We start from the raw sequence: 61,609 nt of genomic DNA, 5'->3' as shown, positions 1-61,609 counted from the left end.
AAACCAATTCTAATTTTAAGCACAAACCACTCACTTACAATAACTTTCATATAATGATTTTAAACATTTTTTTTTTTTTAGACATGATTGTTTCCATCCTTCTTTTATTTCTTTAAATTTCTCATCTTCAAAGTTTGAAGATGAGTACAGAGAGAATGAAAGAGAAATTGAGTGAGTATCATATTGCGTTAGTGATAAAGCAAAGAGGAGGAATGTTGAAAGTGATGTTTAAGTGTAGAGTGTATGGGAGGTCATCTACAAGATGAAGATGGATGATGGGATTTGAAGAGGATGATGACAAGAGATGGATTGTAGAGTATAAATTTGAGGAATAAAATGTTGAAAGCAACCTTCAAAAGAAAAAACTTTTAAATTCACATATAAATAATATGTGAAATACCATTTGTAAAGTCAAAAAATTTGTAAGATCATTAGATAAAAAAGATTACATCTATTTACTTTTAAAATTTATGGATCAAACTTATTAAAGTTTTGAATAATAACACTATTTAATTTCACATTATAATTTAAAAGACTAAAATCATATTAATATATAAATATTGAATTGAGTTTATATAAGTTTAAGTTGGTTTTGTTTGATACAATTAAACTAAATTCAAATTTCATTGAGTTATAATATGAGTGCTCTAGCCTACTTTTTATTTTACTTTTTTATAACTATTACTTTTAATTTATTTGAGTGTTTTTCTTATTTTTTTTACTACAAATTTTATAATTTAAATAAATAAAAAATCCAATCCGTTCTTTTTTTAGTTTCTTTTCGTAGTTCATTACTTCCCAATTCACTATATATTTTTTACTTTCTATTCCTCTTTTGGTTGAAAAATGTCTCCATTCGTTTCATATATAAAGTGCGAAGGTTGCATATGCTATGACGTTTTGGAATATAACAGAAAAATAAAAGGTAAAATTGAGTAGAAAATGAATAATGTAAAAGAAAATGTTATTGGGAATGCCTTATCTGATTTTCCACAAAGTGGTCAATGCAGATATTGGTGAACAGTTTGTCCCACGTACGCCTTAGATTGCTCCTATCGGACAACAAATAAAAGAGAGACATTAATAATATTTTATTTCAAAATGTGTTATCTTATATAGTGCTTAAGTACCATCTCATAATGCCAAAACAAGACTTTAGTTTTTACATTTTTCTTTACTACCACCTCATAATATTTACTTTAGTTTTTTTCTTCTATAACCGTCCGTGAATGAAATAGGGAAAATGTGAGATTATAGAAGGATAATGTAGTACGAAGAGACAGAGAAAAAAATACAAAGAATGTTAATTATGGAGCTTTTTTGGAAAACCACATAGTTTAATTAATGTTTTTTTTCCGATGTAATTGTTGGGTGGCAAACATAGATGTGGTGTAATGTGAGTTTCCTTAATTTCTTCATTCATGTGGTGCATGGTCATAAACAGCTCAAACTTTGGTATATTGATTTGACCCCATTTGAAAGTGCGCCTTATCTACCATTAATTTGGTTAAACCCACGTAGAAAAAATATGATGCTTATCTACCATTAATTTCTTCATTTATGTTCAGTGTCTGGTTGCCGCATGAAGATAACGTGTCTTCTGATGATTCAGTTTCCGCACCCAAGAAGTGGAATTGCACTATTCCATTTATTCACGCCACATTTTACCTCAAATAATCACTTATATACACCTTAACACACCCATTGCGATAGTATTTATAACGTGATGAAATTATTGATCCATTGTTGAAATTAATAAAGTTGGAATGATGAGATAGTCACTGTTGCATTCCTGTGAGCACTTAGGGTTCCCCTAGTTCAAGTCATAATGCATAAGGTTCGCCACAAAACTCAAGCTTTCTACTTTGTGATGATGAGATTCTTGAAAATAGGTAGCTTTTGATTACATATTTTAGAGAATATATACCAAACCGCAATTTCCCAATCAACAAGAATATTGTCGTTGGTCAATATGTGCCTTTGTATGGTCTTTTTGATATGACACCGAATAAAGACTACCCAAATATTTCCTTTTTCACACTATATATTATGGATATATATACACTTCTTCTTATCACTTTCTAAAATTGCTTTCTTTTAACCAATACAACAAATTCACTCTTTCAATATATTACCCAAAAGGAATTCACTGTTCAAACACTGTGTTTAAGCTTCTCATATAAAACAAACTCAAGTTTTATTACTACACTATTTTTGTGTGATTACACACTTTAATACTTTTATATATATATATATATATATATATATATATATATATATATATATATATATATATATATTTATTTATTTATTTATGCCGGAAGCTAATTTCTATAGATAGAGATGACAACGGGTCAGGTACAAATATTTCCTACTCATAATTCCGATTTACAATAAAGAATCTATTTATTATCCATCTTGTTACTTATCGAATATCCATTTAAAAAATACATGCGAATTTTGAAAAATCTCTAGATATCTATGAATAACCGCGAAGTTTAAAAAAAATATTTTATAAATTTTAAAAATAGAATTACAAAAATATATAAAATAAAATATAAATTTAATCTAATTTAATAAAATATAAATTAAATTTTAATTTTAATTATTTTTAAATTAATAAAATATAAATTAATTTTTATTTTTATTTTTTGATGAATAACAAATATTTGCAAATACAAATAATAAGATATTTACATCCGACCTATTTATAAATAAAGATTAAAATATTCACTGCTCACATATAATAAATGTCCATGAGTAAATTTTATCTTACCCGCATAAACGGATATTTTTATCATTCTTACCAAAGATTTCGTCCTTTATACGTTGTCAAAAAAATAATATGAAAAATAGGTGATACAAAATGAAACTGCATAATTTATACCACTGGTTGAAAATAAGAAAATCAAATAGGATTATTCCATTGCACCTAAATATTTCTCAGTGTTTCCACGAAATTGAGAATAAATGATTAATTCCTTAAAGTACTAAAATCTATGTAAAAGATTAACTAAATAAATATTAGTCTTTACGATATACATAAAGTAATAAAATAATTAATTGAGGTGATTTCTTTTCGCTTGCACTAATAAAGATCAAATCAATTTAGTCACTACTACTGATAAGTTTATTGATGAAGTTGTTATACGAGAACACAACGACAATAAAATTAAATAAAACCAAATTAAATTGATGATATACTCTAAAATGTCAAAATGGGTTGGAACCCGCGAACCAACTCGACTCACCACAAGTTCGGACCGGTTGGGTTGAATTTTTTTACAAATTTCAATACAGGTTGATTTTTGACTTGATTCATCTAGAACTCAGCTCATCCGGGTTGAACCTGTGGTGAACCGGGTTGGTTCACCAACCCGCATATAAAAGGGTCACACAAGTGTTTTTTATTAAGTTGGACTTTATATTTGGGTCATATTAGGTTTTTTTTTTTAGCCAACACATAAATAATTTGTATTTTTTTTATTTTGGATTGTATTTGAGTTGTATTAAAGTTTATTTAGATTTTAATTAGAATTAGAATTTAGTTTTGACTGAAAAAAAATAAAAATAAAATTATATATTTTTTATTTAAGTGAATCCGTGAGCCAACCCGTTTAACCTGCCAACCTGTGGTGGGTTGGACCGGGTTCAAATTTTTTTGCCTCGCTAAAAAGTTACCCGGGTTGGGTTGGCTCACTGAATCATCAACCTGTGGTGGATTGAACCGGATCGGGCCAAATTATCCGTTTTGACAGCTCTAATACTTTTAAACATTATGCAAAACAAAAGACCTAAACTTACATTTTCTTTTCTCAGTAGAATATATATATATATATATATATATATATATATATATATATATATATATATATATATATATATATATATGGGTGTCTAAATCTTTATACAAAACTCTGACAAAAATATAATAAATTGACTTTCAAAACAAGAAAATACTTCATTAACAATCAATTCTAGCAATTAAATGTTGTTAGTCATTATAAACAAATTTAGATAGTAATTAAAAAAATAAAAAATTATTGGTTATTAAAAAATTATAATTGATCGCTAATTTGATCACTCATTAATTATAGACTATTTTAGGACCAATTTTTTTGGTTAGCAAAAATCTTGATAGCTAAGTTTAATGACCAATTTGCTTTGGTTACTAAAACTTTGATAACTAAATTTTAAAAACCAATTTAGAAATTAATTATTATTTTTTATTCATAATAGTTATTATTTTAGTAATTAATAATTTTTTATTTTACAAATAAAAATCTAAATTAATTAGTATAGTGATTAACAACTTTTGACTATTAAATTTAGTTGTTAATGAAATATTTTCTTGTAGTGTAGATCATTAATACTCATAAAAAATTTTCCATTACAATACATAAGCCCAAGCTCTTCGTTGGTCAAAATATATTTGAAGTCAATTTTTGGTAAACTATAATTAATAAGATGAAAAAAAAAACTCCAAATTATAAATTAAAAATAAAAAACAAAAGCAACATTAATTAGCAGGTCAAACAAAGTTTTCATAATTCAGCAAGCAGCAACAAGCCGATAAAGAGGTTTACCACCGTTTAATCTCGACTTTAAAAATAAAATTTCTTAATAATTGTTATTTATTAATGACGAAAGTTGAATTCACACTCTGTTACATCCTTTCTTTCAATTTTATCACTAAATTAATATCTCTACTAAAATTAAAAATTATGTGTTTCTTTAAAAAATAAAGTGTGTATTAGGCAATTAAACTATTATTAAACAAAAGAAGAGACGTCTAAAGATATATCTAGCAATTTACTTTAAAGTACAAATCAAAATGAAAATGAATGTTATAAAAGAATTAATATTAAGTGCCGGAATCCTTAAACTAATGAAAGTAAATGTGGTGGATATAAAAAACGCAAGGTATCTTGAGATAGATTGAAATGTTGAATAGTTTTAGAGCATATATTAATCGATTCTTAAACCATGATGAAGATTGGAGTAAGTGTGTCATAATTGTAACCGATAAATTCTCCTTCGCTCATGCTGACCACGTTATTTTGTCTTTCACAATGCAAACCCAAATAACTTAGAATTTTTCAGAAATCATTTGATGGGATTGACGATTGCAGAATAAATATACAGAATAAAACTAAGGAACAAACATGGCTATCGTATAAAAAATACTAAACATTTAATTAATCACTCAACTTTTTTCAAAACGTTAATTACTTTATTGTAAGTTCTATTTCATCCCTTTTTCTGTACATCTGCCCATGTTTGCCATTAAATGAATATGCTCACCAAAATAAAAAGATACTAATTCTAACTAAGTATACACTTAAAATATACAAAAGTTAAATCCATGACCTTGTTTTATTGGATTTAATTGTTAATTAAATTGATGAGTTGTTGGTATTTAATTGTATTGCTTAATTTAATTAAGAATTATATTAACAAACACATTTTAAAAAATCATGAATATTAATATTATTTTTGAATATGTACCATGTTCAATAAGTATTAGAAATACATTATATTTAATAAATACAATATTTAAATGCAAAATTGTAATGTTTAAAATATTTGATAAACATAAATATATAATAGTTTATGCTAATCTCATTGAACTTATATCTAAAAGTATAACGTTTAATGTTATCTTTCAATTTTATTGATACATTAAAAATGATATTAGCATTAAAATATAAGAAAAAAGTATAGTATATTAAATATTAACATGTCTTTTTTATCGTAAAGCCTTTAACCATTCCATTACCACCAAGTATGATAGTTTTGTTGCTTTTAACCATAATTATTTTTTAAAGCATGCAAAAAACAAATTATCATTTGATACCATAAATTTTTTAAATTCAAGTATACATTTCTATTATCTCTTCATTTCTTAAAATTTACAAAAGTATAACACATGTTTTATATATAGAATATTATACATATTTTTTTGCTGGGTTTTATATGCTTTATAGTTCTACAGCATGTTATAATTAATAAATAAATTATTCAATATTAGTTGGCAGTGTAAGATTATTTTTAATTGCAGTGTAAGTAAAAAAATACTTAATTTATACATTAAACGGGTTGTGATTTTTTTTTTTCCGAAATAAATGTGAAATATATATAATGAATTTCTTCATGAAAGCAATATTTGATGATTTTTTTATTTATTTTACTTTTCATCCATAATTTCAATAAATGATAACTATTTGTATTACTAATCTAAAAAATTTACCATGGATTATTTATAGTAGACTATAATGAATCAGTTTAACATTGTCATATTTTAAGTATTAATCTGTAATTTTCATATTCAAATTAATTTAAATTCATATTACCTTAGGAATTTAAGTGCGAGTCTAAGTCTCGGTCTCGTATTGATTAGAAATGAGATAGTAATAAAAACCCATAAACACCCATCATCTTAAGGTTTTGGATTCAGAATAGTGTTAATGTCTTATGTGATTAAGCTAAGGTCTCATTGATGTTATATCTTTCCAATAAAACTTCGTCTAGAGACCTAACATACTAAGTATTAGTGAAGTGGTGGTCGGTTTGTTTGTTCTCTTCTTTGTGTAGATCTATTATTTGTCTAAGAAGAAGAAGAAGAAAAAAGTGAGGCTGTGTATCGAATATTTTTGGCTAAAACTAGAACAATCAATCATATCACACAGTTTATCCAGCTCTCAAACCTTTTTTTCACTTGAACTGGAGCAACTATTTATCAAAATCCGAAGAACAATCTTGTAACTAAAGTATTTATTATATTCATGTTGCTTCATGGTAATTGTTGAATACGAAGCATGCACACAGATTAACACAAATGGAGGATCCACTTAATCTTGTTGCATGCATGAATGAATGCTCTAGAAGCTATACCTCATCATTTCACCCAGTCATCAAGAGGAGGAGGAGGATAAAGATACTGCCAGCTTGGACTTTCTCTTCGATCCTATCTATAAGCTTTTTCTAAAGTTTCTACTCATACCACACTTAGTATAAATACCTATCTACTACTTCTCTTTCTCTATCAATCAACCATAGAACATTATTAAGCATTACACAATCTTGTTCTTGTGATTTTCCCATTATATGGACAATATCATCTGCACTTTAGTTTTTATACTTATTCTATCTTTGAAGCCTGCTACTGTTTGTTCTAGAGAGAGACAATGGAGAATGAGGTCTGGGGAGAATGATCTTATGCCTGATCTTGTAACAGACTTGCCTGGCCAACCTCATGTAGATTTTCAGCACTACGCTGGATATGTCACAGTCAGTGAAACCAGTGGAAGAGCACTCTTTTACTGGTTCTACGAGGCCATCACCAAACCTCAAGAAAAACCATTGGTTCTGTGGCTTAATGGAGGTAAGTTCATGACATATATGTGCAAGGAATTACCTAAACACGCTTCTTTTGAGGTTGTTTTTTTATATACATTAGTTCTCTGACAAGGTGACAAGGTGGTTTATTTTATTAAAATAAAATTGCAGGTCCTGGGTGTTCTTCTGTTGGATATGGAGCAACACAGGAGATTGGACCATTTTTAGTGGACACAGATGGCAAAAGCCTTATGTTTAATAACTTCACATGGAACAAAGGTACGCATGAACGCGCCATGACCACAAACATATACATACATCATAACAATATATAGTATTATTAATTTATGGCAGAGTCCACCTTAGTTTCTACTTTCTATGTTAACATATAATATTAGTATAAAAGTATGTTGAAGCACAAGCACACACTAGTGCTCCATTATCTGTCCCTACATATCATTGTTGTTAATTGATGCTTAGAATTTTTGACGTAAGTGAAATATGAAAACACAGAGGCCAACATGTTATTCCTGGAATCTCCTGTTGGGGTTGGCTTTTCCTATTCAAATACAACCACCGAATATGCACAATTGGGAGATGACTTCACAGGTATTAACTTGCCACTGTTGCTAATTTTATTTTAGTGAAAGTTGCATTTTCTACTGTTTCTAATTAGCTTGCTTATAATTGATTATATAAAGTTCTCTCTGATAGATTTATTTGTGCTCTTTGAAACAGCTAATGATGCTTACACTTTTCTGCACAATTGGTTCCTCAAATTTCCATTATATAGAACAAGGACATTCTACATAGCTGGAGAAAGCTATGCAGGTATTGAAATTCATGAACAAATCAATGAACTCAATAAGAAGAAGTCACTTTTAGTCTTTAAAGTCACCATGAAACATTGCAGGAAAGTATGTACCGGAGCTGGCTGAACTCATCCAAGACAGAAACAATAAGGACCCTTCCCTTCACATTGATCTCAAGGGAATTATGGTAGTTTTCCATAATTTTAATAACTAATACATACTAAACAGTTGGTTTGCTTCGTATTTTGACAATTTTTTTAGAAGAATCATGGTTGAAAGAATTGATTTCAAGAGGGATATATAATTGATAGAATTAAAAATTTTGTTTCTTTCAAGAATTTGGGTAAACTGCAGAATGAAAGTATAAAGAAATAGTGCTTTATTACCAAGAATATTTCCATTACATGTGTGCTTTAGTTTCTCGATATGATATGATATGATATGTTATTTATAGATCTATTACGCAAGTCACATCATGTTCTATGCGAGCATCTTTGCAAATCATAATGAGTTTCATAAATCTGATGCTAGACAGACACATATGTGTAATTTTTATTTTTTTGCAGCTGGGGAACCCAGAAACATCTGATGCTGAGGACTGGTCAGGAATGGTTGATTATGCTTGGAGCCATGCAGTGATATCTGATGAAACATACAAAACAATCAAAGCAAGCTGTGATTTCAATAGCAGTGACCCGTGGAGCAACAAAGATTGTAGTGAAGGGGTGGATGAAGTTCTCAAACAGTACAATGAAATTGATATCTACAGCCTCTACACCTCCACATGCTTCGCCAGTACAGCACGTTCAAACGATCCATCCATGCAAATGGTCATGCTTCGCTCATCTAAAATGGTCAGTCATGATCAAACAAAACATTATCAGTGGAATTGAGAAACTTTACTTTTAACAAAAGTTGCCTTACGTTACTTGAATATACAAGGTATATATATATATATGCTGTACTGAGACACAGGTGAATTTGGTTCATTTTCAGATGCCAAGAATCATGGGTGGTTATGACCCATGTTTGGATGACTATGCTAAAACATTTTACAATAAACCAGAAGTTCAGAAGGCTCTCCATGCCAGTGATGGTCACAATCTCAGGAATTGGAGTATTTGCAAGTACTTTCATGTTCACTTTCTCTTGGCCTAGTTAACCAAATATAGTATATTATGATGTAAGAAGTAATGTTTTGGTGTATCTTAATTAATTAACACCTCTTTTATCAGTGACAGCATATTCAAGCGCTGGAAACAATCACAGACTTCTGTTATCCCAATCTACAAGAAGCTGATTTCAGCTGGACTTAAGATTTGGATTTACAGGTAAATTGATACTATTCTATTTCAACCTTTTAATTCAAACAAAGGTCCTTTGCTGCCATGTTTTCTCATCGTTCACTGTTCAGTGGAGACACTGATGGAAGGGTGCCAGTGCTGTCCACAAGATACAGCTTAAGCATTCTAGATTTGCCTATCACTAAGAAATGGAGGCCTTGGTATCATGAAAAGGAGGTATATGTTTATTATACACACACACACATTCACATACTATTATATAAATGTATTTAAATTAATTAAAACGTATGGATAAATTATTTGGTATCTTGATTAATTAATTTTTTTTAACAATAGTGTATACACTGTCCTTGACTTGGAACAGGTAAGTGGGTGGTACCAGGAATACGAGGGGCTAACATTTGCGACATTTCGCGGAGCTGGCCATGCAGTGCCATGTTTCAAACCAAGCAACTCACTCGCATTCTTCTCCTCCTTTCTTCATGAACAATCACCACCCTCTACTAAATAATCATCAATGGTGACCTTTGTGAAACCCCAGAGGAGATTTTGCTTTTATCGCGACACTACATGTTTGTCTTAACAAAAATGTTTAACAACCTAGTACCCACACATAATATATAATTAATGAATAAAAGAGTGGTACTGGTTTTAACTGACCGGAATACTTTTCTTTTCCAATCTTCTAGTCTGTTAATAAAAGTAAAAAGAGATCCGCAAATTTATTGTTATTGGCAAATATTTTTTCAGTATTTCTTTCCTAGTATGGTTATTCGCACATGCATTAACGACAATGGGAAATGAGATACTTCATATCTTATATATTGAGCCCCACACAAGACTTCAAAGAGCCCGATGCGTAGACGAACATTATGCAGAAATTGGACAAGTAATTAGGGTAGTGAAAGGGCCATTTTTCTTCACTTTGTTTCCGATTAGTTTATGGTAGAATTGATTCCAACCCAGGGTATGGATCATAATAAGCATTCATTTATTAAGCTGCGTGAGAATATATGGAGGGTGATGTGATGGAAACGCAGTCCAGTTAAGTGAAACGCGGAGAAGCGAAGCAACTCTCCATTTTGAAGATGGAGACATCGTATTATTCCATCACATCCTATCAAACATCCTTGTCTTTCTCCCACTTTCTTTTTTTTTTTTAAAAAGAAAAAACCTTTTGTGATGTGTGTTTCTTCCTGCATTCCATCAGATTTCTTCCACCACTCCATCACACTCCATCACAGTTTCTGGAAATTTTGAATAGGGGTGGGATCAGTGTCTTCCAAAAAGATATTTCCGGAATTTGTACAATGTATTCCGGAAAGCAATGTTAGGTAAACTTAAATGTGGGTAGTTGGTAGTTGGAAGGTGTGTAGTTGGTAGTTGGAAGGTGGGTAGTTAGAAGTTGTTGTATTAATTGTGAGTTAGGTAGTAGTTATATTTAATGAATGTAGTTGAAGGGTAATGTCCAAAGGCCTATAAAAGGACCATGTAGTGCTTCATTTTCAAGACACAACAAAATCTGAATACAAAGAGTGTTTATCTAGAGAGACTTGTTTGTCAACAAATTGGTATCAGAGCTTGAGAGCCTGAGTGTTTGAGTGAGTTAGAGAGTTTGATCGAGATGGCCAACTTAGCTAACAGCATGCCCCTGCCAAAGTTATCAAAAGGCGTCAGCTATGATAACTGGAGTCTGCAAATGAAAGCTCTCCTTGGTTCCCAAGAAGTATGGGAGGTGGTCGAAAATGGGCACCAAGAACCAGAGGATATTGGAGAAATGACGATAGCCCAGATTGCTACGTTAAAAGCAACATGAGCAAAGGACAAAATGGCTTTGTACGTGCTGTACCGAGCTGTTGATGAGTCCGGCTTTGAGAAGATAGCAAATGCTATGTCTTCAAAAGAAGCGTGGGATATTCTGGAGAAGGCATACAAAGGGGATAACCGTGTGAAGCAAGTTCGGCTTCAAACTCTCAGAGGCGAGCTTGAAAGGATGAGGATGAAGGAAGATGAAGGGGTTGCCGAGTACGTCTCCCGAGTTGAGACCGTAGCGAATCAGCTCGGTAGAAATGGAGAGACGCTGCCCGCTTGCCGAGTGGTGGAAAAAATCTTGAGGTCATTAACCTACGACTTCGAGAATATAGTTTGCGCAATAGAGGAATCAAAGGACTTGACAGCGCTCTCGGTGGAAGAGCTTGCTGGGTCGCTTGAAGCGCATGAGCAGCGGAGAAGGAAGAAGAAGGCAGAGTCCCTTGATCAAGCACTCCAAGCAAAGGCAACCATTAGGGAGAAGAAGGTTCCTTATACTCAGAACACTCGAGGCCGAGGTGGTAGAGGCAGAGGAGGATATGAAAGAAGTCAAGAACAGGTCGGCCAACAAAATTGTCGTGGACGAGGACAAGGTGGAGGTCGTGGTGGTAGAGGCCGAGGAGGTCATTCGAACAACTCAGGAGTTGAGTGCTTCAAATGTGGTAAGTACGATCATTTTGCTAAAGACTGCTACTCAGGAGTCAAATGTTACAATTGTGGGAAGGTTGGACATTTCGCGAAGGATTGCCGATCTGAAAGCAAGAAGGAAACGAACTTCCTTTCTGAAGACGCTGAGGAAGAAGGAATATTGATGATGTCTAGGAGATCAGGTGCCGAGCTAAGTCCGAGTTGTTCTGATAACTCAGTTTGGTACCTTGATACAGGAGCAAGCAACCACATGTGTGGGGACGAGAATCTTTTTAAGGAGCTCACCAAAGTTGACGCTGGACACGTATCATTTGGAGATGCATCAAAGGTGGTAGTAAAAGGCCGGGGTAAAATCTGGTACCTACAGAAGAACAACCAAGTTGGAGAAATCAGAGATGTGTACTATGTACCCGATCTCAAGAGCAATATATTGAGCATGGGCTAGCTGATGGAGAAAGACTACTCGGTTCTGATGAAAGATCGAGTACTATACTTGAAAGATAAGTCAGATCGATTGATTGCCCGTGTAGAGATGAAGAAGAACAGGATGTACAAGCTGGACTTGAAAATAGTCCAAGAGAGGTGCTTGAAACTTGACGTGAAGGATGAAGCTATGATGTGGCACTTCCGGTTTGGCCACTTGCATTTTGGTGGACTAGCTGAGTTGGTGAAAAAGGAGATGGTGCGAGGACTCCCGACTGTAGAGTTTGAAAAGAAATTCTGTGAAGAGTGCGTGCTCGGGAAGCATCCAAGGACCTCATTTCCGAGGACTGCCGAGTACCGGGCAAAGGAACAACTCAGATTAATTCACATAGACATTTGTGGACCAATTACCCCTAAATCTTTCAGTGGGAAAAGGTATTTCATTTATTTCATAGATGATTTTTCAAGAAAAACATGGGTGTATTTTTTGAAGGAGAAATCCGAGGTGTTCCAAGTGTTTAAAAGGTTTAAAGCAATGGTTGAAAAGGAGACAGACATGCCTATCAAATCAGTTAGGTCTGACCGAGGAGGCGAGTTCATCTCATCCGAGCTCATGAAGTATTGTGAGGAGCAAGGAATAAAGAGATTTCTGACAACACCATACTCACCCCAACAGAATGGAGTAGCTGAGAGGAAAAATCGAACCATACTTGACATGGTTCGTACAATGTTGAAAAGCAAGAACTTGCCTAAGGAGTTCTGGGCGGAAGCAGTGCAATGTGCCATCTATGTGCAAAATAGATGTCCACATGCTAAGTTGAACGAAAAGACACCGCAAGAAGTCTGGAGTGGAAGAAAGCCGAGTGTGTCTCACCTCAAAGTGTTTGGCAGCATTGCTTATGGTCATGTTCCAGCTCAACAAAGGACCAAACTTGAAGATCGGAGCAAGAAGTACGTGTTTATTGGGTACGATGAAAAAACCAAGGCGTATAGGTTGTTCAACCCAATAACAAAGAAGGTGATTATGATCCGAGATGTTCAAGTTGATGAAGAGAGCGAGTGGAAGTGGAACAACTCGGAGAAGGAGTCTAGAAGCTTGGAAGTAGATACACCACCAGCTGTGAGAGATCATGAGACTTCTAATGAAGAAGATGAACCTCTACAGCCTAGAGCGCGAAGCTTGCAAGACATATACAACTCGACTGACGAAGTACATGTTGTATGTTTCTTGGCAGATTCGGAAGACTTGAGCTTTGAAGAGGCCGTGCAGGAGGAGAAGTGGCAAATTGCAATGAATGAAGAGATCGGAGCAATCGAACGCAACAACACGTGGGAGCTAACCGATTTGCCCAAAGGAGCTCGGCCTATTGGCGTAAAGTGGGTGTACAAGAAGAAAACAAACGCTGAAGGAGAAGTTGAGCGATACAAAGCTCGACTCGTAGTGAAGGGGTACAAGCAAAAGGAAGGAATAGACTATGATGAAGTATTCGCTCCAGTGACGAGGATGGAAACAATCAGGTTGTTGATTTCCTTAGCAGCTCAACACAGATGGACAATCTTGCAGATGGATGTGAAGTCAGCATTTCTGAATGGAGTCTTAGAGGAGGAAGTATATGTTGAACAGCCACTTGGATACATGCGAAGAGGCGAAGAGAAGAAAGTGTTGAGATTGAAAAAGGCACTTTATGGCCTGAAGCAAGCTTCACGAGCATGGAATGAAAGAATCGACACTTACTTCAAGAAGAATGGGTATGAGCAGTGCCCTTATGAACATGCTCTTTACATAAAGAAGAAAGGAGAAGATGTGATGTTCATTGCCCTCTATGTTGATGATCTTATCTTCACAGGGAATAATGCTGAGCTAATTGAAGCATTTAAAGAAGTGATGAAGAAGGAATTCGAGATGACCGACTTAGGTCTTATGAAGTATTTCCTTGGTTTGGAAGTCATTCAAGGGAAGGACGGTATCTTTGTGTCGCAGGAAAGGTATGCTGAGGAGGTCTTAAAGAAGTTCAAGATGACAAGTTGCAACCCGGTTTCCACCCCTATGGAACCTGGCACAAAACTTTCTAAGTATGCAGATGGAGACCGAGTTGATGCGAGCAAATACCGAAGTCTGATTGGAAGTCTCAGGTATCTTACAAATACTAGACCAGATTTAATGATGAGTGTTGGAATAGCAAGTCGGTATATGGAGGAACCAAGGTATACTCATTGGAAGGCCTTAAAGAGAATTTTAAGGTATGTGAGAGGAACTGTGTCACTTGGTCTGATGTATACTAGGACGGATGATTATCGACTAGTTGGCTACTCAGACAGTGATTGGTGTGGAGATGTTGATGACCGGAAAAGCACGTCTGGATATGTATTCTTCATGGGGAGCACGGCGTTCACCTGGCTTTCAAAGAAACAGCCCATTGTGACACTGTCAACATGTGAAGCAGAGTACGTTGCAGCATCCTGGAGTGTCTGCCATGCAGTTTGGCTTAGAAACCTTCTAAGCAAACTGGAATTGAAGCAAGAAAAGGGGACTGTGATCCGAGTTGATAACAAGTCGGCCATTGAATTGGCAAAGAACCCGGTCAATCATGAGAGAAGCAAGCACATTGATGTTCGATTTCACTTCATCCGAGAACAAGTGAAAGAAGGAAATGTAGAGTTGGAGCACGTTGAAAGTCGTGCACAAGCTGCAGATATGTTTACAAAGCCGCTGCCATCCTCTCTGTTTGAGAACAACAAGATGATACTTGGAATGAAGGACAAGAAGAACATTTAAGTTTATGGGGGGATTTTGTTAGGTAAACTTAAATGTGGGTAGTTGGTAGTTGGAAGGTGGGTAGTTAGAAGTTGTTGTATTAATTGTGAGTTAGGTAGTAGTTATATTTAATGAATGTAGTTGAAGGGTAATGTCCAAAGGCCTATAAAAGGACCATGTAGTGCTTCATTTTCAAGACACAACAAAATCTGAATACAAAGAGTATTTATCTAGAGAGACTTGTTTGTCAACAAGCAAAAGGCCAATGATAGGTTGCAGGAAAAAAATTGAAGGAGTGCAGTAAGAAATAGCCACTTATGATTTGCTTCAGGTTGCACTATATTTGTGGGCCTATAACAGTGCAAAACAGTTTGTTAATTTATTCATGACAATACTGGAAATAGTAATATAATTAATGAAAAGTTTAACTCAATATTAGATTTAAGTCCTGATGCTATTAGCGAAGGAACCAGAATGGATGGACCCATAAAATATATTTTAAGGGAAAATAAATTCGTAAAAATTAGTTTCTGATTATCTTTAACTTGGGGTGAACGAAAAATAACTAAACATTACGACATTATCAATTCGTATAAACTGATATTGAAAAATTATTAATGATAATATTAATAATTAATAATAAAAATAGTACTAATGATGGAGTCTTACCATACAATTTAATAAAAACTATGAATTTTAATAAGAACCGGAGAGTGAAGTAAGGAAGGATGTACGTAAAAACATGAAATTACACATATATTGATTTAATTATTTTAATTGTACATGATTGAGAATAAATTAATTAATATCACTGGATATGTGTTATCATTACTATCACATTCACATTGGTCAATCATTTTCTATTCATAATGTTGAAACTAAACATAAAATAAATAAACATTAATCATTTAACCTTTAAATTTTCTTATGAGCACAACAGGCTTTCTGAATTAACTTTTTTAAAAATGTCTCGCAGAAAAAGAAATTCCTTCATATACTATTAAGATTGACAGTAAAAATTTCAGTTAATCTTTATATGTAATAGGTCTAATTATTATCTGAAATAGTAAATCTATTTATTATTGATAAGGAAAATATAAAAAGCAGAATATATATATATATATATATATATATATATTTATAATCTCCAAATGTTAAAAATATATATTCAATTCAATATAGTAGAGAAAAAAGATAAAATGATGTAGATCATACAGAAAGAGGTTAAGAAAAGGAGATTCACGTCTTATTGATTAGAGTAGAAGAAAGGGGTCCCTTCTGATCCATAAAAAAGGGTGGAAGTGAAATGGAGAATGAGATTCAGATCTTGGATACGATCGCTTTCTGAGTCAAACCCAGAGCGTCGCACGCAATTGGGTACAAACTCTTTCTTATCTCTGCGTAAACTACACCCACCCATTTCTTTCGCGCTAACTGCTCCCCCAGGCGCATCGCAGCCTCCACTGTGCTCTCCTCGCTATCGTGCGCCGACTCCACGATCCCCACCTTCACTGCCTCTGCCGCCGTCATCTTTGCGCCGCCCAGCCCCAAGTCCCGAAGCACCGCCGGCGACCTTATCTTCGACCTCATCACGGCAACGAAGTAGTCCGGCAGTGGCAGCCCGATGTCCACCTCCGGCATATAGAGCACGCCGCGGTCGCCGCGCATCAGAACGTAGTCGTGGCTAATCGCGAGCATGAACCCGGCTGCGGAGGCGTGGCCGTTGACGGCGGCGATGGTGGGCATGGGTAGGGAGAGAAGCGCGGCGATGATGGGCCTGAGGGAGGCCACGAGTGACTGGAGTCGATCGTAGGCGGCGGCGGGGGAGGATGCTGAGCGAGCCCAGGCGAGATCGAAGCCGTTGGAGAAGAATTTGCCATGGGCGGTGGTGAGGAGGACGGAGCCCGGGGTGGCGTTAGAGGCGAGACGAGAAAGGGCGGAGGCCAGATAATCGATTAGGGTTGGATTGAGACGGTTCTGGGCGTCGTCGCCGGCGAGGGTGAGGATCCACACATTTCCACGTTTCTCGAGGCTACACATTTTTTTTCTTTTGCCAGGCTCGTGTATGGCTCTATGCAACTGCATTAGTACCATTTAAATCATATCTAACGTTAACCTATTTTGATGTTAAAACAATTAAAAGTATATTTTTAAAATAATCTTATCGTAAAATATAAAGAATAATAATTAAATCGTAAAATGATAAACGAATATGTAATAGAAAAAAAAAATCCAATTTATTATTTTAGTTTATAATTATGTACAAGAAATGAATTGAAATGTGAATATAAAGCACGCCTAAAGATCTAAAGTCTTGGTAAGTTGTACTATGGTATTTTGATTTGGAGAATTCAATTTATTGCTCTGGTCGTAAGATTGAGATAGTTACCTTACCGTCCTTTGTTATTGTCTAAAAGTTTGTGTACATGTATATGTCAAGTCGATACCTAAACAATATATCTTGTCGAGTTAGATAAAACTAACACAAAACAGAACTTTAATTAAACTTCATTTATTTATACAAATATAGTTTCTACATTTTTATGTGTGTTCTGTCTTTAAATTCAAAGCCAAGCAATTAATTATGTGTGTTTAAAAACCACGTCAATTTTTTTTTATTTCTTGTAAAGTAAAAAAACTACTCGTATATATAATTTCCGATTCAACATAAGAGTTTAACACAAACTAAACAAGTAACTTAAAATCTAAAATTTAAATTTGAGATGAAGATCTAAAAGCTGAAAAAATTGCTTAAAGAAGTAAATATTGATAACCAAATAAGTAATTATGAACGTGAAGGACTTGACGATTTTGAATAGTTGAAAAGAAAAACTAATAAGTAGAAATACGAATACAAGTTATTCGTAAGTATTTCTCATTTGAAATTAAGGTCTATTGTAATTCATGCGCTCTCAAAACAATTCTCAATTATTTTCAAACATTATTTAACAATTAATTTTTTACAGTGGTATGTTTTCAATTTTTATCTTTCAAGTAATGATTGTTTTCTTTCATTTCTTTTATGATCTCATGATGTTCACGGCTTTATTCATCTTCTTTTCGAATTTTATTATTTTTAAAACATTTTTTAATTGTCTTTAAGGTAATTAAATATAAAACCTCTATTCTTTAATTGAATGATTTATTTCTCATTAACTGAGGTTAAAGTTTTTGGACTGCAGCCATGCTTCTTAATAAGCTAGATTTACTACTCTTGTTTGTTTGTGAATTACATTTTTATTTTTCTTTAAAGCCTTAACAAAATTAGATTTTGTTACCTACTTCTAATTTTCCATTTATGAAATTGGTTATTTTTATCAAATATATATCCAATCGTACCAATCTCCTTGGACAAATCAAATAAATCCCCTCAATTATTACATTTTTTCTAAAACCATGTGTTAAAAATGATAGTTCAGGGAACATTTTCTTGTTATAAAGTTTTTTTTTTTCAGAATTTTTTATTTTGTTATCTCTACTGTTTTATTTGCTAATGTCGCTATTTTCTTACAGAACACTTCTCTATTTGGTAATGTTATTATTTTCTTAGAATAACAGATAAATTACAAAAAAAAAATAGCGTATTTAAATAAATTAATAAATATATTATGATAAAACAAAGTGTTCACACAAATGTACAGTAATAAGTAAAAAAGAAACACGGTACACAGTCGCAAGTTTAGACAAGCGAACAATACTTTGCAAACTTGGAAATCAACGATATAAACCAACAATATATGTAAATAAATAAATATAAATACAAACTTTAAGTGTTTTCAGATTTTTTTTCTAATATCTATGAAACTATTTAATATAAAAAAAGTATATTAATGTGGTCAGTAAAATCTAAACATGGTTTACTTTTCTTTTATGAATGGATCTAAAGTTTAAAGGTAGTGCTTATTTATTGGGCCTTATTTGAAATGAGTCTAAAATTTGTCATTTTCTATTGGCACGCCCAGATTTGCTATTCGCCCACTTTAATTTTTGTTTTTTCTTTTGACGAAATTTCTCTTTACTGAAATGTGTTTTCATTAATCATGATGCAGTTTTATATAATATTAGTGTGTTTTCAAATATAAAAAAATATTAAATAAATTGCAATAGAAGATATAATTTATAACGATAATGAGAGTTGTCATTATTGAAAATGTATTTTCAATGGAAATTGAACTAGTTACAAAATAGATTTATATTTAATTAATTCGGAATTTTTAAAAGAATAATTCGTGCAATCATTAATTTTATTTCAGTTAAAATATAAAAAAATATATTATACATAATTTAATTAGTTCTCATCAAACAGAACACCTCATTTATAGAGCAAAAAATATTTGATATTTTAGTTGATTATTCGATAAACAAACTAAACATTATAATTAGTTAATTAATGCATATTAACCTGGGTCTAACTAATGTTAAATGTAACTAATGACCTAAAAAGTTTGAATTACATTCAACTTAGCATTAATTTTATCTGGCATTAAACAAAATATTTTGTTCTACATGGTCTTAGGTTGCAACTACCTTTTAATAATCAAATCAATCGATCAATGATTAGTTACAGGTAGCTTCAAATAGGTAAAAGTTACCTTGAATGATATCATAGTATATGCTTGAACCGGTGCATTACCGATGCTAATTCCAAATTGGTTTAAGCCAACTTTAACAAGTTCTAGTTTTTTTAAAAAAGAAACCCTTTGGTCAAACTAACATTGGTGTTGAGACTGACATTAATTATGATTTTAATTTTGAAAGCAAGATTCTCGTACTGAGTACACGCAACATTTTTTATTTTTTATTTTTCATTATCAATAGGAATGGGTGATAGAAGATATAAAAGAAGAAAATGAAGGAATACATATAAACGGTGGAGATGTGATACAAATGGTTTGGTTTTGGAAAGGAAGAAAAGGGTTAAAAGAATGAGTTAAGTAGGTGAATTTGGGTGGCATTGTTTCACTGTTACTGAATCTGGTACTGCTCCATTAAATATGAATTTGTTATTAACAGCCAATAACATAGCGATACATTAGAGACATGTTTGAATTTCAACGAAAGAGAAAGCACGACAACAATGTTTGGTGCTTTCTGAGGAGCCAATGCCATGGTGATACATTACACCCAAAAAACATGATGTACATCATTTCGTTCTCAAGATTTGGGTTAATCCTATTATCTAATCTTTGCGTGCCATCAATTAAATCAAATACGTGATTATGACTCCGAATAATGATACGTCATTAGATAGAAAAGTAACACCCAAATCTTTCTCTCCCACATATAATATATATAATATTTTTTGTTCATATTATTTGGCCGCATACGCTCCACATATATTTTGTTTTCTTTATATTTTTTAACTGCAAAAGTCTTTTTCTAAGTGTTGTGTTCTGATTGAGTAGTGTGTGGATTGACTTACTCAGTCTCATCATGTAATAATATTCCACTTTGATTCAGACATCATCAGTTCATTATTAATAGTATCTGCAGACAAGTTACTAAAATATCCTGTCTGTCTAAACTATTCAATCTGTGAAAATCATGAATTAGTAGTATATAACCTCCATATATCTTCATTTTCATGGCTTATCATTTTGGTCTAAGAGTCGGTTTAAATATTACTGCTTTTTATTCAATATATATGATGAAGACAAATTTTAAACACTTTTGTATTTTCCCATATTAGAAAAAAAATCCAAACGAGAAGGTTAACTATTTGCACAGGAAACTGACTTTTTTAATATTTTTTCTAAATTAGCTGACATTTCAATAGCTAACTTATTTAAAGATACAAACACGAGGAAAATAATGTGTAGAGTTATCAAAATTTGAAGTGTTACATCGAGATTTCATGTATGATCTAAGTTTGACGTACACTTTTTTTTATATATAAGAAATCAATCTCTCTCACACACACATATATACAATGATACACCATTCTATAATGTTTTGTTCACTGGTTTCTCGTACTTGCAATCAAATTATTAAATATAAAAAGCAAGTGTACTTGATGTCTAACTTTTTCTTAATAGAGAATGGAAAAACCATTATTTCGAAGTGGTGACATTGTCTAATAAATTATATCTTGCTTGTGGTTGTTTTATATTTTATGTTCTTTCTTAAAACGTTGCATGTTTTGAATATTTTAAAAGAATTGCAGAAAGCTTCTTCTGTAGGAATGATCTTACAAACATTGCATGGGTAAGCAAAGACATAATTTGGCTGTCAAAATCTTGAAGTGGTTTTAGTGGTTCATCGGATCAATAAATATGGAAAGAGACCTCTTTCGACCTTTTTACCGTTAAATTATAACTTATATAATTTTCTGTAAGTTTTTTAGGGGCCGTGGTTTTTTTAAGAAATATATTATTACTTATTTTTATCTTGTGAGGTGACAAATTAGATTTGACATGAAATTAATGTATTGCTTAGCTATGAAATCTTGTTTAATGGCATTTTCATATGATTACATTCAATTTAGTTATTTTAAGAGAGAAAAAATGGCACTGCTCCATCAGTCATTGTTTTGATACATCATTTGTTTTGTGATTTGCTGATAAAAAAATTGTTGTATGATTTCTTTAGATGATGCGAAATAATAAGACTGTGTTTTGAGACGTGTGTTTGATAATATGTATTTTGAACTTGATAAAAGTCAAATCAAGATTGTCAATTATTAGTGATCCTTTTCTTTATTAATGTCGATACCACAATTTATCTATACCTGTCCCTTTGAAACGACTTTGCAGCAATCTTATAATCAAACTTGGAATACCCCTTCTATTGATTAATAAATTTTCTTGTGAAACAATGCGATTAATAATATTTTATAAATATTACAAAGAATAATGAACACCTTTACCTAGTAAATAGAAAATTTAATGTAGGTTGGATTTAAAACTGTTTAATTGTCTAATCCCAAGAACTTTAGGCAGTTGACATTCTACTTTTGGACGTGTTATATATAAAGCATGAACGCGTATAGTGTTTTATAAGAATCTTTTTCTCTTACTTTTTCTATATACTTTTTCTTTCTTTAGGTATCAAATGCCAAGAAGATGACGAACTAAGACGGTTACCTTCTTATCAGATATCATACAAAACCATTTATTTTTTCATGTGACTTGATTAGTAGTTATAAATCCATATCAACCTAGATTCCTTTTTCTCTTTTCTTCTACGTCCTAATCTTCTCCTATAGAAAATGCTCTTTGACATAAGCTTATTTGTCATCTATCTTTATATATGTGTGATTTGCACCCAAGGTATATCCTTGCTAAGACTCCTGATTGGACTTTAATGTTCCTCTCACCATGGTAATTTTTTATATGCACCAACCATGACTACGGTCAGCTTTGTTAACAATAAAATCCTAATCAACAATGATTCTTTTATTTAGTTAATTAAAAGTGATAGTGTTGTTGCTGACACAGAACAGTAGTATTATTATTGTATTCAGTTTAATATAAAGTTTCAAAGGTGTAATTAAAATACAAGCTTACAATCCTATCTTTCTCTAGTGGTCATGGTGGAAAGGAAAAATGATATAGAAAAAAACTCAATTAGATATAGTTTCTTATGTGTTTTGTTCGCGTTATTATTCAATGAATTAGAGTCTTCACTTGTAATCTGCATAAATAGAAATTTACCTGAAAAGCTTATAATGCCGATTACAAAATAACACTCACATTCTTATAAACAAAACACAAACAACATTATATGTAAGTTTTGTCCAATAATAAACTCCAAACCCAAACTAAAGCTTAATAGAGACCTGCAATGGCAGGTACATTATCTAACCCAGTATCTATCCTATGACAAGTTAATAACCACCCTAAACATTCCAGTTCATGTTTGAAAGGTGAAACTGTTGCCTCAATACATCATTAGTAACTGGGCCAAGAAGTGCATTTGGGTGAAACGCTGTGTTCTGTGGAAGCTGGCTGAGCAGTGAAACGAAGGAATTATCTTCCTCTACAGTGTTGCTTCCTGCATTGAGATCACAATGGAATCTCCTGCCAGAAGAAGATGATCCTGTGTCATTCCACAACTGTGACGAGAGTGTTCGTTTCACAGGGTAGATTCCCTTTGAAGAGACTTGGTGGGAATCAGAAACATCTTGCTGCATGCTATGGTCAACTCCTAAGATTCCATCAAAGAAGCTGTCATCATTTTCTAGTCCCATGGCTCCATAACTTGCGCTTCTCGAAGTCCCGGCTTTGGAATTCTGAGTGCTGTTATTGTTGGCCATTGACAAAATTGACATCATTGGTAGCATAGTGCTCTCCGTAGAAACCTCCTTATTCTGATCCATCAAGGGAAACCTCGGCATCATGGTACTGTTGTTTTTCTTGTATATTCGGCACAAAACCCAGTCGTCAAGCTACCAAACAAAAGTGACATAAAAACAATAATCAGAAATTCAACCATAACAATCACGTATTTGAATTATGGTACAGTTTATCGTGATATTTGATGTTACGGAAAATTACAGGCAAATAAGAAATCAAAAAATACAATGCGGTCACGGTGAGTAAAAACACCGACATTACCGTCAAAATGACGGTTACTCATTATTATTTTTTTAATCTTTGAAAACAATAAAAACCTTATCTTACTCAAACGGTTAGTTTAACGTTGTTTGAGAAGAAATTAAAAGGAAAGAAAAAATAGAGGATATGAATCATATAGATGGCATGCATACCCTCAATGAGTTTTTCTTGGTACTACGTGCAGGCAGAGAAGGTGGGTTTGAGGAAGAATTTGAGGAACTTCCAACAAGCCTGTACTCGTGCATGATCCAATTGGTTTTAACCCCTTTTGGGGGTTTGCCACCATAGAAAACAAGTGCTTTCTTGACTCCAACTTTGTGGTGGCCATGAGATGCAAGAATGGGCCTGTCAGTTCCGGTAGCTTTCCAATACCCAGAAGATGCAGCCCTGTTAGGCCTCGCCCCATTTGGGTATTTCCTATCCCTTGGACTGAAAAAGTACCATTCTTGCTCGCCAAACGTTGCTTTACCTAAAGTACACAGAAACACCGAAATCAAAAGCAAAATTAATGAAGGAAATATAAAGTGGGTTTGCATGAAAGGATGAGAAGACAAGGTGTGGCGTGATGAAGTTTCATACTTGGGAGCTCCCACGGATCGAACTTGTAGAGATCAACCTCGGCGATGATGGCGACAGGAAGAGGAACAGAGTCTGCTTTTCTCTTGAGGTAGTGAACCACTAGTTCCTCGTCTGTGGGGTGGAACCGAAACCCAGGAGGAAGATGAGGGTGCTGATGAGTGTGATATTCTGAAGATGAACCCATGCTATTCATGGTGATGGTCACGGGTCTAGCTTCAACACTGTGCTGTGATTATAATTCTCATGCATACAATAACACAACCCTGATAAGCCTAACTTTTTCTTCACTAGGGGTGAATGAAACTTGGGTACTACAATTGAATGAGTTGAATGAAATAAGGTTGAGGGAAGGAGGCGATGATCGCATGACGAGGATTGGTGTTTTGTAAGAGTAGGGTTGGGTGAGATAAATGTAGCAAAGGGGTGGCCGTGAGATTTGTGACACGTGGGAGTGGAGGGTGGATGGTTCAACACGTGTACGGAGAACAGCGGAGTGATCGCACAGTCTCTTGTGAAACACGTGTCTCTGGTGTAGACCAGTGTTGATGCAACATGTAATATTTTGAGTTTAGATAAAAATATATTACGTTATTATTACATGAAAATGAAGTGAATTGGGAGCATAATATTTGTGATCCATGTAATAATTTCTGGACAGCAGCAGAGAGCGAGGAGAATAAGGATGGTTGTCTGTTTCTGTGAGGAGGGAGTTTGGAACTGCCAATACACTTATGATGTCATGCTTTTCTTATGCAGACAAAACCCAAGGTAACCATGGCCCACACCGTTCACACATCAAACATGGAGAGAGAAGTCACGTGCGCACGTGCTCTCCTATGAGCGCCGTCTTCATTTAATGACTGATACAATACTTGTTTTCCACATAATACTACTGAACCAAGTATGATTTTTTTCAAATACTACCGAACATAATTAAGGAAAAAATGATGGAAACATGTTGTTAAGAAGAATTAAAAGTTTTTAGTGATGGAACAGAATGGAAAACAATGTTCTTGAATGGGTATAAGAGGTGATGCTCTTAAACTGAATCAGCTTGTCAGGATTATGAGTTCTTGAATTAACACGTATTCCATGTGAATGCACCAAAATTATAACTTAGAGTTTCTTATACATACAACTCTACCTTCCTCATATCATTCAAACTTTCAATACTTCATCATACCAAATAATCAAACTACCCATTACAACAAAAGGCCAAAACTACAATTACTTTCATCTCTTTACCAATGTTAATTGCTTATCAACACTTCTAACTCATCATCTATATATTTAAAAATTATTTAATAAACTTATAAAAGTGCTTAATAGACAGTTGAATAAGTCCTTGCTGTGAATATGATTTTTTTCTTTTCCTAAAGCGAATATAAACATTACGCCAACACTTATTAGGAGTAGGGATGTCAACACGGGTAAGTACCCGTACCCTACTCACTAGATAAATATTCATTCCGTACCCGTACTCATATTCGTCGGATATCCGTTGTGCGGGTAATCGCCTATTTTTTTCATATCCGCGGATATCCATAGGTACTCGCGAGTATTTACAAAATTATTAAAAAATAAATATTTAATCATAAATTTAAATAAAATAAAATAAAATATATCATTGTCATAAATTTTAAATAAAGTTCAAATAAACTCAAGTTCATACAAGTTCAAATAATTATAAAAGTAGATATAAAATGACGTTCAACACAATGAAAATTCTTTAATTAATGTTTTGATCAAAAAGTCCACTTTCTCCAATTGATTCCTAAAAGATAAACAAAATAAATAAATAATAAACCTCAATTGCCACGTGCCAAATATTCTTATTTTGATTCCATCATTTGACAACAAGCATACCATAAACGTTATTATCTATATAGGATTTGATGTATATGCCCAATTTCAAATAAAGGAAAGAGAAGAATGTCAGAGGTGTACTTGGAAGAAGACAACATACCAATACTATTAAAGTTTGAAGAATGAAGACAAAAGACAAGATGTGCAACTTAGAAAAAAAAAATTAGGCTAGAATATTTTTTACTAATATATATAAGGGTACTTTTGTGAATTAAAGTTTAGCGGGTACAGGTATCCACGGGTACGGATAATATGATACCCGTACACGCCTCGTTAACATGCGGGTATCAAAAATACTCGTACCCACGGGGTAGCGGATATCCATTTTTAATATACATTTCCTATCCATTGCAGGTTTTATCCACGGATATCCGCGGATATGAATTTTTTTGACATCCCTAATTGGGAGCATCTAGATCAAGTAAAACTAAAGAATAATAAACTGTTATTTTAGTCCTGAAAGTGTCTAACGTTATTAAATTAATATTTCAAGTTGAAAAAAAAAAGTAATCATAATAATCCAAAATTTAAAATATATGTAATAAACTTAAAAATAAAAATAAAAATATTAGAATATAATTAAGAATTAAAATCATAATAGATAGCTTAATTTTGGAATTCGAATAAAATAAATGCAAAAGTTAATCTCCTTTTAGAATTTCTTGATTGAAAAACTAAAATAAATTATATTACGAGTAGTAGCAAACTTGTGATCGTTAATCAAAGTGGTATACAAATTCGAATTTCACTTTGAATATGAAATAAAGCATGATAAAAGATAAATATATATTATGATCAGATTCTCAATAGTATTGATAATTGTTTATAGAGATCAATAATTCCAATGAATATTAATACGGTTAAAAAATTAAAATGTCAATTCTCCCTATAAATAAAACTTTAAAACCAGCAAACTAAGGACAACAATAACTCTAGCCATGTAGGGTCGATAATGCTTCGGCTTGTCAGTATGTTTTTCACTATTTTATGTATAATTTAATGTTATAACATAATTAACAAAAATAATTGTTTTTATTTTTATTAACACAATAATTTATTTTTAGAAAATATAATTTTACTTCTTGAAATTCATATTTTATTATTTATCTTTATTTTCTGATAAAATTTAGATTAAAAGTTAGTACTTAATAATATCTTGATTTATAAAATATGTCTCTACTCATCTCTTCTTGGGCCTTGTGGTGTACCCAGCGCTTCCTGTGGTGTGGTGGAATTGGATCAGGTTGGTGCATGCCCATTTTAAGTTGTCTTGGGCCTTCTTCTCCCATGCTGCAATTCATTTTTGCAGTTCTATAATTTCTTCTTGCACCTCTCATCCCATTGCAATGAAATAACAAAATGACTTCAAAGTACAGTGGAGTTGCCTTGAAAATCGCGGTGAGAACATGTGTTATGCTTATTAGTAATATTTAACCTTTTGAATTGGATACATGTCTTAAATTTGACATATAAGAATTAAGATTATGTATATATCAAGTAAATATATTATAACTAAAATTCTTATAATAAATATTAAAGAGTTCAAGATATCATAAAAACTGTCATTGACAAATACCAAAAAGTTATTAAAATTCAACTTGGAACTTTAAAAATAATTAAAATACTACTAATCTTTAATTTATAAAAAATATTTTCCACACTCACCAAAATTGTTTTCAATAGTTATGTTTTTAATTTAGAGATTACAAAAAATTCTGGAACTACACCAAATGAATATTATTAATAAATGTATGTGGATAATAAGTGTAAATATTTTAGTTATGCTCTTATTTAGACAAGTATGAATACCACTATTTACGAGGGGAAAACATCGTATTAATCCATTTAAAAAAAAAAATGAAATTGAACACATTCAAATTGGTAAAATGAAATTGAAAAAAGTCATCATAACTCAATAAGAGAAAGTCCATTTAACATAATTTTATTTAAAAAAAACAAGTATATTTACTGGTGGTATGGTATCTAAGAATACTGTAAATAAAAATAAATCTGTAAATTTTTTTGTGATATTTATCCGAATAATGAAATAGATAATGGAGTGAATTTTTTTCTATGAGATAGGTTACTCATATTCGTCTGGACCTGTTGTTGTCTCGTAGTTTAATTGTTATTGGATAATAATGAAATACAACATAGACCACTGATTTAGTTTCGTCATAATAAATACTTTAAACCAAAATCGAGTTATTAGAGAAAAAATTGAAATTTGTGGTTAACATGCCTATGTAATTTATTAAAGAGTTACATTTATATATGGAAAAGTTAGATTTTAACCTAAAATTAAAAAATTACATACTTGTTCATAAATCATTGAAAAATGATTTTTAATGATTAATTTTAACAAATTTTTTTTTACTGAAATAACATCTTTTAAGTAATTTTTATTTTTTTATTTTCACTTTTTTTATATTCTAAAATTATTTAAAATTTATTATTTAATTATTATTTTTTATAAAATTATAAAAGTTATTTTTTTAAAAAACTATTCTTAAATTTATACAAATTATTAAATAATGGTCAAAATGACGTCATAGAAACTTTGTTTTAAAATATAGGTAAATATAGAGGAGAAAGGTGTATTGACGATGACATGAAGAAAGTGAGTGTTAAGAAAGGCATGGACTTGAGTGGTGGTGCGTGGTGTGGGCTTTTTCCTGGACTGGGCCAATATGTTGAAGTAATTAAACTGAAAAGACCACGAAGTTTTCTTCTCATTCAATTCACTCACTAAATCAACAGTCACAATAAAATGTCAACACTCATTTTCTCTTTGCGCGTATGCTTCTATTCTTTTATTCCAAACTGTTACTTCTTCTGCAAGCTATGACGTGTCTTTAACATCTTTATATTCTTACCTTAAACTATTCTTTTCTTCATTTATCAAACACTTACCTCAATACACCTACAACACATATGTCGCAGACAGGTTGCTTCTCCTTTTCATTAGCACAACAATCAATAGATATAATAGTTTTGTATACAGTTTATAAGTATTTTACATTAAGATTGCCTTTATAAAGCTATTTGATCTTATATTTTGTATCAAAAAATGTGTCTGTCTTTTTTTTTAGTCTCAAATCAATTACAACTACAAATAAGATTAATTAGAATATATAAATAGATACAAACATCATTTTATAAGTCAATTTTGTAATATTAAATTAAGTTTAAAATTTACTTCTTAAAATAATATCAGAGTCATTATTAGAGTCTATTATAGTGAAATTTATTGTTAGTGAACATATTGTTTCACTCCATATCAGATCCTCCATTAATGCCAAGTTTCATGTTGACATGATGATCATCTATTAATGTGAAGTTTTATGTTCTCGATGACATGATGAGTGTGCTGGAAGTCACATATTAATCAGAGATAAGATCAATTTAAAATAAATAAGTTAATTTAAAATAAATAAATGGATGCAAACTTGGTCCTATAAATCAATTTTGTAAGATTGAGTTAATTTTAAAATTCATTTCTTAATCCTTTAATTCAAAATCAAAATGTTTTGTAAATCGTTTATATAAATACAAATGATATAACAAACTTTTGAAAATTAAAATAAGTTATTATCATAAAACCAAATAACTTTAAAAAGGAAGTTAGAAAATAAAAATAATAATTAGCCTTATGTCTATACATATACTAAGCCCTCCATATAATAACTTATTTTGAATGTTTCAACATAAAATGTTTAAATTTGTTCAAATTAATTGTATAACCATTTTATCTAAACATATGTTTTTTGAGAAATTATCTAGGAAGTATAGTTCGTTCGTATAACAACAAGTATATTGCTGCAAATACTTCATTAGTAACTTTATTTAATTACTATGACAGGAATGATAATAAAAAAATCAATTTTCTATAAAAAAAAAAAAAAACTTATTTAAGTACCCCACCCGGTAGAACGTTCTGCAAGGATTTGTTATTACTTGATAGTCAGCGTTCAGTTGTATTAATAAACATTTGAACGTAAGATTCCCAGGCAATTTATAAGATGATTCATTTGTTAACACAAGTTCCAAAATATTATTGTAAATTGGTCAATCATTGACTTTGTATCTTATATTATTATCCCTTTAAATTGATCAACAAGTGTAAATAGTGGAGGAATTTTAATTAATTACTTTGGTTTCTCAATCACTTTAAATTAACATATGGAGGCATGTCAAATCATAGTAGATTTTTAAATTGTTATTGACTATTTTGAAACCTCTAATGCGTTTTTTAAACTTAAAAACAGTTTTAATTTTCAGTGAAGATGAATACATTAAGAATATATAAAAATGAGTGAATTTTGTTGTGTTTAGATTTGAATATATACACTATGTAGAAATTAAAAGGTGGAAAATATTTGTGGTTAAAATCGGTAATTTGGTATGATTTGAATGAAGAGAAAGTGCGTTTGGTACTAATTTTTGTTGCAGGTTGCACCTAATGAGTATAATGACCATTTTGTCTTTCATATTTTAATTTTTATATTGCTTATATTGTGCTTTATTGTGCTTTATGTGTACAATGTCTTTTATTGTACCAAATTCATTTATAAGCAACGAATAACTTGCATTGTGTTTGGGAAGGTCATAACCGATTATGGCAGGGTGTATAGTCGATTATATTCTTAAAAGGAATATTTTAATTATCTGGTTCCTCGTATCAACAAAGTATATTTACAAATTATTAAAGAATTATTAAAGAATTGACGATGAAAATTGAAATAAAAATAATATATATATATATTTATTGACGATGGAAATTAAGATGAAAATAATATATATATATATATATATATATATATATATATATATATATATATAAATAAAGGTTAAATGAGAGAAATCAAATAAATAAATATATAAAATTATAATAGAGAAAACAATATTACTTTTAAACTTTTAGAAAAGTTTTTTTTTTAATTAAATAAATATAAATAAAATAATAATATATGAATATATATTTTTAAAAATATAAAAATAAAATAAAAAATATCGTCAAAATTAATATAAATAAAATAATAATATACACATTTTTTTAAATATATAAAAAATAAAATAAAATAAAAATTGTTGGGAAGTTGTGACTCCTGTATCACACTTATGGTCCACCCTATAATAAATGTTTACTATTATATACATATTGTTAATATAATTAATCTAAAAATATTTATATCATTTAATATATAACATGTTTTTACACATTTTTTTCATCAAATAGATCATATTTTTTACAAATTTTAATCTCGTTTTTTAGTCAAATTCACCCACTTCACTTCGGCATAAAACAAACAAATATAGTAGTATTGTTAATGTGTATATGAATATAATTTAAATATTTTATTTCAAAGTTAATTATCATTGAAAATATAGTTAAAAATTACTGATGAATATTTATTCATAATTTTAAAAAATACTCGTGAGTTTTTAAAATTTTTGGATATCATTAATATTTGTGAATATTTAAAAATATGTATAATTTACAAAAATTTTAAATAAAATATAAATAAAATCACAAAAAATAAAAAATAAAACATAAATTAAATTAAATATTATTTTTAATTAAATTTAACATAATAAAATATAAATTAAATTTTAATTTTAATTCTTTTTATAAATATTATACATATAATATGATACTCGTTCAATTACTTTATAAAAAATAGATATTAAAATAATTTTTTATCCGTCGTTATTCACAAATACTATATATTTATAAATACTATTTATTTGTTATGAATTTTATCTATGAATGTTCGTGGACATTATATTTTTGTCCTTTCTAAATATAACGTTATTTAAAAAAATTGGTTATAGAAATTATCGGTTAACTAATTGAATTAACAATATTTGAAAAAACAATTATTAAAGTGAAGGACAGTTTAAAACAATGTAAAAAAACATAAAAGGGGATCATGATGAATATCGATAATTAGAAAAGAAAAAAAAAAAGTAATTTTTTTTAGTTGACTACAAAGTGTTATCAAATGGTATTAAATGTCACTCCCACCGACATCTGAACTATAAAGTAGAAATCCGCTTTTTGATTTTTGAATTCTACTTTATACGGTAAAGAAGAAGCCAAGAATTTACAGGATAAATTCTTCCTTGTCGCTCCATGCCATCAAATCTCACCTACGATTACCTTTTTTAAATAATTTTAAATATAACTTTAAGGTTTTCTCATCACAATTTCACCACATCTTCTTCCTGCATGCAACAATTACACATACAACATCATAACTTTAATAATAAACTATTTTATATCATTTTAATAAGTAAATGTAGACTTCAAAATTAATTTATTAAATAATGTTTGTCTTCACTATATACTATAGTAATTTTTTTTATTTTTAGTTAGTATAGAAACTCCAACGATATAAGTACTATCCTCAATATACGTTCATCCTAGCGTAACATGAATTTTATTATTATTTTAACACATTTATCCTAAAAAATTTGTTAAGCGTAGATTTTATTGTGTGACAATGTAAAATTATTTACTCTACTTAACATTAAACCAAGTTTTAAATAAAACAATCACGCTAGTGTTTAAAGTTAATGGTAAGAGGGAAAGTATTCGTAACCAATTTTTTGTTTTACGATAAGCATGGTACGAATCAAGTTTCTTTATATCTACGATATAGCAAGGATTTTATGCAGTTCATAAGTATTTTAAAAATATTTGAAATATTTAATAGACAATAATTGATAAATCTGTTTAATGATAATAGAAATGTATAATGCTTAAGTTTTCATTAGTTCTACAAAATTTAAAAGTTAAGTTAATAGATAAATACTATTTGATTACGAATTTTAAATATAGAGTAAATCTAAAGCAATTAGATTTTAATGAATCATTAAGCCTTTTAACTAAACAAAGAATAAGAAGTACATGGTATAAAAAGAATAGTTTCAATGTTAATTACATATTAATATATATATTTTTTATAATAAACAACACACGTGATAATGACTTCATAATGATGCCTATCATTACTTTATTTGGAAGATGAAATATGCATTTAATTAATTACCTTAACCATTAAAAATATTTAAATAAAAATAATAAAATTAAATTTTTTTGTATTAAAACTGCATTTTTTATTGTATTTAAAATAAAATAAAATATATTTCACTAAACTTACTATTTACCTTTTTAAATATTTTTTTAATTGAAAATTTGAGTATTGTTTAATTTTATTTTTTGTTGCATTGGAACACTTATTTTTTAACTCAATAATTAGAAAGGAGAAGATATCACTATTTAGTATAAAAAAATTCAGAGAACATCCTTTGCAAAATAAAAAAAAAATGTATAGTTTCTAATATAACACATAATTTGAAAAAAAAATGATAATCAGTAGATTTTTAGTTTTTAAAGTGTATTGGATTTTTTTTCTTGGCGGCTTTTATTAATATGGATAAATGTGATTTTTACTAATAAATAAAAACATTAATGATAAAAATACTTTTGACATTGATAAAATTTAAAAATTGAATTTTTTTATTAGTCTACATAATTATTAACAAAAATGAATTTGAATGCAGCATTATTTCACCAAACAGGGTTTAGTTTTAGCGGGTACAATGCAGGAGTGTTTGCTTTTGTGTTAAATGTTGAACTATGAGGGTGATATTGTGGAATATATACAGTACTAGCGGAAAATGTAGTTAATAATAAACTACACTTTATCGATTTATAACCTTGAAATCTTTTAATGATGTCCAATAAATCACAAATTATCGGATGCAAACGTAAAAATGTGCGTCAAGCAAATTTCTATCATAAAAAAATAAGAGAAAGCACCAAAAAATTAGAAGGAAAGGTAAAATAATGAAATAATTTTGTATTGATAATGAAATAATAAAAGAATTCTGATACAACAAAGGAATTGATCTTAGAGCAGTTTGTTGTGGTTCCGTTGAGCCAATTTGACTATAGTTTTACTCTAAGAAAAATTTGGAGCTGAAGCCTAATCCTAATATTAAGCGAATTGAGGCCACATAATTGAGTGATGTTAAAGGTTGCAGCATATGGTGTCTCTCATTAGGAACCCATATTTATATACCGAAAAAAAATATATATGCAAATTTTATATTGTGGTTATCCACGTTATGAACATTGAAGCATTCAACGCTGCTTCCTCGCGTACTTCCTTTCTTCCTTTACCTCCAACAAGTTCATGATCACCGCTTCCGAAGCATTCCTTAGCAACTCCGACCAATCCCTGAAACCAAAATCACAACAAAATTAATCAAAACAAAACCCAGGTTCATGTAATTAATATAAATCATGATCCATTAACCCAAAGCAGAGAAAGAAAAAGATGTGTGTGAATGTATGTATATATTTACCCGTTCAAAGAATCAAACGTCAATCCCACGGTGTTCTTAGCGTCTTCAAGTGCAAAGGCGAATCTCTGAAGGTCCGAGGGAGGACAGGTTCCGTTGTCCTTGACACTGAGTTGCGAGGGTTTAACGTCGTAGAAAATGGGAACGACCCTTTTGTTGGACTCCATGAGAAGAGCGAGCTCGTGGAGGCAGAAATAGGAGTCACAGTAGCGAGGAGAGAAGACAGCGACACCAACCTTGCATCCTAGAATGCCTCTATCAATGTGTTGGAAAAGCCTGTCCCCTGGTTTCATGTTCATGCTGTCCAAGAACGACCTCACTCCAATCCTCGTAAGATTATCGTACAACAACCCCGCAACGTTCCTCTTCGTGTCGATCCCACGGTGGTTGATGAACACGTCGCACACTGGACCACCGATTTTGCTCATCAACTTGGTGGGTAAACGCTGCATGGCTCCCTTTCACACCCTAACTTAATTACCGCTTATAATTTGTTTTGTTTCTTTCGTAGAGAAGCGAGACTTTAATTTGTTGTGTACTTGTGTTTTCTTTTGTGCGGGGAGGGTTTTTAACGTAGGCAAGATCTGAGGGACAAAGATAGGTGTGTATTATTTATATATACATGTATAGGGGGAGAGAGAGAGTGTGTAAATTTGGGAGAAAAAGGGCTTATGGTGGACTATAGAAAATACTAGGTAATTGAACGGAGAAGACAGAGAACAAAAAGAGTAAAACATTTGAATTTTCTGATTATCATGGATCCAGATTTGGAACTACATTTGTTCCTTCAAACACGTAAGTACGTATCCGTAGGTTTTCTCTCTTTATTTTTGTTCCAAAATACGTGTTTTGTTTAGCGGGGATGGGCTACACTAATTCGCTGACGTGGTCATTCTTTTACCCTAATTTGAGGGAAATTTAGGGGTTGTTTCCTCCAGGACTTTAATTAATGAGAAAAATTAGCTACTACTCCTGTATCAAGTAAGTATATAATTATTAATTTCTATTTTATATAACCGTTTTATTATTAACTAGTTAAAAGTTCAGAATATAAAATTTTATGAAAAAGTTATTACATTGTAATCACGGAAAATATTTTTTTATACATGTTTATTTTTGAAAAGAAATCGAATAAATGTAATCCAAAACAATTTCCTCACATTCACTGGGTTAAAGTTTTATTTGGGTGGATACCATTCCTATACGTTAGAATAAAAAATAACCCTCTAAATATAGTCAATAATTTTTAAATTCTTTTTCTTCGGTACTGATATTTTAAGTGAATTATTAAACTTGTATTGACTGTTTGATTTTTGTGAAAGAAAATTAACTTTTGAGATTCCCTTAAACAATTATTGATAAATTAAAATAAACTAGTCTAATGCACAATGCTAAGATAATAAAATATAACCAGCTAGTGATGAAGTACTAAATAAATGATAAGATATGCCAACTGCAGATGTTAATAAATGGTAAAAAGTTAAAAAAAAAAATTAAGACTTGGCAAGCTCCAAGTAATATTTGTATTTGACAACTTTTTTATCATTATAAGGTGAAAAGAATAATTAATTTATTGTTGTGATTACACTGACCTTCAAGAGTATAAATATTACTTACTTTCGTTTAATATTTTGTAGTGATACTACAGAGTATAAAAGAATTTGAAGAATAGTTGTGTTGAAATAACCCAGCTTTTGCATGGGTTGAACTAATTAAGAACACCGTAAATATATAAATGGAATATTATGTGGCAGTTGAACACTACTGTGGTCAAGTTTATAGCCAAACAGTGTAAAGACTAAAAACGCCTTAATACGTATTAGGTAGTGAGCTTAATTATGTTATGAAGCACAAATTGATGATGAAAATGTATTATTTTTCTGTTTTATTTCGTAGATGGCTTTAAAATACGTCTGAACGTACGTATGGCCGTTGGACCAAGGTGATATAAATATACGAGGATGCTGGTCCCAATCAACGTCACATTTTGTTAACACTATTAAGATATAGTTGTACTTTACTGAATGTTTTATTATCTTTACTTTTTGTCATATTGTTTAAAAGTTTATTATATAAATAAAATAAACTTAATCTTGTTCCCACTCTACCTAAAGTTTCTCGGTTGTTGTTACTGAATACAAAAATGATCAATTCCCCATATTAAGTGGAAACAATAAAGTTTTTAATTTTACTTCAGACAAAAGTGAACAAGGATATGCACATATGCCATTTTCAAAGAGCTAAAGAATTTCTCAGAATAATTCTTACAGCAAGATGATGAACTGCACGCTTTAAGTAAAAAAAGAAAAAGGTTTGAATTTGTAAAAACAATAAAGTTTTGAAAGCAAATGTGTTCTCTTCAGCATATGTATCTCTTTCCAGTTCCTTCGAAATTTCTTGTTATCTTATTTTTTGTACCCTTTCACACATACAAAAAAAAAAACATATTAATTAAATTCATGAATGACTTTTTTTGAACGTGAGATTTTAGAAGCTGAAATGTCAAAGCGTTGCGAAACTTGATTCAATCGGTCAAGTAACGATTCATCAAAGCTGTTACTGATTATACAATTTAATTAATTAGGTCTAACCGTCTTAAATCAGTGTCATTTCCTAAATAACTGAGTTGGTTTTGTATATCATTGTAAATTTCATGAACAATTTAAGTTTGAATTAAGATATATAACAATTAAATCGCTGGAGAGGTGTTGCGGGTCCCAATTAGGAGTTTAATTTAGTTTTTTTTTTTCTCACTGGTGTATAGATATAAACTGATTGTATTAAGCAGTGTACTTTTTGTGTAAAACTTTACAGTTGGAAAAAAAAAATTAATAGAGTAACATGTCTCTCTATTGGGGTCCTTTCGGAATTAAGAATGGGTACACAAATTATTACGTATTTGTGTTTTATAAACATAAATACAAAATAATATACATATTAGTAATATATTATTTTACTTGTACAGAAAATTAACTCAATTAACATTAACTATTAATCCACAACTGCGGGGTATTTTCTTGTAATGTTTACTGCATTTGCTACATGAACACCACCTATCACGATCAAATCCGTAAGTTAATAAACTTTAATAACATGATGAAAATATAACTGTTAATGAAAAAAATAGCAATTGGGATTGACTGCGACAGAAGACGTTCGCGCCAATAATAAATTATGAAGTTATTAAATATACCAAATATACCAGGAATGTCAAAAAGATTTATATTTGTGGATAAAATTCGCAACAAATAAAAAATATATATTAAAAATTGATATATGTTGTTCGTAGATATTTTTGATACCCGTATGTTAATAAGGCAGGTATGAATATTATAGTATCCGTACCCGTGGATACTCGTATCCGCTAAATTTTAATTCACAAAAATACCTTCATATATATATATATATATATATATATATATATATATATATATATATATTAGTAAAAAACATTATGATCTATTTTTTTTAAGTTGCAAGTCTTGTCTTGTCTTGTCTTTTATCTTCATTCTTCCAACTTCAAGTATTGGTATGTTATATTCTTTCAGGTACACCCCTTGACATTATTCTCTTTTCTTTATTTGAAATTGGACATATACATTAAACCTTATATAGATAGTGACGTTTATGGTATGTTTGTTGTCAAATGATGAAATCAAAATAAGAATACTTGGCACGTGGCGGTTGAAATTTATTATTTGTTTTTCAGGAATCGATCGGAGAAAGTCGACTTATTAATCAAAACACTAATTAAATAATTTTCATTGTGTTGAACACCATTTTATATCTATTTTTATCATTAGTTGGACTTGTATGAACTTGAGTTTATTTGAATTTTTTATTTAAAATTTATGATAGTGATGTATTTTATTTGAATTTATAATTAAATATTTGTTTTTTAAATAATTTTGTAAATACCTGTGGATACCAACGGATATGAAAAAAATAGGTGAATACCCGCATAATGGATAGCTGACAGATATGAATACGGGTAAGGGATGAATATTTATGCAGCAGGTAGGGTATGGAAGAGCTACTACCCATATCCTACCCGCTCTATTGAAATCCTAAATATGACCCATTAATTTGAAACCCTTGTGTTGTCCTAATATTAATGTGATTTGAATAGGAAAAAAATATGAAAATGTATAGCAATTAAAGAGTGTGGGGTAGCATGAACTTGAATTTGGTATTGAATTCCTTATAGATTGAAGGTGCAGCAGGTTCAATATTCTCTGTCCTTACAAAGAACAAGAGAAAATTATTAGTCAATATAATTGATTTTGAAATATGTGTTCTAGTCTTCAAGTCACGTTGATTTCCATTTACAACTTCTTCTGCATAAAGAATTTCAATTTGGTAGAGCATGATGACACATGTTATGTGTCTTTTAAAAGCGCTGCATTGTTTTTCTTAAGTTCCAAGTCTTTTAATAGTATTAACCCTTCTGCATTTATGATTTGATATTAAAATATTGTATCAGTTTGAATTCAATCTGGTTCCTTTCTGCATCTAACAATGAATGCGTGTTGATGTGACTTTTGATATCAAAGTGAATACTACCATTTTTCGCACCATGAGATTTTAAAACGTGTTTTGCTTTCAAACACACTCTCAAATTGTTTCACAATCTGGCTTCGATTCGTGATAATATCAATTGTTAGTGTTATTACCGAACCTTAGAAATGTTACATAAGTGTATATGATTCCCATTTTTCGTTTTTGTTTCTGCAAATAAAATAAAATAAAGTGACGAAATTTGGAGCAAAGATTGGAATGGACTTGTTCAGGCCCCTAATTTGGGTTGTTTTGTCTTGAGTTGGGCTCAATGGTAGCTGTTGAAATTAGCACTGTTAGGACCGTTCTTTGGTGTGCCAAGATTTTGAAAGGTTCAACTCAAAGAGAAGTAAACAAGTCAAAAGAACCATTCCACCTCGTTTTGTTCACTATTTACGCAAATCAACTGAATAATTAAACCAACTCATTTTATTTTCAGCCATGTTCACTTCATCTATCATCTTATTATGGTTTAATTTGGAGATCTTGGTTTTAACGACCAAGTCATACCTATAACACAACATAACCCAAAATACATATATTAATTAGTTGTTAACTAAAATAGAAGTTTCCTTTCCCTTCGACTATACAGTGATTTCAACAAATTTATTCATAAACTTCTTTTAAGAAAATAAAAAACAAATCAAAATTAATTTATGTATACGTTCTATATAACTTTTTTAAACTTTTATTATTAGCTTATATATAGACTAGTTTTAAAAACATTAATTTAATTAATTTTTAAAAAGATTCTCCTAAATAATATATATATATATATATATATATATATATATATATATATATATATAAGTGACTTTTTTTTTCTACATGTTCCTTGTGTGGTAATAATGTTGAATTTTTCTCCGTATTGTTCTATTACTATAAAGTTGAAAAAATGATCGTCGGAAGATTTTCAGGATTTGCAGTTTTTTTTTGTTCAACTTATGAAGTCAATGATATGGAGATGAGAAATTATAATAAATTTCAGAATCCAATTAGGTTTCCTTGTCGTATCTTTCAAAATAAGAAGTTCTGTTTTTTTATGCTAAAATTTTTCAATAATTAAAATAGGGAAGGTAGAATGATTTAATTTATGGACATAATATTCACTTTGATTGGAGAGTAATTCTTCTTTTGTTTGTCATTGTTTTTTTTATCAACGAGTGATTTTTGGAGTTTTGAAAAGAGATAATATCACATTGGTACTTGCATTTTTATAAGTATATATAGTTACAAATTTATCGTGTTTTTTGTGTAAGAAATAATTATGCTATGATAAATTAACTAATTTAACTTTAATTTATAAATAAAAATATAAATGATTTAATGTTTTAATATATATATATATATATATATATATTTATATAATTTATTTATTTATTTTTTATAGTTGGTATAGTTTGTATATGTTTTGTGAAATAATTCTCATCCTATAATATATAATATATGAAGTTAAACTATACCCACTATACTCACTATGAAGTTAAACATTGCATTAATGACGATTAAAAATAATTCTCATCATATAATATATAAAATAACACTCTAAATATCATCATCATCATATGGTGTCATTAAATGACATCTTTTACAAATGTCATAAAAAGTAAAATGTAACAGTTATTTTTATTATCTTTATAGTATTACTTTAAAAAAATGAATTTAACTAATACATAAATGTGTATGTATGATTAATATCTGAAAACGAAATACTAGTGATTTCTTTAAATAGATGATATTGGTTTTTTTGTGATGTTATAAATGCAATGTTCAAAATGATTTGTATATATTATTACATAACAGTATGAATGGATGACTTAGACTTAAGAATCCATTCCATGGATGAACCATATGAATCCATATGTTCATAATCGAGACTTGTCCAATATACATATAACATGTGTTTTATTTGGCCCATTCGTTTTTTTTTTCCATGAGCCCCAACCGAACAAACAAAAGTGGAAGACACTATTGTTCATACAACATATGTTTTTTCCTTGAACCCCAAACAAACAAAAGTCAAAGACACTATTCTGCACGTGTCCAAATAAAAATTACTTTTGTATATTTCTTAAGTTTAATTTGTCTGTTACAACACCATACATAATTTGTATGCATATTGTTTCTACGAAGATATATAGCTCACTGGTTTTATTGAATGGATTTTTCGCCTTGATTTAGATATTTTTTGCCAACTTTTATATAAAAATAGATTTAAATATGAATAATCATATTACGAAAAATTCCAGAACAAAAGAAAAATACAAAAACTTCACTATTTTGTTAGTTTTGTTGTCATTTCTGCTTTTAAATTCGTGTTTTACCACATTTTTTGGTGTACCTCCCTTTCTTTTTCTTCGTGTTCCTAAAATGTAATATCTTTATTTTATTCTTGATTAAAATATATTAAAAAAATTCTTAATCTACCTATCATTGACACTTTCCCTTTTTTTTCCGAGTAGGCTGCACCTTCCTCCATTATTTCATTGGACATTTTGGGTTGGTGTTGGTTTTCGTTCGTGAAGGGATTTTTCTTTTATGTATTTTGAATTATGAATTTTGGAAAGTATCTTCAAATTTGAATTTTTTTAGAATATATATTTTAAAAGGTATTTTTTTTAAATGTATTATAGATTGTATAATTTGAAAAATATTTTTAAATTTAAAAATATTTTTTGAAATATGCATTTTGAAATATATTTTGTATATATTTTGTAAGTTCATTTCGAAATATATGTTTTGAAACATATTTTTATATCTGAAAATATCTTTCGGATTCAACATTCTAGATTGAATAATTTAAAATTTATTAAAAGAAAAAGAGACTCAGGAGATAATTTTGACCTTTATATTATAATTTTAATGGAGATAATGTAGAACTTTTATGTTTTCGGTCTGTAGGAAAAAAGGGAGGTGCAAGAAGAAGGAGTCTCAATTTCATGTCCTTGCCTATTGTGCGTTTAGGGTGTGGTCCAGCTCTATAATTTTATTTTGTTGCTCGGTACTGGATCCATGCTGTTCTCCCCCTTGTTTGGATTTACGAGATTGGGCCCGTTACGGTAAAAAACCAATCTTTGTTTTGAATTTTGAATTTTGGTAATTTTTTTTTTAATTTAATCTCTCTTGTTTTAAATTTTGATTAAAAATCCTGACCTCAATTTTTTAAAACAATATAATTTTTTCTTCTCTAATTTAAGACTAACTTAATAATTAAGTTTAATTACAAGTTATATACACATGTTAAAATATTTTTTTATAATTTATAAATCAAATGACTTCATCTAAATACTCAAATTGTTTTATCTTTTGCACTTCACTTAAATATTCAGATATTTTACATTTAGATGGATTGATTTGATGTATAAATTATAAAATATATATTTTAACATGTATATAAAAATTATAATTAAGCTTAATTACTAATTTCATCTCAAATAGGATAAGACAATTTAATAATTTTAAAAAATAGAAGACTGAATTGAATCAAAATTTTAAATAAAGAGACTAAATTAAAATTTTACAAAAAATTAAATCTTTATAAATAATTGAAAAACCAAACTGAACCTTTCTAAAAAATTGAAGAATTAAATTGAATCAAAATATAACATCAAAACTAAAATGAACAAAACCACAAAATTATAAGATTAAATCAATAATTAAGTCCCAATTTCCATGTTTTAAATGGACTGCTTCACCCTCTATCCAGGCCCATACTATAGACTTTTCTTTTGAGCCGATTTGACATCTTATATGTACATATCCACAGTAATTTTAGTGGATAATTTATGTCCTTAAGTTTCTTTTTTCTTTCTTTCTTTCAATTTTATTCGTCTTTAATGATATTCTAATTGTTCTTTCAAATATATTCATTGATCATATTATTTTAATATATTTATTTTGTTAAAAAATATGACATTATGCAGAGAAACTTGTTAAATAAAAATAATATCCACACCATTTTACGAATTCTGATAAGATTTAGTTAATGATAAAAAGAATGAAACTATTAAAAAAATTAACTTTTGGATATAGGATGTTACAACTAGTAATTCTTAATATACTATCGAATTTTTCTTAATTTATAGATTACATAGTAAAGTAAATTTATAATTTGATATTCAATCACTCAAACTTAATGTTAAAAAGATCAAAACATTAAAAATATTTATACAAAATGTAATTTGTAGTTATTAAAATATAACCAAAATACTTGATATTATGCGAATATTTCTTTAGTTATTTTTTAGTAATAGAAATATTTATTTGTTTAAATAATATTTTATCTTAATCAAGTTATCATCCCAAACTTTAAATCATCATTTATCATCATATACAAAAGAAAATACAAACAGGTATAAAATTCACACCTAACCTCTATCAAATAGAACAAACAACACCAACCTGAAAAGCTTAAAAAACATATTTATTTTATTTCTGTTACAAATTTTATACTGCACACTATTTTTTTCTCATTCTAAATGTGATTTCCTCTAATATTTTTACCCAAGTTCTCAGAAGGGACAATTGAGTTAAACTTTTATAGTTTACACCACAAATTACATAATTATGAATTTTACTATTAGTCAACCAAATACTCAAAGAAAAAACACTAAAATTAATAGAGTATTAGTGTTTAAACACTAAAACTAATTAAATAATAATTAAACTTGTTTCGGTCTCAAACTAGAACATTCATAAGTAGTTGTGTTTCTATCTAAGTATTTTTCCTTTTTCAATTTATAAATGTAAAATAGGTATTGTGGAAAGGTTTGACTTGGTGGCGAACACTGTAACTTTAATTGTTGGTCTGACTCTTAAAAAGAAACTATAGAGACTGCTACATGTTTAAGAGTCCCTATCTAATTGTTTGAATTATTAAATAGTACTGTTTTCAAAATTTTCAAAATAAATTAAAAATTAACTTCCTGTAATAATTGTGTACTATAGTTCAGTAATTAACTAAAAAATAATTATGAGACCAATCCCATTAAATCTATTGAACTGTGTGCGTTAATGTGATTCTACCCGATATTAGGATTATTCTCAGGGTAGAGAAACCAGATGCAGATTAAACTATTAAATGTTTTTTTTTTTCTTCATTTGGTTTGGATTCATTTGTGGGTATAATTTTCTGAACCATCAACTTCTGAAAACAAAGACAGACATTTCCAGTTTTCCAAGATGGTCCATTATTGGAAACAAAGCAAATATTGCATTTTGCACATGTTGTGATTCCTATGCAACAGCATTGTCCAATAACTATCCATATGAAAACGGGTGTATGTTATAATTTAAACCACTCACAGTATTGATTAAAATCTCTACTCACATTTATTTGAATTATAAATTAAGAAAATAATTTATAATTAATGAGGGTTAGGAAAATATCCATGGAATGGTCAAGTTGCATGAGAAATTTTGTCGCCTTGTTTTAGAAGGTGTTGATGTGAATTGCACAACACAACAGAACACAACTCATTGAACCCCACACATGCATATTACCTTTTTCTCCACCTAAAGTGAGCATTACAGCTGTTTGATAGTTGGCTTCAGATCAGATCCACCTCTTTTTTTAATTCAACAAAATCATATTACACCTTCATCACTTTATTCTTTTCAACCATTTTTTTTTCACAGAGTAATACTCCAAATGGTTAAGGTTTTTGTGTTATTTTATACAAAAAGAAAAAAAAAACTATTTGTTTTTGTCCTTAATGAAAACTTCAAAAAAATCGAAAAGAGTAAATGCATGACCACAAGACAAGGAACTGTTTTGTCTTCATGTCTTAATTTTTGGTTTAATGCCATAGAGAAAATAATTGTATGTTACTGTGGATGGTCCTTTAATAAGAGTCTCATTCATTAGGTGAAGCACACATAAAACTCAACTGAATCATCTGTCCTCTTAAAATCCTAATGCAGACAACAATGCCACTGCGATTCAATTTGAAGAAGAAGAAGAAGAAGCCATTAAATCCGAGGAGCATATTCTTTCTCCTACCCTATAATTAATGACCTTCTTTAGCAAGACCAAACGTGACCCACCAAACAGAGGACAAAGCTTCCAATAATGTCTTTTATCAAATCATAATCTCTTGGAAACTCACTCCCCCAATACAAACAAATAATTACAATCCTTCTACTATGAATAGTAAAATAAAAATAATTTTTTTATAAGAGAGCAAGATGAAAATTTAACAATTCTTCACACTCTTTGATTGAAGTTACCCTGCCCAATATTTTGATGAGTTTATCTTAGTTGATTTTTGTGAAAGGAAAGAAAGGAGTTAGATACGCAGACAAAGCAGAAGGTGTCGCTGTTGCATGTGGTGAGGGCGTTGAAATCCTATAATATTATTGCCCCACTTCACACTCCATGTGCCATGCTGCATTTGATTTCCCTCCTCTCTCCCTAACTCTTTCTCTCTCACATTCACACAACAACAGCAACAACTACTAACGTTGTTGTTGTTCTTGTTCTTCTTTTCCTTCTTTACTTCACCAAGCATCCATTCCCATATGCTCTGACATGGCTTCCAATTCCAAGGCCATTTTGGACTATGCTTTGTTTCAACTCACTCCCACCAGAACCAGGTCACCCTCAACTCTTTCTTTTTCGTTGCTATTTGCTCTAACCAATTCTTACTGGGTGCTTTTCTTTTGCATCTGTGGTTGCTTTATGCTCTTTTTTCTTTTGCAGATGTGAGTTGTTAGTCTTTTGTGGAGGTGCTCATCAGAAAATAGCTTCTGGGTTGTTTGAGCCTTTCGTTTCTCATCTCAAATTCGTCAGAGATGAGATCTCCAAAGGTGGATACTCCATTAAGCTTCTGCCTCCCTCCAACTCTGCCTTCTGGTTCACCAGAGCCACCTTTGAGAGGTGATTGTTGCTTCTATCCATTTTTTCGTTATCTTTTCTGGCCTCTTAGTCATTGTTATCAATCTCTTCTTTCATCTCAACAACTTTCCTAATCTTTTCCAATAGAAATTAAAGAGCCCGTGAATCAATACCTTGGTAATTGAAGCCTGTGATATGTACATATGGAATGGGAATGATATTCAAAGAACTTACTTTCTCAATTTTTTCATACAATTAGTATAAGGGTTAATCATTTTCACTCAGATTACCACCATGGATAGATACCTCTTCATGATGATACTAATTATTTAGTACTTAGATTGCTATGGAGGTCGCTTTTTGTTTGTCCCTACTAATAATCATTTTATTTGACACCCATCAACTTGTTTAGTTAAAGTACATGATATTGTCAAATCAAATCAGTGGGTAGATTAACAAATTGCAGGTCTTGAATGATAACAAATCAGCGGTTTCATAGATTTTTTTTTGGGGGGTGGGAGTGATTGAAAAGTACGATTCAGTTGAAGGCGAGAAAAGAGGAAGGACTCTGAAAATTATAAAAAAAACTAACGATTTTGTGTAATTTTTTTTCCTGTGCTTCTTCATTCAGCATCCACATTCATCAATTTAAGATTTATGAAGCTGATTTTGCTCACTTCGTCTTCTCTCTTTTCTTTTGGGGTGGGGTGTATTTTTCAGATTTGTGCGTTTTGTCAGCACACCGGCTATTCTGGAGAGGTTCGTTAGCCTTGAAAACGAAATTCTTCAGATTGAAAGTTCATTTCAAGCTAATGCTTTATCGATATCCAATGCAACTGCTGATGAAGGTACTGTTGGAAGCTGCATCTTAAACATGTTTTATGGATATTGCAGCATGAATTGCTCAGTGTTAGGTGCTATAATTGAATTCCAACAATTGTACTTATTAAGTCAAACGACCATGATTGAATGAAGTATGTGCGCATAATATTCACACCTAATCATGCACTGTTTAATTGGAACTATTTTCTTACTAAAATCTTATTGTGTATTAGGAATCGTGCCACAAAACAATGGCAACACAAGGAGGTTAAGTGATTCTGCGAAGGTACTTAATTTCTTAAAGAAATGTTTGAATTACTTAATAATCTCTGAATTATTTTTTTTCTTAATTTACGTTTTGTTTTGTTTCAGTTGAATGATGTACTTGAAGGTGTTGACATCAAAGAAGAGGAAAGCTCAAAGTAACTTTCTCTCTCTCTTCAATGGTTTCTATCGATGAAATTTAATTTTTAAAAGCATTTCCTAACACTTCTGGTTTGTATTGATAAGGGTTTCCCTGCATCGTCTGTTGGAATCTCGAATAGCACTACTCCGGAAGGAGCAAGCAATGGCTTATTCACGTGGTCTTGTTGCTGGATTTGAAATTGACAGCATTGATGATCTCATATACTTTGCAAATGCATTTGGAGCAACCCGATTAAGGTATGAACTGGAACTGCTACTTTTCTTACTTGTACACCGTAAAAGGGAAACTATCGTCAATTAAATTGTTACTCATAATTTCAATGCTATTTTTCGTGCCTCAAAAGAACTTTCCCTTGCTTTTCCTGACTTAAAATTATTATAACAATTGACCCTACTTTGTAGATTGTGAAATTTCACTTGTCTAAGGGGATCCCTCTTTTTGCTATGGAGGTTCAACTACCTTTGGATGTCAGTTCTCTCATTCCTTGTTTTTCTAAGGATCATTGAGAAATGAGAACCTATTCTTGTGAATATTTTAGTTCCTTTAAACTCTAACTGTAATCTTGTATGTCACACGTACTGATGGACTATGCCATACCAGTATATCAGATTAAGGGGAAATTTCTGCAAAACGTAACTGCTTTCTTACTTACAATGAGATATGATAAATCATTTAAAACTAGTGACCTATGGTTTTGGACTGGTGGACCTTGCCTCATTGACATGAAACCTTACCTTTGAAATCAACTTAGTCTTGATATTCAATGTATGTAGGGAAGCCTGCATTAATTTTAAGGAGTTATGGAAGAAAAAGCATGCAGATGATCTTTGGATAAAAGAAGTAGCCGCTATGCAGTCAAGCTTGCCACCGGCTCTCTCATTGTCTGGATCATCAGGAATCATACTGGCAAATGATATAACCGTCAATGACCAGAATAGCATTGCTTCTGGTGACGGAACGGAAACATCAAATTCTACATCAAACAAAAAAGAAGGTACTTTCTTAACTCTCTCTTCCTTTTCCTTTACCTTGACTATATTATGAATTTTGAAATTTACAGAAATCTTCACATCCAAATCCCCAGAATTTTAAATCTGATAATTATCATACCCAAACCAAACTCAACAATCAATTATATACTATTCTATACTATTATAAGCCGTAGACTGTTTATTTAATATCAAGGAATGCCATGTGCAGATGTGAACCTGCCTACACCAGATCAGAAACCTTCACATACAGCAAATGTTCATATGCAAATGCCCTGGCCTTACAATGTGCCTCCGTACATGTATAATCTTCCGCAAATGCCTTCGTACCAAGGATATCCTATGACTAATATGCAGACTGTTCCACCTTACCTTCTACCGAATGTCCAATGGTCTTCTGACATGGGAGTGAATCAGAAACCATCGTCAACCAAAAAGGATAAATCCCATAAGAAAAGAGCAGAAGAATATGAAGAAGACCAGCAGTCAGAATCCAGTGATCCTAATTCTGGAAGTGAGTCTGATTCTGATAAACAGAATCACTCCAGTCACTCATCGAAGGATGATCAGAAGAGGAGAAAGCACAGAAGAAAGTCATCTGGAACAGTTGTGATTCGTAATATTAACTACATCACTCCAAAAAGGAGAAATGGAAATGAGGATGGAGTCTCTGACGAATCTTCAGAAGATGACGATATCATAGATGAACAAATCATCAAACAAAAGGTCGGTGTTGCACTTGAATCTCTGCAAAAGGTCCATAAAGGTGAAAAACATGCTAATGGGAAAAAAGCAGCAGCCCGACACAAGGTAACTAAATCAAGTGATGCGACTGAGGAAGATATCGCTGAAAACTTGAGTGATGCATCCCAAGGAGGAAACAATAACGACAACTGGAGTGCATTCCAGAACCTTTTGAAGATAGATGAGGGTACTGGAATTGATGGACCAGAAAGGATGAAGTCAATTGATGTCAGGGATGAACATTTTATGGTGAGAAGCGCAGAAGAAACAATGGCGTATGCTGCTGGTTCAACTCCAAACTTGGATTTCAAAGAAGTTCTCAAGAATCCTAAAGTTCCAAATGACTCCTTTATCGTGGCTAATAGAGATGGAGGAAATGAAGGCGGATCCAAGCTGGATGAGTATGTAGACAACATCGGTCCAGTTACAAAGAGCAGGGATAATGTGGGTGAAGAAATAGTGCTATCACATAGATCAAACGAACCAGGAAATAAACACAGTGATCCATTATCTACTTTTGCTGCTGACTCATTACAAACAAAGGGCAGAACATCAGATGATTGGTTTATTGTTGAAAATTTGGAAAAGATGAGGAGCCCTGATCCTCAAATTGTGTCTGCTGCAGTGTTTGATGGTGATTACACTTCACCAGTGAATGGTCATTCCCAATCCGAGAAAAGAAGTGAACGAACTCTCGTTGATGATTCCTTCATGATTCAGGGTCAATTAGTAAACAATGATCTTTCTGGATACCAGTGGAAAACGGACTTAAGTATGGTTGCAGATCTAACTCATGCCAACAAGCCTGAAAGTGATGCAGCTTCTTCAAATGAGAAACGTGCATTATCGAAGAACCAGGAGCCTAGCGACCTCTTTGTAGTTCTACAACGTGATTCTGGATTAGATTCTGCTGAGGGCTCACGAGCATTGGACTATGAAATTGACTTTTCCTTACGAGAAACTGATAGAAGATCCTCCTTTGAGCATTCTCATGACAAGTTGAATGACAATCTTCCTGCTAGTCCTGTGAAAACCAGTGTGAGCAAAAGCAAAACTTCTGGAACAAGAAGTTCAGAAAAGGATGAGAAGTCAAAAGCTTTGCGCAGTTCCTCCGGAAAGGGCAAGCCTGAAATCATTTCTAGGGCCAGAAAGCCATCTCTCCCTAGTAGGCCTATTGTTCAGAAGAGCAAAAGGGAACAGGTATGGTGATTTTTCAATTGTTCAGAAGCATTGTTATATAATCCTAACACTTCTTTTCACATAGCATGCATTAATCCTAACACTTAACTATGCTTATGATGGTAAACAGGAAGATGAGAACAGGAAGAGGATGGAAGAATTGCGGAATGAACGTCAGAGGAGAATTGCTGAAAGAACTGCATCCTCTGGTCTTGCTCGAGGTGGGCCCAAGAAAGACCAAATTGAAGGTAAAACAGCAAGGGTTTCACCTAAGAATGACAAGAACAAGACTCAACCTGTGAAAGAGACAAACAGAAACAGTTCTGTCAAGGTCAGGGGATTTTAGCAAAACTTTCAGTCCGATGTGGATGCAGATTTTATTCTCTACATGGTAAAGTGTATTTAAATAACGGTTGATTAAAATGAAATGATTAATTTCGTTTTTTATAAACTTTAAGTTATTGCATGTATTCAGTCTTATAATCACTCAAAATGTTTTGTTTTTGTTTCACGGTTGTATATCAATAGATTCTTTATCGATTGTAGGTGAAAACTTGTCATAAAGGTTTTGTTGGATTAATAATTATTCAAGTTTAACAGGTTGTGTGGATTGTATTATATCCCGGCATTCTTTGTTCTATGTAATGTATGAAACCTTTATAAATAATTCTATTCTTTTTGCAAATAATTATGAATTTATTTTTCTGTTTTTGATTCCATTGTCAATTATGATACCGCTAGGAAAAAGAAAGTGAAAACAATTCACATCTTCTTTATGCGATGCTTTCAATTATAGCATTTCGAGAATTTCGGTGAATAAAAAATGGCATAGACAAAAGAAGATTTTGATCTAACCTCAAAAAGATCGTTGCCATGTTCTTACAAGTAAAAGAAAAAAAAAATCTTGGTTTTTCATAGGATACACTCAAAATTACAAATCAAACGGTGAAAGAATCAGTAGTTTTAAGGCGATGGAGATTCTCCTTGATACAGAGTTGGGACAAACCACCAAAAACAATAAGAAATTATATAAAACTGGATGAACGAATTGCTAGGTAATGGAGATTTTTTTTAATCGAACCCAATTTCAATTCCTTTTTTTAGGCACTGAGAAATTGGCGTTGTTACACCTAACACACTCAGAACCAACGTTAAGTAGTTTGTTAAAACTTAAAAGTGGGAACTTAAACAAAATTATAGAAAATTTGAAGAGACATGTCAAAGGGTCGAAACGGTTTAATATTGTCTTGTTTTAGCAATGAACCTTCCCATAATATACTATACAATGTTACAAGAAATTAGTTACAACCTCATCTATACTTTACACTGCTATTCTGTTTACTGTTTTAGTGCCCAACACAACTAGCTATATATTTACTTCAATTTTTCTGTCTTTGTCATAGATCCTAAACGAACAGTTTCCTCGTTGCGCAGTAGTTTATTGCGAATTACTATGAAGACAGTATAAACTCAAACACAATGGCTGAAAACAACTAAATCAAATCCAAAATATACGACTGAAAAGGTATTATATTTTTCATCCTAGCTCTCTCACATTAGGTCAAACCTCCTTATTGCACGCATGTCGCTTATTTTTTATTATAATGTCAATTAGAAAATTCTACAGATTTTTCTGTCTTTTAATACCTTCAACGGGCTTTCATTTTGAGCTGAACATGTCAGCTTGCTTATACACACTTTGTGAACTTGTGGTTCTCACATCATGATGATTTTTTTTTTTAAATTCAGGGTTTCAAGTCAATATAAGCAAACCTATTAAGACATGTCTAATGTAAGATTATGTGGTTTGAAGCCATTTCGCTTTGGACGAAAGACATGTCTTTTTGAGGTAAGATTCTTCTGGTCTTCTTGTTTACCCAGAATATGTGAAAATATGATTCTGAGAATTTTGAAATTTATGACAAAGCAATACCCAATTTTTTTGTCATTGTATATTGCATGGCTTGGTTTGTTCCATGCTTAAAATTTGCCTAGTACTTTAGAAAGATTGAAGCAGTGGAAACATTTAGAGAACTTTCACGAGATAAAATTCGGCAAATTTTTATCTCCTAACCATTACAAAATGTAGGAATTTCAATTTTCGCTGTCCCAAATATTATTCAGATTTTATATATATATATATGCATCTTCTAAAAGTTTGTCATGTTCAGTCAATGAAAAGCTTTACGACGCCCAAGAAGCCTTCTATGGCTCATAACGAAGGGAAGGGAGGGTCAATTGAGTGGTCATTTGTTGGTGCAGACCAATTGATTTCAATGATGAAGGTCCATAAGAAGATCTTTGTCTTCAGGGATATCATGGACCTTGTTCCTATGAACAGTTCCGCTTCCTTGCATGAGGTACTTCATATTTATGAATTATATATATATGCCTTCTTTCTATGAAATTGAAAAAATATATAAAGATGACTTTGCCTCCCTTTGTTTTTCATCTGTCATATTTTAGATGGTTATTACAACCTTAGAAGATCTTCAAAGGCTTTACCCGGGGATAATACCAAGAAAAAAAGTGTCAAACATCAAAGACAAGCCTATACATCAGGTTAACTTGCAGTTACTTGTATTTACTTCAGAAATTTGTATAACACAGAATACTAAATGTAGAAAGTTTTGTGCTAGGGTCTTGTCTACTTCTGCGAGGCTTTAAAGTCTCTTGGAGAATCTTGGACGAGTGATTGTACGGAAAAACACAGTTATGAGTTACCAGCGTGTAAAGATAACACCAACATGCGCCAACTGGGTACGCTACTAATAATCTCATGTCGGATTTCAGAGTTTCTGACAACTGTCTCAGTTGAATTTCGTTGAATTTCAGTTGGTTGTTACTTTATTTGTTTCGCAGGTGAAACTATGTCGACCACACTAGATTGTTTGATTAAGATTGCCAGTGAGAAGTTTGATGTTATGGAAGAAGATGACCCAAAAAAGGTTATACGCAACAACTCCTTTTCAGATATGACTCATTTCCCTGTCACACCAAAATCCGTGCTTCCAGAATCCATGAGCCCAGAATATTGTAGTACCATTCCACTTTGGTCTGTTAAAGCTGTGGGAAAGCTGAAGCCAATTGATTTAAAGCGTTTATCTTTCCACATGTCACCGCCACGCTTGCAAACCCACGAGACAGAGAAGGAACAAACCATAAACATGGATATAGTAGATCAAACAGTTGAAAATCCAGGAAGAAGCTTATCACAAGATATAGTTCTTCAATCGGACACTACCAGTGATCATGGAGAAACATATGATAATCCTCAAACAACGGAAGACGTGGAGAAACTTTCAGCATCTCCACCAGTATTGCAGCCAAATATGACACTACCCCCACCACCACCACCACCACCACTACCTTTGAGCTCAAGTTTAGCACTAGTACCACCAAATCCCTTCAAAACTGGACCAGCTCCGGCACCTCCACCGTCAATGCCACGTGGAAGCGGAGCAGCTGCTCCACCACCACCTCCACCTGGAGCAGGGAGATCCTTGCGGCCTAAGGCAACCACCAAACTGAAAAGGTCAACACAATTAGGAAACCTATATAGAACTCTCAAGGGAAAAGTGGAAGGATCCATCATCAAAGGCAAATCATCCGGTGGGAGAAGTAGTGCAATTGGAGCAGGAACTAGTGGGAAACAAGGAATGGCTGAAGCTCTAGCAGAGATGACAAAAAGGTACGCTTTTTCAGAAACACTGCATAATTTGGCTTGTTTTTAATTTAAGCCTTGAAACCACATGTCTCACCACTTTCTTTTGTTATTTCAATGGTTGGTTTTTACTAGATCATCTTACTTCCAACAAATAGAAGAAGATGTTCAGAGGTACACCAAACAGATCACAGAACTGAGATCTGCTATTACCAATTTCAAGACAAAGGATATGATAGAACTTGTTAAGTTCCACAAAGACGTTGAATCCGTTCTTGAGAATCTAACTGATGAGTCACAAGTGAGTTTAGAAACCACATTCATGTATTATTTTGCTTGTTCTTTCGATTCCGTGATACAAAATTCCACTGCTGTGTAGGTCCTATCTCGATTTGAAGGCTTTCCCTCGAAAAAGTTAGAAGCTATAAGAATGGCAACCGCGCTTTATCTTAGGTTGGATTCAGTTCTTACCGAGCTTCAAAATTGGAATATAGTGACTCCTGTAAGCGAGTTCCTTGACAAGGCTGAACGTTATTTCAGTAAGGTGATTTTCTGAATCATTGATGGCATTGATTGTTTTAATGTATGTGCGTTATTTCTAACTCGCAAGACCAACATACAGATAAAAACGGAATTAGATTGTTTGGAGCGAACCAAGGACGAAGAATCCAAGAAATTTAAAAGCCACAACATCGAATTCGACTTCTACATCCTTATAAAAATCAAAGAAGCCATGGTGGATGTTTCCTCCAATTGCATGGAAGTAGCACTAAAGGTTACACATTGTTTAGTTTTGGTGATTCCAGCTTAGGATGATTTAGTATGATATTGACTTTATGTGTATCTGCATGAACTGAATGCAGGAGAGGCGCAGTGATGGTGCAAGCAGAGATTCAGGATCAAACCTTATTAATGGAAAAAGAAAAGAACATGGGAAGTTGCTTTGGAGGGCTTTCCAATTCGCATTTCGAGTCTACACATTTGCCGGTGGACATGATGATCGTGCGGACAAACTGACCAGAGAATTGGCTAAGGAAATAGAGAGTGATCCCAACCGGCCATAACCTTTCACAAGATTATGCTTCATACTACAATCATCATTTTTTGTAATGGACAATTTAGACGTAGCTCCTCCATAGATGTCTTCGTGTTATTCTCTTACCAAAATCACAGTTTCACTTCTGTGATGCATACGGATATTTATTAAAATTTTACTATCAGAGTTTGAACTTTAAAATAAGAGGATCAAATTTTATTTATTTTAAAACCACAAGACGAAAGTTACGAGTTGAATAAAACGGAAGGATTGCAATTGCGCATATCATTAAAGTAAAATTACACAAAATTATCGTATAATATAAAAATATTTTTTAAAAATGCACCACCATTGATACAATATATTTTGATAAGATTTGAAAAAAATGGAATTAGTCCAAATTAAGCTTTAAAAATTGAATTTTTAATATGTATACTTTATAATCATTATTATTATATAAAAAGTTTATATATGTTTTGTACTCCCAGGCCCAATTAATTGTGAGGCATTACTTGTGTACTGCTGTACTTTGTGAAGGCAGTGAAGTACATGTGTACTGCAGAGTGGGAGTTTTGCCATATATATGTTGTAGTAGCATTTCACTCCAACAAACAACCTCAAATTTTTATTTTGTGGCAGTTTAGCTCTCATTACTACATTTTCTCCTATCTTTGAGAACATGGGTAACTTCTATTTTCTGGGGGTTCCAGGTTTCTTCTGAAGCTTTATCCCAAAATCCTAAATCATTGTCTGTTTCTTCCTTAATTGTTTGTTAAGGAAAGAGAAAAGGGTTTTTTGGGAAAGGCAGGGGAAATAGAAGGTTCCCATGTCCTCACGGTTAGCAGAAAACGGGATGTTATACCAACCGATACTATCTGGATAACGCTACCTATGGGAGATGCCAACATTAATACAGACGTGCAAAAACAAAAAGCTTACGGGCCTTCGCCAGTTGGGCTCAACAAAATAGCCACCAGCCCATTCCACATAACAAGGGAGGACCATTTTTTTACAACCCCACTCTTTTTTAGCTGTTGCTTCTTGCACTCCATGTCTTCCTTCTGCACCTTATAAAAAATTAAAGTTGAAGTGTATTTGGTTTGTTTGTGTTTTTGTTGTGTTGTGAAGGTTGTGGTATACGTTTTGGTGGTAGCTGGTGCTGCTTAGTGGTGTTTGGTGGTGGTTGCCGGTGGTGGGAGGTGATTATAGTGCATTCAGTCACGGTGAGCTGTTTTTTATTTTTTTTTCAATTAAGTTTTAGATTGTGTAATTTGGAGATTGAGAAATTGGGGTAATTAGCACGAGCACAAGTTGGATAAACCACCCTTCTGAGTCACATCAATGACAATGTTATAGTAGAGCAAAGATAACACGTTTCTTACTAACTTTATAAACTAAAAGGTAAATAGAAAGGTTAAGATTTGATATTGACACACCCAAAAAATATATGCTCTAAGTCAACCTTAGAAATGGTCCAACAAGCAACCAAATTGTGATCCGTTCATAAATTTTTTAGGCCCTCAATCACTTCCTCTTCAACGTTATCATTCAATGATATTTAGATTAAATGGTTTCAAATTTACCACTTTATTATTCAACAATTTGCAATTGATCATGTTTAAGTAACAGTTATAATCACTTAGTGTCGTGCAGGATTCAATTAGGTAATATACATATTTTATCTGAAGAGTTTTCTATGAATATTATATTTATTTTAGTTTGAGAATTCTTTAAAACGGTTAGGTTTCAGATTGAATTCCTTAAACCTTTTAAAATTGTTATAGATAGGTCTATACATATAATTTAAAAATCCCGTAAGTTTTCATGTCTATTTTCTTAAAAAAAAAAAATGTATAGTTTCCTATAAAAAGATGAATAACCGATAGGATTCAGGATTCCAAAGAAGTTGAATTTATATAAAGATTCATATATGCTTTGCAAATTTTAGAAACATATATAAAATATTTCAATAATGAAAATCTGCATATATATTAAGTTAACCTGCGTTTTATTTTTGAATCCCCTTATATATTCCAAAGGGACTATCGTTGTCTAATGAATGGCGTGTAATCATTCATTACTTCTTCTTTTTTATGTAACCACCATTAGTAATATTATTTTCCGCTAGTAATATTGTAATGAAAAATTATTCCACTTTTAAATCTATTTTGTTGCTGATCTTATATTATGTGTTAAATGTACAGTATTACTGTTTTATTCATGTGATATTTAAAATTGATATTGTCTCCTAAGTCAAATGTATTCTAAATTTCCGTAACCAAGAATGAATTGTACCTTTAGTATCAACGGCTAGTAAAAATATAGGTGTAATAAGTATCTATGTATCCATTTTGTTATGATAACAACAAATAATGAATATAATTAACTATATTATCATAATGAAAAATAATTATCAAAACTTTTCATTATCAAAATAGAAATAATTTTTTTTCATTAATTATTACAATTATACACTGAAAATACTTTCAATTTTTGTATTATAATGACGCATTACGAATAGTGTATTAACTGTCGAAGCTAAAAAAATGGCTGAGGAATAGTTTATTAACTGTCGAAGCTAAAACATTGGCTGATGAAGTGCAAAGGGTAGAAGAGATAAAAATATGTGTAAACAAGAAAAGTTTGAAAATTAATGCAACGATTAATTGTTATAAATATTTCTTCTATCTCAAAATTAAAACCCACGCCGTTTAATTTACCTTACACATTCAATAAGTAAAATAAAAAACAATAATGCATACTCCCAACAATCAAATTCACATTTTTTAATTACTTCACTTGGACAGTCTAATAACTTACCGAAATGAAAAAGCACATAAATAATATAGTGTTGCATCTAACATGTTTAATCTGTCACAAATTAATAAAACCATATATGGATCATTAGGTTAGTGGTATGTTAGTGATTAGTTTTGCTAGTGGGATGAATAGTCAAGTCAATCTTATATATTTGATTTAGATGCTATTTTGGTCTCTGTTTTGATTTAGTTTGTTTAATTTGATTTTTTTTTACGTGTTCAATTTGATTTCTGATTCGTTCAAATATTTGTGTCATATCATGTGAACAAACCGTCCGCCGGTATGCCGGTATCAATTTAAACAGAAACAACGAAAAAGATGAAATTGAACATAATTTAGCACATATCAAATTAAACACACACAAAAAGAAGGGACCAAATTAAAAAAATTTAACCAAAACAGAACCAAAATAATATTTGAATCTATGTATTTCAAATGGTTGTGGGAAGTTTAACTCATAATCTCTCTCCCTCCCTTTGTCAACCTTATAAATCTTTAAGAAAAAATAATTCTTAAATAGTTCCATAGTTACCAATAAAACTCATTTGAGGGATGCGTCATAAAGGAAGAATATTTAATAACTGAAATTCATAAATATATCTTCTACTTTGTATTGCAGTAGTCTAACATGGGGCCTAATTAAGACAGCAACAAAAACTTGATGAGCACAATAAAAGACACAGTACAAAGGTAAACCTCACACAAACAACGCAATTAAGGATTACGCATTGTTTTTATTAAAACTTTATAAATCCAGGTAACGTCAATCTAATAATAATAACTCTGAAGCTCTATTTTGATCCCTTGAACGGTTATATGCCCCTTCCCCATCTTGGGCACCAAAGTCACCAACAGATACTCATCATCTTCCGCATCCAAATCCTCCAATAACTCACTTATTCCGAGCATGAATTTCGTCTTCATCTTCTTGTGTTTGTGATGAGCCATACTCAGAAAGCTTCCTGCAAACTCGGCCTTACTTGGTCCACCTGCCACATTATCTTTGTCGTTAATGTATACATCAAACTTCACAATCAATCCCCTCTCATACTCAATCCCTTCTATCACCAGCACCTCTTCCTCCTCTTCCTTTTCCCTCTTGTTCCTACTCTTTTTTGGTCTCTTCACCATGGTGCTCACACTTAAATCCAAAATCACGGGAAACTTTGTTGTTTTGGAAGTCTCAGCGGCCAGTGCTGCTGAAATAGGGGCTGCAAGAGACAATGGGTCCCTCCTAAGGGTACTATAAAGGCTTCCTATGCAAATCAATACGTTTCTTCTGTCAAACACGAAGGTCTCTTCTTTCTGGCTTTTTGGGTCACCATCGCCACCCTTTGTGGCTTTGCATGACATTCTTAGGTTTCCAACTTTTGGAACCTTCAAATTCTGATTTCTGAATAAGGTAACGGAAAATGAGTGGCTTGAAATGGAAAAGTGTGAAGAATATAGAGAAACCATGAATATAGGTAGATCAATTTTATTGTGTGCTTAGAGCTTGGGAAGTTCCTCTCATTTTATAACTAACTTATGAGACTATTATCTTCTCGATCAAAATAAGAGAAATATACGAAATATACGGAAGATTAACGTGGCGTCAGTTAATAATCACGGAGTTATTATAGATTGACAATGTTTTTTTAACAAAGTTTCGGTAAAAAAATATTATTTTATTATTTTATTTTAATTACAAAATAAAAATTTAATCTATTTTAATTCTATTTTTAGAAAGTTCGTTAAGTTTGTCAAAATATTTTTTGTCAAAAAGTAATTTCCCAATCAATCACGTAGATGGAGATCATCTGGTATTATTTTTTATTATCTATCTAAAGTAATTTCCATTGCCGTGCGAGTCACTATTATCTATCGGGAATATGATTATATTATAAAAAAGGCTATGAGCTATTCTCAAGCCAGTTATTTCTGAAATTAAAGGGTGCATTTATTTAGTTACTTGTTTTTTTTATTAAAATATTTTTTCTCTTACTTTTTCAAAAATAGTGTTATATAATATATCTATATATATATATATATATATATATATATATATATATATATATATATATATTATACGTGGATCCTCATGATCAATCTGAAGACACCCATCTTCCGTGAAATAGTATGCAAATATCGCAACTCCAGACCATTTTTTTTTTCTTTCCAGAACCAGATAGGTTGAGTTGCCAAAAACAATGCATGCCATCTTCTTCTTTGAGATTTTTCTTTTGTTATTCGCATAGATTACAAAAGCTTTTTACCGTTATTATTAACAAATTATGTTCATTTTAAATTATTCTTACGAAATCAACTTATAAAATAAGTATTATTTCTATTAATATATATTATAAATGAATTTAATTTTTGTTGATATAATAATTTTAAAATATCTTTTTCACATCTAAGTATAAATATATTGTGAGTGATAAAGATTCAATAATAATGAGACAATAAACTTAAACAAATCTCGTTTAAATATATTCCGGTACATATTACGATTTTAGTTTATCCTTGTTATCGTTACAAAATCAATTTGTATAAGTATTCTCACTCATATTGGTATTATATTTTATTAATGTGTAACGTGTGATTTCTGACTATTATTTTATTAAAAATCATTCAAATAGTATGACCAAAAAACAACATTAAAAATATTATATAAGTAATATATGCCATAATGAGAAAAACAAATTAATAGAAATAACAATGATATGTTTACTATTGATTTAAGGGAATTACTTACCACTCAGATATTGGTTAAAAAAAATAGAAAAACAATTTTTGAAAATCATAAAACATGTTAAAAATGATAGGAAAACATATATTTTTAAAAAATGTACTGCAAAGATTTTTTTTTGCTAGAGACAAACATTCATAATATGTGGAACTAACTGTAAATGATTTTTTTTTTTTCATAAAGCATGCATATATTAGGGACGTTGATTCTTGTTGAATATTTAATATATTTTATTTCTAAGATCTTATACTGTAAGCTCTTTGATAAATAATCCAATTGTGTGATAACTTTAATCGGGGAGCTTTCACCCCTTTGAACCCATTTGTGGTGGTAAATGATTGAATTGTATACTTATAATAAATGAAAACTATAATTAAAATATGTTTTATTATATATATTTTAAAATAAATTAAATCAGTATAAATATAATACTATACTTTATTAAATATAATCATTATCATTATTAAGCCAATTGTTTAATTTTATCAAACAATGTATATTTTTATTAATCAAAAGTGTCCCCACGCAGATAATAATGTTATTTATTAAATTTTATGGGAAGTGGCTGGCTGTACTAAGCATCTCAATACTAAAAGAGATCTCTACTATGTTAACACTTCTCAATTAACGAAATAGAACAAATATAAATAAAATGGGATCATTCATATATATATATATATATATATATATATATATATATATATATATATATATATAAATTAATTAGACTAACTAATTATTTATGAGAACTGAATAAAATCTTTTAGAAAATTCATCTCAAAAAATTCTTTTTCTTTTATGTGAACCCTAACTCTCAAGAGCATTCCTTCCATCTTCAAAACTTTTTATTAGCTTTCATCTTTTTGAAATCGGATATCATAGAAGTGTTTTTCTTGACGAGTATTATGAAAGCCTTCGATCAATTTATTTATTTGGATAAGTTGATTTTTCCCTTCCTTTGAACTTCAATATGATCCACGTGCATGCAACTTCTCTAGGTTGCATATAACGTTTTATGTATATCATCCTATACGTTGAATGATGTGATCCCATTGTCAAATGGATGTTTCTTGGCGTAGCTAGAAGATCCTTTGAGTTGTGGACTGTGTGGGACGTACTAAAGCTATAATAGGAGGTCATCAAACGGGTAAGGGAAGCTTATCATTTTATCTATGTGTGATTTGTGTTTATAATTATATGAATAAAAATACGGGATACATGTATTCTAATTGCGGAAATATTAGTGTGGAATATTCGACTTAATTGTGTTTATAATGTACTGTTCGGAGATATGTAGAACTGATTAATTTGCTCATAAAAAGTCTAAATATTAGACCGGTTGA

General features: G+C 31.2%; 6 protein-coding genes across 6 annotated transcripts; 3 read left to right on the top strand and 3 right to left on the bottom strand.

The window, feature by feature from the left end:
* The first annotated feature begins 7,064 nt into the window (after positions 1-7,064).
* LOC114189072 (serine carboxypeptidase-like 31) lies at positions 7,065-10,385 on the top strand. Its single transcript, XM_028077777.2, has 10 exons — positions 7,065-7,384; positions 7,510-7,617; positions 7,852-7,947; positions 8,077-8,169; positions 8,252-8,337; positions 8,717-9,004; positions 9,147-9,277; positions 9,386-9,481; positions 9,565-9,670; positions 9,819-10,385. Exons 1-10 carry the CDS (start codon positions 7,108-7,110, stop codon positions 9,963-9,965), a joined length of 1,428 nt encoding a protein of 475 aa, XP_027933578.1. The 5' UTR covers positions 7,065-7,107; the 3' UTR covers positions 9,966-10,385.
* A 5,856-nt stretch (positions 10,386-16,241) lies between these two features.
* Positions 16,242-17,181, bottom strand: LOC114187268 (enoyl-CoA delta isomerase 2, peroxisomal-like). The gene has a single exon (XM_028075470.2). The coding sequence runs from the start codon at positions 17,172-17,174 to the stop codon at positions 16,410-16,412; it is 765 nt and encodes a 254-aa protein (XP_027931271.2). The 5' UTR covers positions 17,175-17,181; the 3' UTR covers positions 16,242-16,409.
* Positions 17,182-22,721: 5,540 nt separating this feature from the next.
* LOC114187328 (NAC transcription factor 25-like) lies at positions 22,722-24,612 on the bottom strand. The gene is made up of 3 exons (XM_028075547.2): positions 24,224-24,612; positions 23,797-24,113; positions 22,722-23,475 (listed from the first exon to the last, which is right to left on the bottom strand). Exons 1-3 carry the CDS (start codon positions 24,414-24,416, stop codon positions 22,927-22,929), a joined length of 1,059 nt encoding a protein of 352 aa, XP_027931348.1. The 5' UTR covers positions 24,417-24,612; the 3' UTR covers positions 22,722-22,926.
* A 9,410-nt stretch (positions 24,613-34,022) lies between these two features.
* Positions 34,023-35,123, bottom strand: LOC114189231 (putative 2' cyclic ADP-D-ribose synthase BdTIR). Its single transcript, XM_028077949.2, has 2 exons — positions 34,466-35,123; positions 34,023-34,338 (listed from the first exon to the last, which is right to left on the bottom strand). Exons 1-2 carry the CDS (start codon positions 34,912-34,914, stop codon positions 34,242-34,244), a joined length of 546 nt encoding a protein of 181 aa, XP_027933750.1. The 5' UTR covers positions 34,915-35,123; the 3' UTR covers positions 34,023-34,241.
* A 10,182-nt stretch (positions 35,124-45,305) lies between these two features.
* Positions 45,306-50,703, top strand: LOC114187681 (disease resistance protein (TIR class)). The gene is made up of 9 exons (XM_028075988.2): positions 45,306-45,613; positions 45,720-45,896; positions 46,575-46,702; positions 46,910-46,962; positions 47,049-47,098; positions 47,187-47,339; positions 47,877-48,097; positions 48,304-50,036; positions 50,146-50,703. The coding sequence occupies exons 1-9, from the start codon at positions 45,549-45,551 to the stop codon at positions 50,359-50,361; spliced, it is 2,796 nt and encodes a 931-aa protein (XP_027931789.2). The 5' UTR covers positions 45,306-45,548; the 3' UTR covers positions 50,362-50,703.
* A 697-nt stretch (positions 50,704-51,400) lies between these two features.
* LOC114187238 (uncharacterized) lies at positions 51,401-54,946 on the top strand. Its single transcript, XM_028075431.2, has 10 exons — positions 51,401-51,540; positions 51,765-51,864; positions 52,187-52,375; positions 52,482-52,577; positions 52,655-52,775; positions 52,878-53,706; positions 53,815-53,980; positions 54,059-54,223; positions 54,302-54,454; positions 54,543-54,946. Exons 2-10 carry the CDS (start codon positions 51,799-51,801, stop codon positions 54,741-54,743), a joined length of 1,986 nt encoding a protein of 661 aa, XP_027931232.2. The 5' UTR covers positions 51,401-51,540; positions 51,765-51,798; the 3' UTR covers positions 54,744-54,946.
* Positions 54,947-61,609: the final 6,663 nt, after the last annotated feature.

This window comes from Vigna unguiculata, chromosome 6 (genome assembly GCF_037176805.1).
Source record: "Vigna unguiculata cultivar grain cowpea cultivar isolate G323 ecotype 2 chromosome 6, ASM3717680v1, whole genome shotgun sequence".
Lineage (NCBI taxonomy): Eukaryota > Viridiplantae > Streptophyta > Magnoliopsida > Fabales > Fabaceae > Vigna > Vigna unguiculata.
The sequence above is the reverse complement of the archived record's forward strand: the minus strand, read 5'-3'. Positions and strand labels throughout refer to the sequence as shown.

What these genes read in the sequence shown, in the direction of transcription:
- LOC114189072 (XM_028077777.2), top strand. Translation starts at nt 7,108, where the DNA reads ATGGACAATATCATCTGCACTTTAGTTTTTATACTTATTCTATCTTTG. An exon ending in ATTGGGAGATGACTTCACAG is followed by an intron (nt 7,948 to 8,076) that starts GTATTAACTTGC and finishes TCTTTGAAACAG; the next exon opens with CTAATGATGCTTACACTTTT. An exon ending in AGGAATTGGAGTATTTGCAA is followed by an intron (nt 9,278 to 9,385) that starts GTACTTTCATGT and finishes CTCTTTTATCAG; the next exon opens with TGACAGCATATTCAAGCGCT.
- LOC114187268 (XM_028075470.2), bottom strand. Translation starts at nt 17,174, where the DNA reads ATGCAGTTGCATAGAGCCATACACGAGCCTGGCAAAAGAAAAAAAATG.
- LOC114187328 (XM_028075547.2), bottom strand. Translation starts at nt 24,416, where the DNA reads ATGAATAGCATGGGTTCATCTTCAGAATATCACACTCATCAGCACCCT. An exon ending in CGATCCGTGGGAGCTCCCAA is followed by an intron (nt 24,114 to 24,223) that starts GTATGAAACTTC and finishes TGTGTACTTTAG; the next exon opens with GTAAAGCAACGTTTGGCGAG. An exon ending in CCAAGAAAAACTCATTGAGG is followed by an intron (nt 23,476 to 23,796) that starts GTATGCATGCCA and finishes TTTGTTTGGTAG; the next exon opens with CTTGACGACTGGGTTTTGTG.
- LOC114189231 (XM_028077949.2), bottom strand. Translation starts at nt 34,914, where the DNA reads ATGCAGCGTTTACCCACCAAGTTGATGAGCAAAATCGGTGGTCCAGTG. An exon ending in ACGTTTGATTCTTTGAACGG is followed by an intron (nt 34,339 to 34,465) that starts GTAAATATATAC and finishes TTTTGGTTTCAG; the next exon opens with GGATTGGTCGGAGTTGCTAA.
- LOC114187681 (XM_028075988.2), top strand. Translation starts at nt 45,549, where the DNA reads ATGGCTTCCAATTCCAAGGCCATTTTGGACTATGCTTTGTTTCAACTC. An exon ending in CAATGCAACTGCTGATGAAG is followed by an intron (nt 46,703 to 46,909) that starts GTACTGTTGGAA and finishes ATTGTGTATTAG; the next exon opens with GAATCGTGCCACAAAACAAT. An exon ending in TTTGGAGCAACCCGATTAAG is followed by an intron (nt 47,340 to 47,876) that starts GTATGAACTGGA and finishes CAATGTATGTAG; the next exon opens with GGAAGCCTGCATTAATTTTA.
- LOC114187238 (XM_028075431.2), top strand. Translation starts at nt 51,799, where the DNA reads ATGTCTAATGTAAGATTATGTGGTTTGAAGCCATTTCGCTTTGGACGA. An exon ending in AAGACAAGCCTATACATCAG is followed by an intron (nt 52,578 to 52,654) that starts GTTAACTTGCAG and finishes GTTTTGTGCTAG; the next exon opens with GGTCTTGTCTACTTCTGCGA. An exon ending in CACCAACATGCGCCAACTGG is followed by an intron (nt 52,776 to 52,877) that starts GTACGCTACTAA and finishes TTTGTTTCGCAG; the next exon opens with GTGAAACTATGTCGACCACA.